The sequence below is a fragment of the Varanus komodoensis genome, unplaced genomic scaffold, assembly GCF_004798865.1.
Source record: "Varanus komodoensis strain SLA01 unplaced genomic scaffold, ASM479886v1 scaffold1, whole genome shotgun sequence".
NCBI classification, from domain to species: domain Eukaryota; kingdom Metazoa; phylum Chordata; class Lepidosauria; order Squamata; family Varanidae; genus Varanus; species Varanus komodoensis.
Genome location: NW_025335268.1, coordinates 130063484 through 130135572, shown reverse-complemented (window position 1 = coordinate 130135572; position 72089 = coordinate 130063484). Strand labels below are relative to the sequence as shown.

At 43.0% G+C, this 72089-nt stretch overlaps 1 protein-coding gene across 1 annotated transcript; it reads left to right on the top strand.

Moving 5' to 3' along the window:
• Nucleotides 1-15324: 15324 nt before the first annotated feature.
• On the top strand, nucleotides 15325-68865 carry SLC45A3 (solute carrier family 45 member 3). Its single transcript, XM_044446084.1, is given in 6 exon segments — nucleotides 15325-15423; nucleotides 54007-54247; nucleotides 54249-54409; nucleotides 55488-56312; nucleotides 58622-58887; nucleotides 63273-68865. Coding segments are annotated over 5 exon segments (1728 nt in total). The 5' UTR covers nucleotides 15325-15423; nucleotides 54007-54203; the 3' UTR covers nucleotides 63705-68865.
• The last annotated feature ends 3224 nt before the right edge of the window (nucleotides 68866-72089 follow it).

Sequence of the window (72089 nt, the reverse complement as noted above, 5' to 3'; positions counted from 1 at the left end):
ATTGGAAAGAGTTCAAAGAAGGTCAACAGTGGTGATCAGGGCACTAGAAAACAAATCATGTGAAGAAAAGTAGGAACTAGGTATAGAGAAGACTGAGGAAGATTCTCTCTCTTTTCAAATACCTAAAGGGCTGACACATCAGAGGGCCACAGCCTGTTCTGTAACTCCAGGTCTGTAATGCACAAAATAATGAACTTAATTCACAGCAAGGCAGATCTTGATTGAACATTAGGGAAAAAAAACTTCCTGGTGCTCAGAGCAATGAGGAAATGGAATCAGCTGCCTAGGGAGGGAATGGGCTGTCCATTGCTGAAACTATTGAAACAGAGACTAGGCACAGGGTTCTTGCACTGAATAGGCAGGCTGGACTTGGGGCCCTAAATGACCTTTTGAGGACATGAAACCTGGGATTCATATACTCTTGGAACAACAGTTTCAACAAAACAAAAGAGTTTCAAGTTTGAAATTAAAAAGCAGCAAAGAAATGGTAGGACTGTGGCAGAAATAGCTATTCCAGGCTGAAGCGGTTGGATTGAAAGACCATCTTGTCTGAGTTATCTTGTGTATGAAGAAAGGGCAACAAACACTCAAAAAAGAGAGTGCCATTCTTGCTCCTATACTGGGACCGAGTTCTGTTTAAACACTGAAAACGTTGTCCCTAATGCCTACATAATAAGCTGATTATTCATTGAGAAACTATTTCTGCAAGGCACATGCATACATTATATTGACATTTTGCTTATCTTACATTTATTGAATATGTACCATTAAGCAGGAATGTAAGATCTGATCTTGCATACGTAACCATTGAGAAGATTATTTTGTGGTTCCTTTTTCCTTCCTTGGGAAAATAATTCCGTGGCTTCAGCAAGGAATTCTTAAAGTCACCACCTCTCCTTTCCTATACCTTATGTGTAGCACTTTGAAATAAAGTGCTATATAAATAAATATTATTTTCAAATATTATTTTTGGTTGCCAGTTGTTTGGAGATCTTCCAGTGTTTCAGCTATACCAGACTGCCCACTAACAATTTTAGAACTATTATTCCAACATACTAGTGTTTAGAGGCCCTTAGTTGAAACTTACCTCTTTGCCATGGGGATGCTAATGATTTGCTCAATATAGATCATATTTCTCATGGATTGCAGATCTTGGCATGTAAAAGGACCAGATTCAATCCTTTGCATCCCCAGTTTAAAAGGATGTCAGGTGGCAGGTGGGGAGAAAAAACCCTCTGCTTGAGACCTTGCAGAACTATTGCTAATAGATTGCTCACTTGTACATCACCAGAGAGAGAGAGGGAGAGAGGGAGAGAGAGAGAGAATGCATCACTACAGGAAGGAAGGGAGAGAGGAAAATCAAAGAAACAAGTGGGCACTGGTTTGCTTGAAATGTGCTTATGCTAATTTATGTATACACACGCACCTGCATTTAGAATGATTTAAATAGAAATCCACTGCATTTCATTGCACTGGTGAAGATGCTGGCCAACTGACCTGTGCACATGCTCAGTCTGCTCTTTGGTGTTAACAGCTGGTGAGCAACTCCAAGGTCCTGCTCTCTCTTCTTGTTTCTTCTTGAACAACCATATGTGGACCAGGTGACCCTTCAAACAGAGTACACCTTAAAACAAAGGACTCTCTCCTGTGAAGTAGGACCCCGTTACTGAGTCCTAACATATACTTTATATGTTCTTACACAGGTAATCCCCAGGTTAAGAACAAGTTCCATATCTGAGAATGTCCTTTAGTTGAATGTGTGTGTTAAGTGAGATTGCATGAATAAGCCCGATGTTTGTCTTGGTAGACACATATATTTTATTTATTTATTTTTATTTATTTATTAAAACATTTTTATGCCGCCCCATTCGCCTTGGGGCGGCTTACAACAATAAATTAAATAATTATAATCATAAATTAAAAATGTAAACATTAGAATAAAATACAAACATACAATATAAAATAAGCCGCCCTTATTTCTATGCTTATATAACATTTAAGAAACACTTCCAAATTCACTAAAACATCTTAAACACAATGCAACATTGTAATACTGATAGTAATAACAGTAATAAAAAGTAACTTACAGGTACTGAAGAGACAGAACAAATTTATATGTATGTGTTTTTGCATTTAGGTATACAGTATTTTAAAAAATGGTTGAAACTTACCTCTTCTGCCTGGCTTAATGTAGGTTCGAGCTTCATTGTCTGTTCATCTTAAATTTTAATATAAGTTCAGTCCCTCGTTATCTTCTCTGACAATGGGTTGTTAGGGCAATATAGTCCAGTGCCTGCTTATTACATTCAAAACACTTCAGTCCTTGGTGAATTTGTCCCAGTGGCTCAGTGTTCAGGGGCAGACCTGGCTGAGTGTTTGATGAGCTTCCAGTTCCTGATGGAGCACAAGGCTTATGTGGAAGAGGAGCAAACATGTTGTCTGAGGTGTTGAAGAGTTCATGGGAGAAGGGGAAAACATTTGCTGTAAGGAGATGGCTTTCTGTAACTGACGTGTGTCACCAAACACATCATATAGTTCCCTAGAGATAGCAGTAACTATCTCTCGGGAACTATGTGACCACTGATAATGTGTCGCCAAATGTATTGCATAGTTCCTTAGGGATATTCATGGCTTTTCATGAGAGATATTCATGTAGGTTTTATGGAAGTCATTGCATTCATAAATACTGGTTGTTCATAACTTGGAAGTTCAAAACCCAGGGACTATCTGTTTATCTTTATTGTACAGAACTAAAAAAGCTGTATTTGCCTCATCAATGCTGCTATGAGATACCAAATATTGGGATCTTCAGTCCACTTCTTTTATTACATCTTACAATCAGTGCATTATCTATCAGAATCTACATTTAACTAGTAAGAGTCAAAATTACTTTTTATAATAAAGGGGATGGGTTAAGGTTTTTAAAAACTAGTGGTTGTTTCCATATTACTCAATCCAGCTGTATAGTTTCATTTATCCACTCAGAATTGTTCTCCACCTTCTCTTCCCTCACCCCAATACACTCAAAACTCCCCAGACTTGACTGCTTCTCTCTTGTAGAATCCCATTTTGACTTCATCTGGAATGTACAGATTTTGTTATAACCATTTTGTCAGTGTTTTATGGATTGCCTGGCATCCTGCATTCTGTTGTTTGCTTGATGTGCATTAGTGCGAATCCCCTTTGCCACAAAAAAGTGAAAAACCAGCCCACAAGTCCATGCAATCTATGCAACTCAGAAAAACCAGGCTTCTGTGGAATCCAGAGGTCAGATTCATAGAAGCCCAAATTCATTTGAATCTGTTGTGGATTTCTCCAGCATTCCCAGTTCACAAAGCATACTTGTTACACTATATGACATTGGGGGCCTTGTGCCTATTTAGCATAACTTGATGCAGATTGGGATGTGGATAGGTGCCATATTACTCCCACATAATAAGGTTGCAGCCTGAAGCTTCCACATTAACTGGTTCAGGATTTATCATAAGAAAGCATATCATATGTTTGATGGGGCCAAGCATAGTGTATGAAACATGTGTTGCAAAAACATTAAAATGCCATAAAGAAAGACATGAAATCTGAGACCTAAACCATCACTCCCTGAGCAAGGCCAAATTTCATCTGTAGTCCAATTAACAAAATCTAGCCACAGAGGCCTTCTTTGTTCCTTGAGCAATCAGGTGAGAAACTCCCATCTTCATTTGGCTTCCAACTTCCTCTGAATCTTTATGCCTTTTTTCAAGTACAACAAGTACAATGTACCAGCTCCAGGCAATTCAGTAATATAACACTTACAATTAGATTTTTAAAGCCAAATATATAAGTACAGGGATCCCTTAATAAATGTAAAGAATTTACTAGAGCTATGTCCCTATAGATCATGCTGTAGAGCATGAAACAACCGTCTCTTGGAAGGAGCATTTGAATGCATTTGCACCTCTATACAGGAGAGGAGTCGGAGTTTAGCATTCTCAAATTAGAAATGTCTGCTAGACCACCCACCAACTCAGAATGATCTGATCCAAGGAGGAAGGATGTTTCTTTCTAGAGTAATTCAAGGTCAATGAATTCAAGCAGCCCCTGCCAAGGCAGCATGGCAAAACCAAGGTTGGCCCCACATTAGCAAAGTCCGGGTGTCTTGGATGTCAGCAGATCTTGGGTGTCAGATCTTGGGTGTTGTATCATTTATTTAATGTGTTACTATTCTAGATTTACTGTCAAAGGCAGGGATAGGGGATTGTGGTATTTACTGCCTTCTGAGCCAAAATAACTTGCCTGGCTTGACTTGGGTGGGTGTGCAGCACTGCTTGTTTCCACCTCCAGCAGCAAAATATATTGGATCAGCCCAGAGCACTGCTCATTCCAAATGGCTCCATCATCAAAGAGCTATGAATAAAGGCACGATGTAATGGAACACCATAATTTGCCATAATGTGCTCAAAAACAGAGCCATGGGAGTTGTTGCTTTCTTCTTAACCACCCAATACTAGACATTTTCAGTTTGGCAGTGATCCAGCAGAAGAGAATTTACCTCCCAGGAAAAGCCTGGCACAAGCATTCTTACTTGACAGTAAATGCCAACATTTGCATTTCTGTGTTTCCTTCTAGGTTTCCCCAGGTCCGCTGGCTCCATGCCTTGCTGAGATTTAAGGGAATATGGGACATGCTGACTGGGATCAGTTATGTACTCATCTGTGTCAGATTCACACCAGAACTTCTAAAGCAGGGAGAGAGGACCAGCAGCTTCCCTGGTATTGGACTCCAACTCCCATCAGCCCTGCCAGCATGATCAAGGATGGTGGGAACTGTTGTCTAACAATAGCTGGAGGGCCATAGGCTGCCCTCTTCTTTCCTAAACTGATCAATGGATCTGCAGCTTTAGGTGGGGGGTTCTCTACATGAGACTTTTAAGCCACCACTTTACAGAGGCTTCTGTTTCCAGAGTCCTTGTGGGATTAATATCTGCTCCTTCACATGCGTTCTTGTGTGTGTGTGTGTGTGGGGGGGGGGGGTTCTTCTGCCTTTTAGTGTCCCTCATTGAACCACCACAAAGTGACACTGTAATGTAGCTGTAGTATAGTGGAATTGCAACACGATATGAGTCTTTCATTCCAGTTTGTTCCATAGCTGAAATGTAGAGCCTCATTTTCCTCACTCTGAAAAAGTCATGGAAATGCTTGGAAAGTGTGAGAGAGGCCCGGGAGGACAATGCCATTGTGCAAAGTACCTGTAGGACCTTGGGATTGTTGTAGATTACTAGCTAAATATGAGCCAACAATGTGATGCAGTTGCAAAAAGGGCAAATGCTATTTTGGGCTAAATTAGCAGAAGCATCACTTCCAAAACACGTGAAGTACTAGTTTCACTATGCTAAGCCCTAGTCAGACCTCAGCTGGAGTACTGTGTCTAGTTCTGGACACCTAAGTTTTGAAAAGATGCAGAGAAGCTGGAAAGGGTACAGAGGAGGGCAACAAGGATGATTTGGGGATTGGAGACAAAGCCCTATAAGAGAACTGGGCCTGTTCAGCCTCAAGAAGAGAAGACTGAGGGGAGATACGATTGAACTGTACAAGTACCTCAAAGGCTGTCACAAAGAGGTGGGACAAGATCTTTTTAGTTCATTCCAGAGTACAGGACACAGAATAATGGACTTAAGTTAAAAGCAATTGGATTTAGATTAGACACCAGGAAGAATTTCCTCACTGTCAGAGCAGTACGACAATGGGACTTATTCCCTGAGGAAGTGATGGGCTCTTCCTCGCTGGACACATTCAAAAAGCATTTAGACAGTCATCTAAATGGGATGGTATAACTTGGTGTCCTGCAATAGCAGGAGGTTGGACCTAATGGCCTTCATGGTCCCTTCCAACTCTACTCTTCTGTGATTCTGTGCAACCTAGTGAATCACAAATACATGATCAATGCCTTGTGAAGCAAAACTCCAGCTATTATCTAGTATTGGCCCAGGAGAGTTTTACAGTGCAAGCTTATAATGTCAGGTTCACATGACATGTTAGGACTGGTTGGTTTATAAGATACTCTGGGCTTAAATCTGGTTTCTCCACCCCACTGTGCCTACCAAATGATCAGACACAGCAGGGGTCCTGAACCAGTGACTTTCCAGCTCTCAAACTCAGCCAATAGGGATGCTGAGTTTAAAAAAAAAATAAAAACTTGATTTTTTAAAAAAATAAGCTTTATTTGAAAAATTATAATCCTAAAAAAACAAAAAGAAAACTACAAAAAACATCCATCATCAAAAACATCGAGCCCACTGGGTCAGCCCCCACACCCTTCTTTTTCCATTTATGATAACTTAAAAAACATATTTAAATCTATGCGAAGTCCTGTTTCTCTAGCCAATAATAAAAAGAGTCCCAAGTTTGACAGAAGTAAAAACTTGATTTTTTTTCAAGAAAACAATCAAAAAAATGAATCACAACTTACCAAAATTCACAAATTTCTTCATAAACAAGACAAAATGAGCCGGAACTTTTTTTAAGTGAATATGGCAGAAAGACAAGGCAATAGATTTATAGATTTATTCCCTTCCTATCAACCATTGCCACATGCAAGCTGTGGCAATATAGCCCCTTCTCATTAAGCAGTTTTTCTTTATGTGGTATTCAAGAAGAGATGAACCTCAGTGAGAACGGGATGGTTTCTTTCTTTTTTAAAAAGCAGACTACTGTTTTGAAATAAGACAAGTAAAGGATTTTTAAGGCTTGCACTTCTGTGCCTTTTAGCACTGGTTTCTCACCCACTCAATTCTTCTAAAGAGCAAACACCTAGCTTTTGTGTGTCCAGTGATGGTATACAGGCAAGAAATGAGTGTAAGGTTTCTCCCCATGATTATACTCCCATGCAATTAGAAAAGCAGAAAAACTAGTCAGTGAGCCGTTTAAACAAACAGCAAGTTCATGGCACGCAAAAATATGTAATTAATATTTGTACGAAGTGTGCATGAAGTCCTCTGTCTGGGGGTTCCAGATGTGGTTTTCCTTCTCAAGAAGGGCGTAGTCACTTGACTTCTTTTTCAGATCCCCTAGTGATTCACAGCAGTACGAGCCTGACTATTTTAAAGGTGTGACTTTTTGGTGCTTCTTAGCCATTTGCTAGTTCATCCCCAGGGCATATATTAAAAGAATTGTATGCAAATGACAGGTGATTTTCTGTGTCTTTCACCCTCCCTTAACCTTGTACATCTTATGGGTAAATGTCACCACCAACAGGGTCACCACCGCACAGTCCTTTGCGTCCTCAGGTGCACCTTGACATGTGAGTCAAAATGCAGGCCCATCTTCTACGTCCCTATTTTCTTCCCAGTAATTCTCTTGCCTTCCTCCCACATGCAGCCTGACTTGCTCCATGGCAAGACAGAGTTTGTCACTTGCCGCTTTCCAGTGTCTAGAGCTTACGCCTGTGCTCACCCTTCTTCTTCTTTCCTAAGGAGAAATGTAATTTGCTGCTGAGAAAAAGACCCCTGCAGTTTAAGATGTGGCAAGAGGGCTTGTTCTTGGTTTATAGCTGCAGTTCTTTCACACGTGTTTAAATTTATTTGGTTGATTTATATTTCACCCTATCCAATAGGATCTGAGCTGCTTAGAATGGCTTTTCCTACATGTTAATAGTTTAGTCCCCTAGGGGTCCAAAAGCAGCACAACAGCTGGGCAACCGTAAAATGGACGTTGGCTATGGGGTGTGAGGGGCTCGGGGATAGGGGTGTAAGTCTCTGGGAAACCACCGAAAACCAGTTATCCAACCCTGATGCACAGAGTACTCAATCCCCAGTACGTCCTAAGTGGTTGCTCAGCTAAAATAACGCATAAGCTGCGGCCACTGCCTAGCACATTACTGCAGAAGTGCAGATCCTTTGTGGGCGTGTTATCTTACTTTTCTGTGTTGCATTTACTATGCCCAGCACAACAAGTGCTCCAGTTCCCCAAAGACATTTATTATACTTCTATTGTACATTCTCTGCTGTAAGAAACCCAAGATGGCTTACCTAAGTCTTTCTCCCTTTTGTCCACACAACAACCCTGTGACTTACGGTTAGACTGAAAGTCAGTGACAGACCCTATCACCCTGTGAGCTTCATGGCTGAGTGGATGCTTCAAGATGGATTTCCCAAGTTCCAGACCAACACTTAAATCATCATGCCATGCTGGCTTGAAAAGGTGTGCAATTACAAGTGTATCCATTCATTCAGCCAGGCTTGTTGCTGTCTTCTTCTGAGGATCTATGACTACAGAGCAGGCACTCACACTCAGTAACTCCATGGATCTTGCAGCAGTTAAATGAGACCCTGACAGGACTTACAAGTACTTCCTTCAACGAGCCGTATTCTTCACTCTCAGACTGAGGCTGTCTGCTCTGGTCCAACCTTCTGGCCTCACCAGGCTGTTTTTCCCCATGAGCAGATTGGTTTGCACTTGAAATGTTGCTCAAAACAAAATCCAACTGTTTTTGCTGACAAACTCACTCTCTAGTTCTACTTGGAGTTTCCCCTTGCTGCTGCCACAATATGTACTTCTCCTGGCGCTTCAAGGGCAATGCTACAGGTTAGTTCAGCAAAAATGTGCATGCCAGTTAGCCGTGAGGGAAAAGGGGCACTGAAGTTCTTAGTAGTGCTGCTGTTACTAACCTCACCCCAGTCTCTGCTGCCTTGGCAGATCATCTAATTCTGCCCAACAGCAGAGCTGGCCATCCTTTTGATCAACATTATGCAAAGAAGTGCATGTGTGTTCTTCTGTCTCCCTGAATGCATGTGTGCATTGTGCCTGCTTGCTTCTGCAAGTGCATGTGCGCATCTGTGTGCATGCGTGTGTGTGTGTATGAGAGAGAGAGAATCCTCTTGCAAACGTGTTTTTCATCTATTACAGTTATATCCTGCCTTCTTTCTTCTCACAACAAACCCAGGGCAGTTTACAGAATCCTCTTCCTCTCCATTTTATGGTCACAACAACCCCTTGATGTAGGTTTAGCTGAGAGTCAGTGACTGGCTTCAGGCCACGCAGTACCAAACCATCCTGGGCACTTTCTGGGTATTTCAATTTGGCAGTGATGGGTGGTGCCAAACAAGCACAGTATACTCTGAAGAATATTTTTTCCAGCCAGAAACCACACCAAAACCTGACAAAACCATTTTTTGCAGAAATCACGCCAAATGTATGTATGCTTCCAGAGCAGCAGCAATGCTATGAAACCATCTCTGCAGCTCATCAAAATTGAATTAGTCCCCATTCTTCCTGTATAACTGCTTAAAAGTATATGCTGAGAATCAGAAAGGATGTCTAGCCTAGTAGGCAAAACTCCAGTTAGAGGGCCAGAGCTTTTTTGTTTTTAAAAATATTGTTCCTGCACTTAGCTTGCCGTGTGACATTGACCAGGCAATTTAATTTCCTTTGCAGCTTTTTCCGCCCTTTGGTCAGTATTTGTACTTCTGTGCTACTTTATATGATCCGTAGAGCAAACTTGGAAAAAGTATACACTCTTGGCTCCCATTTATCACATACTCAGCTCTGTCCTTGATCTTCAAGGCTGTAATTATGCATATTTACCCTAAAGTAAGTCCCATTGAACAAAGTGGGACTTCTGAGGAAACATGTATGTGCTGTAGGTAAAACAGGGCTCACAAATTTAGTGCCCGTTATCTTTAAAAGACACTAACAATTTTTCTCTCAAACCGTACTTCTGTGTGCATGATAAAGGCATGTAATAATAGTGTGCGGGAGTCCTGGTCATGGAATCTAGTGCTGATAACTAAGCAAATTCTTGCAAGCAGACACTTGGGTACCTGAACCCGTGCTTGGAATTTTCTTAGCTGTGTAATGTGTGCTCACCAATGTTCACTGAATGGATGAAGACATCTGAGTTTTGCTGCTGCCAAAGGAGACCAACAGTGTAAGGCATCTCTTGATTTTTGGAGAAAAAAGCTTGAGTGGAGGCAACATTTCCTGTTTAGAGAGTAAGGCAAGATAAGCCTGAGAGTTCGGCCGCCAGCTCTGACTGTGTCAAGGACCCTGCTGTCTCCATTCTGGGGGTTTGCATAAATAGCTTCTTATATACATGTTGCACTTTTAGAGCTCACAGGGAAGAGCAAGTCTGAGCATCAGTCATTAGTGTGCTTCCCCATGTTTGCTAGAAACAGATAGGGACTTGGGGTGAATGTAAGCCAGGAGAGCATGCTCTGTCTTCTAGACAAATGTTACAGCGAATGCATTAGCACCACCTAAAACTGCACCACCTCAAGCTCCTAAACGAATGCATTAGCACCACCTAAAACTGCACCACCTCAAGTTCAGAGCAGCCCTGCCTAGATCAGCCTTCCCCAAATTGGTGGCCTTTAGGGGCATTTGGACTGCAACTCCCAGAATTCCCATCCAGCAGGGCCATTGACTGGAAATTCTGGGTGTTGCAGTCCAACCAAGTCTGAAAGGCGCAAGATTGGGAAAGGCTGGCCGAGACCACACTGTTAGAAAGTAAAGACACCATGCTTCAAATTCTATTTGTTTTGCTAAAGTTCCTCTTGGTCTTTGCCAGTTTCTTCCTTTCTGCTCATAGGAGTTGCAGGACTGACTAGGTAGCCACCAACCATATGATACAATCTTTCTGCCTGTCAAACAGAAGATTTAATTAGCCATTTCTCATTTAAAACTGACCATTGGCAGATATACTGAGCACTTTTCCACATGAGGCATTTTATTATACACTGATCATTCCTTATCTATGGCTGTTTATGTGTTCTGTTTAGATGACAGCATAAGCCCCCGGTTCCATTTCTGAATTGTAAGAGCACTCTCTGGGAAAAATGAGTTGGAAAATGGAGCATTATTTCTGAACACAAAAGAAAGCATATTTTCCTACTTGTGTGATCAAATTATTCCACTACAGGTTATTACCACCTAGGCATTAAGCAGTGGAAAAGCAGGAATGAAGGCTGTTAATCGATTTTATCTACTTTCCATTTCATTGCTGAACTGAGACCTACTAAGACCTACAAACCACTGCAAAAAAACTTTTTTCAACTTTTCCACTATAGAACCTCTAGGTGGCACTGTGGTATAGCAGAATAGCACAATTACATAGCTGGAAAAGTATTTTCTTTTACTTTTAAACATAATACCATGTTTTCCATGCTCTAAAAAATCCTTGCTAAACATGCTGTTTAAAAACAGAAGTAAAACTGAAAGGTTGTGATGTTGCCCAAAGAACCAATAAACAACCATGAATAGGGATTTATGAACACACAATAAATCTTTTGTATATTAAAACTTTTTGTACAGAATTCATCTCAGTCCTGTTGCAAACCTTAAAGTAGATACAATTAACTGCCTTCTGTAAAAATGTTCTAGTGGTTAATATGAATGCAAGTGCTCAGGTTTATTTTTCTGGGATGTGATATTTTGAAGATCTAGCAGGCCAAATTAGACAAAACAGTGGAGATCTAGGAACATATTCCCAATCACCTTACATTTTGCAGAACAAACTGTGGCTCTGCCCATTTGGATCAGGACTACAGTGTTGGGAATGAAGATCACAGCAAGAACCTTGCTAGATCAAATCAAAGACCACTTTATTGACAGTAACTAATCGGAAAGGGAACATACCCTGATGGTTTAATGAATGGACCTGGTTGGGCATGAAATTTTAGGTAACAGGAAAATCTGTGAATGCATCTAATCACTCAGGGGCAGTTGATATGACAGTTTGTTTCCCTTTTCCTTCCCTTCTTCAGCAAATGCAAGATACAACTGTATTATTCCCAATTACCAGAAGAATATTTTCCACAAAGTTTTTGCTATCTCATGCTAAAAACTGAAAGTCAGTAAGTAGATGACTCCCAAACTGGCCCCAAATCTGCCATCCCTGTCAAAGAATACTTTATGTTGGCTGAGCATGGAAGTCAGTGGCCATAATCCAATCCAAAAGCAATCCAGTGTCCAATACATTTCAGTGGAATGTATGCCTAACAGTATATGAGACCGTGAGACAGTTTAGTCAGTAGCTAAAAAGTTTGCCAGACTGCTATAATGATCTGGAATATGTGAGTGTCCCATGGTGTTACAGTCTTATACGAGTACATAACAAGTGAGAGCAACAAGAAACCGTGCAGCATCTCCTCACTTCCTAACAAAAGGCTATTTCACACTCTCCTCTCCCTGTCTTCTTTCTTTCTAATCAGCATTCAACATTCCACAGTCCTTCAGCACGCTCTTTGTGGGCAGTTTAGGATTTTTCTGCCCCTTTATTTTTTTAAGGTTATTCTTATATTTCTGCAAACCACAGGCTCTCCTGAATGGGCTGATACCTCCCTCTTCTTTCTCAGTGGGCTCATTTTGGCTTCAGTCTTGTCAACACTTCCCGCCTACATCTGCTCTTAGGAGGAGGCATGGAACTTGTTCATTGCTGGGCAAAGCAAGTGTACGAGCTGTGAACTCTTTCTAGAATCTTGTTTTAACTGATTTTAGTTGTAGTCTTCTACCCTTAACTCAGAATAAATCCTATGGAACTTACTTTGGTGTAGACACTTACAGGTTCCATCATTATTTAAAGGAAGGACCATTTGAAACTATGCTTTTAAAGCTGTAGTTTCTATGCATTCTGATTTCCACTCTGTTGCTGACTGTGTCACCCTTGTGAGGATGAATTCATGTTGGTCATTGCTGCAGGTGCACGCTTCTGGACTTTGCTCACTGAAAAATACAAACTTATCTGGAAATGAAGTATAGTGAAAGCAACTGACATTAACATTTATCCAGCTACCTTCCTCAGATGCTAAATAAATGACGTTCCTTGGCCAGACAGCTCTCCACACAGGTTTTGAACTTTGTTATTCTTACAAATATAAATAGAAGCCAGCTCTTTTGCGCTTGCAGAGTGAGCTGGAAAGCACACGGCACTTCTACAGGAAACAGTGCTAGATTTTCTGCACCCTTCTGTTGCCTCAGAAAGCCATGCCAATGGATTCGTTCCCATTGGTTCAAGAGAATACGACTGCAGATGTTCCACATCCTTTTTCCCATGCAGTGCGGGTTCCAGCCTGTAAGCAATTTGGATGGAACAGCTGTCCAGTGGGAAAACAAGGTGGCTCTTGTGCAAATGGGAAGTGTAAGGACTGAGATGCTGAGTGAAGGGGAAAGGGCAATATTTAGCATTCCGAAAGTTTTAACTGCACCTCATGAAGTGGGTACATTTGGCTAAGCTCCTGGTCCAGTTATGAGCTAATATAAATTGCCCTGGCTCCATTGACTTGTATATCAGTAAATGTCGGCCTGATTGGATAACAGATGTTTTGGTCCCCTCACTCATGTGTGATTCAGTTTGTGAATATTTGCATAAACATTTATTTGGTCACACAGATGTTCAGCAAATGTTCGTATTCATTTATGGATGAAGAAGTGATACATATCCATACTAATCTGCATGGGATTGAAATAAACTGAGCATTTATCATTTGCAATTGGCACATGGATGACAGAAAACATGGACTCAAATCTGTGAAGTGCCTGCAGTAGGTGCCTGACCCACTAGAAATTTGCCAGACATGAAGATGATAAATAGCCCTTTGTAGCCTATGAGCTTCCCTGCGCAAAACATGAATTGGGCTTTCATTATCTCTCACCCATGGAAGTTTACATGGCCTTTTCACAATGTTGTCATCCTCCAAAGCCTCTCCCATGTTTTCCAGCATTTTAATGATTTGTTTGTTTGTTTAGAGGAAGGAAAGGCTGGTATTAAATCTCAAATTGGAACAAATTGCAAATCAAAGCCTCATGTATTACTGCTGATTTGCTATAGTGCAGCTTTGCAGCACTGCTTTGTGGTTAATATATAGAAAGGCAGAGAAATACAAACCTCAGGAGAAAAGTCCACATTCAGGATGCATTTTCCCCCCAGTAACAAAAATGGAAGAAGATGCCCTAATAAAGGGGTGGCTTGAGCTCCTTATGTAGACAAGCTCTAGGGAAACAGACATCCAGTTTGATTGGTCTGCAAATGATTACTTCCACCAAGATTGGTTAGAGAATACATGAAACAGTTCTGATTCAGCAGTTGCAGGCTCCTTGTTCAGCTACATATGCACTGGGACTGGCAGCTATTTTTATCTTGTTCATCTGCGATCTGCATTTAGGGTTGACCAACCAGGAGGCCACTGTAGGAAGAGCATAATGGACTAGCTAGGCCTTTGGATTGATGCAGAAGGGCTGCTCTTATCTTCTTATGTAGAGTCCTTTCTTGGTGTTTCCAGATCAGTTTAACAGGACATGCCTGAGTACCTTTGCATTGCAATATGTGTGTTTACGGTGGGCTCTTAACTTGAAAATAAATGTCATTGAAATGTATGAAATGGCACCACTGCCCTTTCCCATTCATGGTATGCCCTGTGTATTTGCATACAGGGCATACAGTGGGGGAATTTCACACCATGCCATCTTCAACTTATAACCTTACCATATTTGCCTACTACTTCTTCCATTTTACTCTCACTACTTCTGTTAAAGGCAGCATAGGAGCCCCGTGTCTTCCGATTGCTAGCATGAGAAGCCATCTGGCTGGAAGCACCTCAAGTCACCATGAGCATTTCAAATCCAGTAAAGTTTGAGTGTGCTTTTTATGGGTCCTACACCTGCCATTGTTTTCTAGACTCCCCCCCCCATTTCTCCTTGTTTCATGCACCCCACCCCCCAAAGGGGAATCTGTTGCATAAGAGAAGATACAAGAGCTGCACACTGCCTTTTGACTCTTGGCACCAGGAACCCTTTATCTGCAAGCTCCTTTAAGGTGCAATCCTATACGAGTTTAGACAGAAACAAAGTCCTACAAGCCTCTGCATCCCTCGGCTGGACATTTTTTCTTTATAAAAATGCAGAGGGCAGCATCCTGAATGCAACAGCCACGTTTGTATCTTCTGCATTTCCCATCACTTCTTGCAGCTCTTCCGCCGCTCACTCCCATCCGAGTGCCTGACTATTTAGGCGAACCGTTCATTCGATGAAATGGACAGCGGACCAAGCATCTATCTGCCTTACTGTTGTTGTTACTCTTTAGGATACCCCCAAGTCGTGTGTGTGTGAGAGAGTGAATTTGGGCCACATCCGGAGGGCGTCCTGGTGGAAGTGCTCGCAAACAGCTCGGAGAGGCGTACCCGAAGGGCCGCGCCCGGGGCAGCGCGACGGCCCGCCGCCCCGTCCCCGCGCCGGCTCGCTCGGGGCGTCTTCGCAATCGGATCAGAGCAGACCGACTTCACTCCTCCCAGGGAGACGTCGGCGCATGCGCGGAGAGACCTGGCGATTTAAAAGGCGGTTAGAGCGAGACTCTGGTTGGTACGGCGTTCACGTATAAATCGCGGCGCGGCGGGTGAAGCGCAGTGGCAGCTTCGCTTGCGAAGGAGACCTGCAGCCTGCTGCGCCCCTTTTCCAGGTACTCAACGAGCACGTGCGCGCCAGTTTTTCGGAGGCCGCCCGCCTCTGCCAAGTCAACGAGCAATTTTCCACTCTTTCTTTCTTTCTTTCTTTCTTTCTTTCTTTCTTTCTTTCTTTCTTTCTTTCGTTGTACATCCTCCTGCCTAGACTTGTAGTTTTCTCTACCCGTGAGTCCAACCAACCTCTCCTTCAGGTGATGTGATCCGCTAGGCAATGGGCTGGTGCCCCGGGAGATGCCACTGCAAATGAGCGCAGCGCCGCTTTTGCTTCTTGCCCCTAGTCGCCCCCGCTCCTGCCCCTGAAAAGGCCGGCGAAGCCTGCGTTTGGTCCCCCCGGGGATCCCGCGGACCGCAGCCTGCGGGCTCGAATCATGGGGTGCGGGAGCAGACGGTCCTCGTACTCCCCACGCTCCGGCTTGCGGGTCCGGGGGCCGGCCGGCCGGCAAGACGGGCACGCGGGAGGATTTGCGGCGCTGGAGCGCGCGCCGCTACGAGGGAAAACTTCTCTTAGGCTTGCTCGGCGTCATCTCGGAGCCCTCTTGGGAAGTCGCTGGCTTTCTCCCGGTCAGGTTTTCGTCTCCGGAAAAAAGGGGGTGGGGGAGGAGGCATGAGTCACGTATTTAATCGCTAGTGTATTTATTCTGGTTGAACTCGTGGCAGTCTTCACCGGCGGCCGGGTGGCCGCTGCAAGACTCCTTGCTTCACTTCTCCGGTTTCCTGGCTGCCGTTCACCTGGGGCAGGTCTGGAGAGCCCTTCGGTGGCAGCGCGGAGGAGTCGCGGGCGGAGGAACGGATGGTTTTCCCCTCGGCCGCTGTGCGGTACCCCAGGACGCGCCGCCGGGCTGTGGGTGGAGGCAGGAATTCGCATTTGCCCCGAAAAAGAGCCACCGTCGGTCGCCTCGTCTTCGCAAAGTCGCGCTCGCTGCCTCTGCCTTCCACTTCTTTCGGGGTACGTGCGCTGCCATTGGCTCCGCTAATCTAAACAAGGAGTCAGGCTTCTGAATGGAAGCTTGTCAGTGGCTAACTGTACATAGCAGCGCATAGATTCAGATTCAAGCTTGACACAGTCCAGTTGTTGGCTGCCCGGTGCCGCACAACAAAATACTTCTGAGTAGCTTTCTTGTGCCAGGGGAAAAGCTACAGATCCTCCCTTCAGTCTCTCTTGCAGAGCATCCACTCATGCCTCCTGCTGTTAAAAGTTTCTGGAAGTGGACTGGCTGCCCATTGGTTTTTAGAAAGGCTTCTGAGCATGATACTTATTTTATTTTATTTAATTTATATATTTGTAGCCCAATTTTTTCTTCAGTAAACTCAAGACAGCATACATAATCCCCCTCCACACCACTTTATCATCACAACAACCTTGTGAAATAGGTTAAGGTGAGAGTTGGTGAGCTGGTTTTAAAATTCCAGATTTTGTGGGCTTTAAAATCCCAGCAGTTGTTCTTGCTTTTAATCAATTTTATAGACCTAAACTAAAGTGCTGGTTTTAGCTTTTAAAGCCCTTAAATGGCTGTATGTTACCTGAAAAGTCATCTTCTCTAAGTGTATCCACTCAAACCTTAAAATCATTTTCAGTGGCCCTGTACCAAATTCCCCCTGGAGAAATGAATGTGAAGGTTTCAAGGGAAAAAGTCTTTTTGGTGGTAGCACCCTGATTATGGACCAGCCTTTTCAGAGAAGTCATTTGGAGCAGTTACTGTTCTTTTTCTTGCCAAGTGAAGGTCTTACCCACTCAGACTTTTTAAATAACACACATTATTTTGCTGTGGATGCACATGGCGTAAGGTTTGGTGATTTGTAAATATGTTTTAGTCAATCTTTTAATATTGTGTTTACTTAGTTTTTGGAGGTGCCCAGCTTCACAGGCAGCAATATTAATTAAGAGGTAAATAGAATAGTTTAATTGCCCGCAGTACCTTTGGGTGCCTCTGTCAAGGGCAATGTCAGAAATTTAAATGGCAGCTAGATTCAGCAGCCTAACACTGCTTTAAGCACTGGGCTGAGATGTTTTTTAAAGGGGTGGCAGGGTATGTGTCAGCGGTTGGCCCTGCCAGGATCCTGGGGCCATGGCAGCTGGCTCGAGATGCCAGGTGCTGACGCCAGTTTCATGTTGAACTAAAATAACATCACTTACTATTTCAGGCTGCGTTAGATGACAAATTTTCCCACTACATTTTTGGCAGCTTTGGCATTATGTATGGAATGGAGTGTACCATGTGCAAGGCACCCTTGTGAGCATGTGTTTGGCAGGGGACTCTAGAAACATGCTGTATACCTACTGGCTGAACAGTCACCCCACATACAGACACACTTTCACAAAATCAGATTCAGTGTGCTTCCCAATATGCAGAGCTTGCTGTGTGTTGGGAAAGTTAGACATGCAAATTGACTGTCTCAGGTAGGTGCTTACCAGTGTTTCTCTCTCAAACACAAAGGTCCATTAAGGATTTCCTAGGGCTGAATCCAATTTTACGCTAGCTGAAGTTCAATTAACTGCAATGAGTCTACTCTAAGTAGGGTGTCTTTATGTAGTTGAAATTTATTTTTAGGTTGGATACAATAATATCCACTATGACAATATGGAATGTTCACCATGTCATCTTATTAACATCCTTTTCAGAACAGCTGATTAAACCATTTTTGTGTAATTTCTTCTACTTACATGGACAATCAGGAGGCAGCTGTTCTCTAACTTTTTGGCATTGGCCAGTTGTTGACTGTAGAAAACAAGTAATAATTCAGTTGTTTCTTTTTAAATTGGATTAACCTGGTGTATACAAACAGCATACAGGCTTTTGTGCTTCACATAGTCCTTTGTTAACTCTGCCCGCTGAATAGGCTTGTATAAATCAAGTTTGCACACTCCTGTATCAGCAGAAGTTAATCCAATAAGAGCTATTGCCTTGGTTTTCTTATTTTTCTAGCTTTGGGGAGACTGAATAATGGATTCTAAGTAGCTCTAAGCCCTTATGACAGCATAAGATATAACCCCAGTGTTTTAGTTGGGATTATCTGAGATATGGAGCACCTGCTAACGCAAGTCTGTAGCAGTCGTTTAGTGCAATGATAATGGAAAGTGCAAATATTTGAGTAATGAGCAGGCTTAGATTTTCTCAAGTGCGTTCATCTCAGAACCAGTGCACTGATGCTCTTTCTAGGCTCCCGCATAACTTAACTTCCTTTGCAGCTCTTTAAGTGTGTAGTTCCCCTTTTCTTATGTGTGATGTACATAAATTCTTGGAAACTTCAGTAGGCTGATTAATGCCTGGAGCACCCGATGTGCTGTGCTGTGAGGAACAAATGCACCAGTTACTAACATAAAAGGAATCATGAATGCTGCATCAACACTGCTGTGTGGCTTAGTGGCACACAGGATGTTGATGTGCTTTTTCCACATGTGATGCTGCCCTCCTTTTTCCATAGAAGAACTTTATATAGCAACCAACAGTTTTTTCTTTGTTTAAATTCTGTGAGTATATGCGAAGCATGACACTTTATTTCAGAGGCTAATTCATGTCCATTGTGAATGCACACATGTATATATAACTGGGCGCGGGGAAAGAAGTACCACAGAGGAAAGGAATATTTGTAAAACATGATCAAACCAAGATTACATTCTTATGAATTAGTGGTTCATAAGAAAGAGGGTGAAAGAGTATGGATGCTTCTTCAAGCAGTCTCACTAACTTTGGAAAAAGTTATGTTTCCAAAGAAGCTATATTAGTAGCATGCAAGTTGAAAACCAAGAGAATTCCACATGTCAGCATGGCTATGCTAAGTGTTGTAGTAAGTCATTGGGTTGAAGTTACATTAACATGTTCTAGATCAGCCTTCTTCATGAAACTTCAGATGTTTCAACTACAACTCCCATCATGCCCCAACCAGCATGTCCAGTGGTCAAGGAAGTAGGCAGTACAGGGCACTAGGTTGGGGAAGACTGTTTTAGGGTACAAATCCTATGTGTGTGTTTTTCCATAAAAAGAAGATCTACAATTCCCAGCATTCACCAGCCAGCCATGCTGGGGAACTGTAGGACTTCTTTCTGTTGTAACATGTCTAGGACTGTAACTCTCCATTCTGTTCATTATGTATCCAGAAAATGTGATGAAAAGCAAGACACAATATGTATGTACTGGGATAATTAGACTATTACAGTCAGGGATTTCTCTGCCGTGAGGTAGGATGAGACCCTTGCCTCAGGCAGTAGATTGGGCCAATAGCTCCTGCCCAGAATGGCAGCCACCCTTCATCCTTCCTTCTTCCATCAGCCTGGGACCATTCACCATATTTGTGGCTGATTAGACTCTCTTGAGCACCCAGGCTGCCTCATGTCCTGCTGTGAGGAAGGGGTCCTTTCTCAGAATTATGTACTGTGGGTGCAGTATTCCTGGGGACTGCCTGTACCCTTCCTCAGAGGGATGCTTTGGTGGCTGAATGAGCCACCCTGCTGCCAGCAATGCAGGGGGCAGGGCATCCTCCCTCAGGCAGAAAATGTTTTGCACTGGCCCTGACTACAGTGGTTCCAGTATGATCAAAGTCTCCTTCTGTACCATATATGGCAGAGCGGTTAATGCAGCCCCACCTGTTTCCAACTCCTGCATTCTGTTACTGCTGTTGCGTCCAAGAAAAAAAAGGTAAACAACTTTAATAACCATGAAAAGCTTTATGACTTACCCGCGAAGCAATCATTTTATCCAGAGCAAAGTCTGCAGCTGTATAGCAGAGATTTATCAAGGTGGCCAATCTCTGGACAGTTCAGCAATCTGAAATACCATATTCTAGCATGACATTTAAGGAAAGCTGGTTTTAAGATAAAGAACATTAGCACTGGCCTTAAAATCTGAAACACTTCTTGTGTTCTGACAATACTAAACAAACAAACAAGCTGCCTTGTCCATTGGGTATGTAAATAGCTTTATTAAATCAAACACAGATGAATACTTTCATCAGGCTGCTTTGTCTGCTCTGCTCTGGAATTTTGTCTGCTTGCTTCCTGTGGGTTATTTTATTTACTGTGAAATTTATTCATTGTGCTCTTTGTGTTAGTTACCCCTTCAGTTCTTGCCCTTGGTTATTGTGTCTAATGTTTGACCAACTCCTGATCTGGGAAAGTAGGATATAAATATTTAAAATAAATTACAGTTGAGGCTCAGGAATGTGAATAGTTCCTATAGTGCAGGGACTAGCAGGAAATGGCCATCGGGTATATAAGGGAGAGGCGGCATTTTCATGGAACACTGGAAGACCTTGATTTCCGCTCATATGAAAAGTCGGCTTCTCTCGTTGTGTAGACAGTTCTGGTGAATCATTAACCCAGAAAGTGGTGGTGGTACTTCTCGTGGCTCTCGCCTGCTTCCTTCACTGTCTCACTGAGTCAAGCAATCATCCCCATTTGCTTCTCCTTCGGCCAGTCTGATTGCCCGTTAACTTTATGAATTGGCAATAGTATCTTGAATCCTGCACCAGAATAAGATATGTGGCACTTTCCTTCATCTGACTGCCTCTCAGTTTACTTCTGGCACAATATATGGGATTTCTGACTACTGTATTTGAGTGCTTAATTTGGAATATTAAAACTATTGGTAGTGTGCATTTGCACAAGGCCCTACTTATCAACAATCTTTTATGTGGGATTGTTTTAACACACAAAGTGTATAATGTTGCTTAACCCCTGGCTAGAAGGTACATTTAATTTCTGTCTGCCATAAAATCACTCCTGTGACAGAAATAGCATGCGGAGCCACTCCTGTGGTACACATAGAAGAGCTCTTGTATGAGTCATGTATGAGAATGGTTTTAAAGCAACAGTGGTTCCTTCTACAGTGGGTTACTAATCAACATTCCTTATACGCAGGAAAATACATTTTTTCTTTGCCTCCTTACTGCTGCAATGCCTAAGTTAACAATATTGTTGTATATGTTCAGTGTGATTAGGCAAGCATCAAAATTCAGACTTCCTAGCATAAGTATTTAATTTGGAAAAAGAAAAGGTTACCCAATAACTGGAAGGCTCAGTTTCCTTTTTTGATAGCATCTGGCTTCATTACTTCAGAGATCTGCAGTGACTGAACTTGGTATGTTTTACACAGCGCTTACTAATTGGATCCTGCCTGGGAATAGGGTAGCTTTGTGTCTTTTTTAGAGGGGCCAGGTCTCTCTCTGAAGGCATCCTCTCTTGGAAAGGCTATGTAAGTCTGCTATAAAGAGCATCTGGGGGAAGAACTGGGCCACAGGTACCCATCAGCAGTTAGTCCCTTGACAGCAGACTGAGTGAAACAGAAAGCTCACCTGGTCATGGAGACGTACTATATTTTTATGTAAATTCTCATAATTATTTCTACAAGGTTGTCCTTTTTCCTTTTGCATATAAATCACCATATGCAAATTTATTTATTTATTTTATTTAATGTATTTATATGTTGTCCTGTCGCGAAAGCCTCAGGATGACTCACATAGATAATTTTATTTTTGTTATTTTTATTGTATTATCAACCCACATGGCTGCAATAAAAACATATAAGGCATGATATTAAAACTTATTAAAATATTGCTGAAATAAAAAGGTCTTAACCTGGTGCCGAAAAACATAAATTGCTGTTCCTTATTGGCAATTTACAAATGGCTACTTGGGAGGAAAGCTATGGCAAATCTAGACAGCATACTAAAAAGCAGAGACATCACCCTGCCAACAAAAGTGAGTATAGTCAAGGCTGTGGTTTTCCCAGTTGCAATATATGGCTGTGAAAGCTGGACCATAAGGAAGGCTGAGCGCAAAAGGATTGAGGCCTTCGAATTGTGGTGCTAGAGGAGACTCTGTGAGTCCCTTGGACCGCAAGGCGATCAAACTGGTCAGTCCTAGAGGAGATCAACCCTGACTGCTCTTTAGAAGGCCAGATCCTGAAGATGAAGCGCAAATACTTTGGCCACCTAATGAAAGGGAAGGACTCCCTGGAGGAGAGCCTAATGCTGGGCACAATAGATGGCAAAAGAAGAAGGGGACGGCAGAGGATGAGGTGGCTAGATGGAGTCACTGAAGCAGTTGGCGTGAGCTTGGGTGGACTCCAGGAGACGGTGGAGGACAGGAAGACCTGGAGGAATGTTGTCCATGGGGTCGTGATGGGTCGGACTAACAACAAGAACCCTTCCTGAGAGTCTAATCTGTTGACTCATAGGGGTTTTCACAGGTTTCTCTTGAAGGTAAGATATAAAAACAACCATGCAGTTTCCACAGATGCTTCTGTGTTAAGGTACTTACAAGTGGCCCAAAGTTACAAAAAGTCTGGTGGCACTTTAAATCCTACAGTTTTATTTCTGTCATGTGCTTTTGCATACTAGTCTCCATCATGAAGTGTTAGTCTCCATTAGTGTGTAGTGGAAAACTTGCAACTCCAGTGACAATATAATACAAAAAGCACAATCTGTGGCAATTTAATGTTGCTAAAGCATATGCAAAACAAGCACAGTAACTTCTTAATGGACACTGTTATTTTGGGTATATGTCAGCTGCATTTCCAATGCAATGGAAGTGCAGCCTTCCATTAGGATTAGCCTTTCTAAACTCACTGGGACTTTTATCTGAGTAAATATGCATAGGATTCAACAGCACATTCTTCACTGTCCCAAACTGAAGCATCACAAACTAGGCAAATTGCATTAAATTGCCACTTGACCTCACTTTTTCCAGTTCGCAGACACATTTTGATGGGTTTGCATGATCATTGCCTATTAAAGAAGCCACGGTGGCATGTTTAATCCACACTGTGTGATGGGTGCCATTTCCTTCCTTACCTGGCTTGGTGCATCTTCTCATATCATTTGAACCCAGATGACATGGCTTACTGGAGGCAGAAACAACCCTCAAATAACCTATGGTTTGTCATTTGAGGGCTATTTTCCCCTCCAGCAGGCCATGCTGCCTGGATTCAGCCTTGGCAAGCTGTCACCAGGCAGAAAGCTAGGTCAGTGGCTCTGGCACACTCTGCAGCTTCAACAAGCTACTGTGGTTGGTTGTTTAAAACATGGTGAATGTGCAAACCAGTTAAGTATGTACCAACTTGGCATGAAATCACACTGTACATGACACATGTAGTGAACTGGACTCTAGTGCACAAAATAATAACTTTGTGTAATAAATGCTGTGTAATTAGTTTGCTTAACATTGAAAGTACTAGAAAGCTTTTAAAGATAGCAAACATTTAACACAATGCACTCTGTAGAGATCCACTTTCACTGTTGATCTGCTGTGGATTTCTCTGTATGTTATGTTCAAGGACAACCTGGCCCATTAGAAGTTTAATCTGCCGTGTTGAACAGATGTGCTTGTTATATTTATATATGTCCCTCACACCATGACTCAAAATAGATGTAGTTCAACCCCTTTACTGTGTATTAGTCCAGTCATTACTAGATCTCTAGGCTGATCAGCAACTGAATAAGTAGCTGTGTTCATCAATAAGGACCCAAGCACAGAATTAGTTTTCTCTGCCTCAGTGGGGAGAATGCTTCTAGGGTGACTGTAAATGAAAACTGAAAAGTTGCTTAGTAGTTACTTCTATTTTAAACTGGAATACATAGGAGCTAAGTATGCATAAAGAGGAGGAAACATGTAGACCAAGTGGTGAGGATGTCAGAATTCAGCAATGGATTCAAATCCGTTTTATTTTCTATCAGTCCATTTGTCCTACTGTTAAACTGCCCTGAGATTTCAGTAAGGGATGATTTAAAATAGTTTTAAATAAATAGATTTTATGGATTCTGTAGTGGACTAGCATTTTTCTGAGGTGCATAGAGTCTGTGGACTTGCAGATTTTTTTTTTTTACCTTCCTGGAGTGGGTCAGGATTTGTACAGATGCACAGTAATGTAAAGGTGTGTTGCATAAATGGAACAAAAGTTCTGTGCATCTCTCTCAAATCTCTGATCCTATCAGTGAGCAGACAGTGGAACAGAAGACATCTCACAAACTGTGAAACTCAGAGATTTAACTATATCCGTGGTGCCTGTGAGATGTTCAATGGTGCAGTGCACCTGCTTCCACCACACGAGGCCTAGATCTCTAAGATGTAAGGCTGTGAAGTTCTGAATGTCTTTGGTAAAGCTAAATTCCTGGTTTTATGGAAATGACAAAAGAAATTTGCTGTATTCTTGCAGTTGTCCTTTTTCTCTTCCCTGTTGTTCTTTCCTGGAAGGCCTTTGAACTTGTGTAGCATCTTTGATTCTACCCTGCCCCTTCCAAATAGAAATCAGTTCATGCGTTAAGTTTGGAAAGACTTATTGTAATGTTTTTCCAGTCTAAGGCACATGTTTTGGGAAAATAAGAAATGGAATAGAAGAAACACAGCTCAAACAGCAGTTTTTGGTTTTGGGGTTTTTTGGTTTGGTTTGGTTTGGTTTGGTTTGGTTTGGTTTGGTTTGGTAGGGGAATCAGAGTGGGACTGGGCTATGTTCCACAGCAAGCAGGTGCCAGGCCTGCGAGCACTCCATAAAAACAACTCTTCATGGCTGTAACGTCGCTGCAATCTGGTCAGAAAGGTCTGTTTCTCAAGACCAAGAACATCAAGGAGAAGTATCCTCTTCCATGAAATGTGCATTGACCATCCTCTCTCTCAAAATGATCTCTGCACCTTATAGTCTGTTTATAGTCAGCATCACCTGTTCTGGGCCTGACTTGAACAGGCAGAAGGTTAATCATGCAGACTTCAATGGACCACAGCAGTTCTGCTTGCTTTGCTCTGATTTATGGTGTCATCTCTTGGCAGCCTTTCTAAAGCACCAGATTTTTACAGGATTGTAGTGAGGAGGACTGCATTGAAATCTGGACTTGTATATGGCAACTTCTGAAAATGGAAAGTTAATGTTCCAAAAGTCCATTTAGGCTTAAAATATAGACATTTATCAAACTGCTTAAGAAGCTGACTGTAATTCATCCCCCAGCCCTCCAACACTGTGTCCAGACCTTTTTATACTGATATTGCTAGCAGATTAATGTGCATCACTGAACTCCTTCATCTTGAATTTTAACCCTTCTAAGTCTTGGAACTTCAGATGACAAACTGGTTTAAGATCAACAGCGAATCTCACTGTTGTGATACGGATTATATGATTCTTTAGGTTCCCTTGCTTGCTGTCATGTGTCATACTAAGAAATGGCTACTGCTGTAACACTGAGTCCTAATTTCCCACATGCACTGTCTTTGAGCACCAGCAGAACCATGCTTGGTATTCTACTGTGTGAAAAGACTCCCTCCCTCTACAAAACAGATCACTTACAGTTGTTCTCAATTCACTTTTCTTTGTTGATACAATGATGAATAGCTGTCTAGACCTGCATGGTACTGGAATTTATTTCCAGAGTAGTGTTGCTGTTTTCTGTGTTGCAGATCAGCTCTTGCTTTGCTAGTAGGCAATGCTGGTTTGCCCCAGAGTTGCCAGGGTATTGGCGGTTCATGAGTCTGTCAATTTATATCATTAAGTCCAGAATCTAAAATGGTCAGCTGGATTGTCAGAGAAGACCAAGGAGTGCTGTTTCTGCAAAGGATACACAGGACCTGAGCTGCAGATGAGTATCACATAACTGTGGGCTCAGGTATCTGTTCCTTTTTTCCCTTCATCATGTCATGGTGAATGCTGAACTGAAGCTGTATTCTAGCTGTGTCTCTGAAAGAGGACAATGATGATGAAACAAGGCCCTTTTCATTTCTTTTATTTCTGTAAACAATGTCTCTGCCCTGTAAAAGGTATTTGTCCTCCAGTCTATTGACATTGGACTAGTCAAAGGGAAGAGCTGACTTTTCACACTCAAGCCTTACATAGCCTTATTAATCTAGTAACAGCTATGTGTGTGTCTCACATATGTATGAGATCTGGACCTGAATTATCCAGAGACATTCTTGATTCCTCATTTATGGGAAAACCTTGGGCAAGGAAAGGGTGAGATATGAGCATAACAAATAGAAATGCTTGTGTGCGTTCCTATTTACAATGGCTGAATTGCCCCAGCAGAATACCCTGGGAACATCCCTGCCAAAAAACCCACATGATGCTACTTCCCTCTTTCTCCAAAACCTGATTTGTCCATCAAGCCTTAACTTAATTCCTTAGTGTCCACCTCAGCTGAAGTAACATCTAACTATATTCTTTCACAGTCCTCTGCTATTAGCCGTGGTACATTCCTCCCTGCTCTTGCCCTCCTCCTTGTGCTTCCTTCCCTATTATATTTTAAAGTAAGCATCTTATAGCAGGTACTGTCTGTCTGCTGCTCACTCACTGCCTTTATTTTTTTTCTGTCAAGGCTTCTTTCAGTTTAGGATAATGGATGGACACGGAAGGAATGCTCTAGGAAGAGGAAAAGAGGCAAACTGAGGTCCCACTCTTTCATACTGTTACGTAATGATATTACATAATGGCCAGATGCCATGGAATGGTCACAGAAACAGACTGTTCCAAGGTGAACCAAAGGGTGAAATGGCAACTTGTCCTCCACAAACAGATAGAGGAAGACTCGGTCGCGCCTCTTTTGTCCTGCTGCCAAGTGGAATGTTATGTTACTGGATGCATTGATAGTCCTGCACAAACAAATTTGTCAACTCTACTTCATTTTGCATTTCATCGTTCTTGCATGCACTGTATCAGTCAGTGAACAGTGTGGTTACATTCTGCTTTCCTCCATTGTTCACCTAAAGTAACTGGAGTTATTTCTGACTGACACTACAAAATAGTTAGTGTGCATCACCAAAAGAGAGGACATGTATCACACACAAAAGAAGATGCCAAGTTGCATTACACTGATTCTTAATATAGAGAAAGCTTTCAAAAGTATAATATAAAATAAATAATTTTAAAACAGACACCCACCGAACAGCCTTCAAATGGATGACATTGCCCATAGAGGGCAAAGCTCTGACAGCCCTTCAAATACAGGTTGCCATCTGTAAAAGAGGATCTGTTACTTGACACTGCAGTTTTTCAAGTGACAAATCTGCAGCTATGAAACACCCTTACATTGTGATTCACATCTTATCCAATTGTTTCTAGCTCCAAATTGGAATGACAGGAACAGGACCCTAGCATAATCCACCCCTTCACATTCAACTCTATGTGTCATTTATGGGTACCCGATGTTTAATCCTGACCAGTTTGAGATTGAAATTAGTCATTGGTGGAAAGACTTCTTTCAGCAGTTGTTAAGACTGTCTTTCTTTTTTCCATGCCTGGCTTGATGCCTGTATCACACAGTCAAAAAGGTAATCTGACACAAAACATACTTCACTGGTAAAACATGATGTGCTTTATGAATACAAGTTCAAGTTTCTAAAGGCAAACATCTCTTCAAGGTGCCAGAAAACTGTTGTAATTGGATTATTCAGTTACTTTCCTGCTTCACCTGTGTTTTTGATGAACTTTGATCTTGTAAACACAGCTAGAGGTGGGCAAACATCTGAAGAAATTAAACATAAAGAGGCTATTGGGAGGAGAGGGTGCACCCTGCAGTTTCCAGGGACCATCCAAAAGATTTCTCTCAAAGGCAACCCTGTCTGTGCAATGTACCAATTGCACCAGTAAGTAAGAGCATTTGCTTGATAGTCTTGCTTGTTCTTGTTAGCCATCATGTGTATTAGCACTAGACCATTTGAGTCAGAGTGTAGCAAGTAAGATCAACTCACCAAAAGACCTGAGCCAATATTCAACTGTTGAAGCCAACTTCTTTTGAGGGCCTTCCAGACCCTCCTCATACTAGGATCTGATCATCTGGCAGCTATTAAGTCAGTTACCATCCCCACTGCACAATGAGACTGACCTACGGGGGTAGTTGAAACCAAGAGAGATCTGCCAAAATCCTGAAGCATGTGGCGGATGATGGGAAGGCTGAAGGGAACACAGCTTCTTCCAACTTGGGCTGTGCTGGGCGGGAGAGATGAGAGCAGAAGCCAACCATGTAGGGAGAACATCCAGTTGCGGGAGGCTGACTTAGCTATTCTTAAGTCTACAGTTGACTCTGGGGCAAGTTGAACTCACCATAAAGATTACCTTGACTCCCACATTATAACTTTCAGTCCCGTTACTAAGTGACTTTTTCATGATAGATAATAGTTCCTACTGAAAATAAACAGAAAGGTTCCACCCTCAAAACAGGTGAATAAATAAGAGAATTACTGTTCTTTTAAGTGGGCAGAATCAATTTGGTTGATGTGGTTTGTAAAGATCCACAACCTGGCTCTGAAAATAATGGAATTCATGCAGGGAGAAGTGGCATTTAGCCTGACCATGGGAGTCTAATTCTGAATCAATGTAATTTTCAATTTCCATTACAGAAAAGAGCTTTGTCTCAGCCCCGTTCACCTGTTTTTGTCATGATTCTGCTTAGTCCTCTCTAACTGAAATGAATCCAAATATTTGCCTCCTTGCTTTGCAAAGGTCCTTTGTTACCCAGCTGTATGGTCGTCGTCTTTTGAAGACTGCAGAGAAGAAACCTGCTGGCAGTGGTTGCATAGAGAGATGATGGCATTAAACATCACTGGCAGGGATATAAATAGCTAGAATTGCAGACCAGAAAATTGCCATGGAGGAAAAAAATGCATTAGCTACCATGTGATTACAAAAGGGACCATTAGTGTGGTGTGTCTGGGATTCAATGTGTATCCTCCAATGAAGAGCACAAGGTCATGCTCTTAACTTCAATCAGAAAAAGTAATAAAACTTGGAGCCCTCTGTCATAATCTCTTCAAAGCTTCTTATGGCTGAGATTTTGGAGAGTGTGGTTTTCTCTTCTCACTGCTCTGTTGGTGTTGCATCTCAAATGAGGTTTCTCTGTTGCCATCAAATCTTACCTTCTAGTGCAGAGGTTTTAACTTTATTGCCATTTTGTCTGGTTATCATTAGTACTAAATTGACCAGGGGGCTGCTTGCAGTTAGTCCTGGAGAAGTGATTCCCTTTGGGTGTTACTTGGTATAATGTCAAGCAGTCCGTCAGCTTTGTGATCATTCCAGATCTCACTGGTCCACAGAACTGCTAGCTTGAGCTAGATTGCAGTCACCAAAAAGAGGAGATGCATGACCAAAGCAGAGGCCACCGCATACTATTTTTGTACGCTAATGAATATCTATTCATGCAAATCTAGAAAGTATTACTATAATTTAAACAAAAATGCAATACTGTGGAAGACTGCCCAGGTGACCTGTGTCTGCCTGTCCAGCTGCTGCCCAGGTGGTACTTGTGGACAAGCAGCTGTTTGTAGGGTGCTTTAAACTAGATCTGGGCAGGATTTCCCTAAACCCAAACTTTTCAAAATGAGGAACGTCCTCTGGCAGCCCTTCAAATTAAAGATGGACCACTCTAAAAAAGTGACATGACCTCCTTGTGTTATGTGTGTAAGTGGGGCTGCCATGAATGGGACCATTTGGAGTTCAGCATACATTCATTATAACCTTTTAAAAACAGATTTTTAAATTGTTGCTAAAACACTTTTCCAGCTATATTTTTAAGTGAGAGCTATATTACTGTAACAACATAATCTATAATATTATACTGTCCAAATCAATTCTTTATGGTTGAATTGATGGCAGTGGACAGAACAACTTGAAATTATTTGAAATTTGCATTTTTAAATTACAGTGTTATAGCACTATTTGTCCTTCCTGAAACAATGATGTAGTATAACATTATTGCATAAGCACTGTTTAAAAATTAAAATAGGGACATGAAAAGTTTCCTGCCATGAAGGTTGCAGTAAATGTGCGCTGAGTTCCCACTGGCCTCATGGACAGGTATGTACAGATCATAAATGTGCGCATAGCTCAAGCCAAATAATTACAGCATAATTATATCGTGTTGATTTTTTGTGTTCTGGCATTATAATGCTGTAGCAAATGGTTCCAAGAACCATTTCAAGGGATATCGCTACCATATATAATTGCAGGCACCAACGTAAGAGGAGCCCCACTGGATCAGAGCAAAGGCCTATGTAGTCCAGCATTCTGTTCACACCAGCTGTTTAGGAAATCTGTAAGATGAGCAGAAGGATGCTGTTCTAGTTGCAAGTTCTTCTGCACCTGGTATTCAGAAGCATACTCCCTTTGAATCATACTAGCCATTAGTATGACTAGTAGCCCTTGATAGTTTTTCCAGTGCCTTATCCTCCGTGACACTATTATGTGACACCCATTTTTGTATACACGTGGGGGGAGATTCCAGGAAGCCCAGCATGGTTGTGTGAGTTCCTGCCATACTTGCCTATGTTCAAACAAGCCTGTCCACAACACAACAATGCTGTGTAGGAATGCAGACTTCCCTGCACAGCAGTAGTATTCATGCAGCAGATGTAAGCCCTGTGTGAACTGTAAGCAAACCAAGCTTGTGGGACATTTCTGGAATATGTATTCTGTGTATTCAAATGCTTAGTTAGCATTCTCTAATCCTAAGGAACATGAATTCACAGAAAGGCATAATACTAGATTTTTGTTCTAGGTATATTCCCATTTCGGTTCCTTTTTTTAATGATTACCGTTAAAACTCTTCTCCTTCCCCTTATCTCTGTTCTCCCTTTCCCCCTGCTTAATAGCACAAAACACTAAATGAACCCTAATGATAGGAGTCGCTGAAAAGGTCACTTAAGTTCAATAGCCATTAGAACTGCCTCATTTCCTGTAGCCTTTACATCTAACAGCAACTAGCATTTGTTCCGAGAGACAATTTTTGCCTCTTCATAAATGCAAGTTTACATAATGCATTGCTAGGTGTTACTAACTCAAATCAAAAAAAGATATGAAGTTGTACCAGGTGAGGTGTGTTGCCAACAAGAAGGCCAACTTGAAGGGAGGGGGGTCCTGATGCCCACTTGTGAAAAAAGAGGACACAGAGCTGCACAAAATGTGCATTTATCTAATTGATATTGTAGTAATAATCTCTAATAATAACATAAATGGAAATGCAGCACATCTCAACCTAGTGTGGAAAACTGTGACCCTAGAAGTTACATGTCTATCCTGGAAGTAATGTTTCTTCATAGAAAACTCGGGGGCTATGTAGACATGAGAGGGAGGTAGTGGCATGCTCAGTAGCTTCAAAATTTACAGGAAGAAAGAGAAAGAAAGAGAAAAGGTTTGGTGCAGCCCCTCCCAAAACTGGCCCATTGATGACTGAGCCTACTTTGTGGCCATAGACTACAGATGGATATGGTGGCAGGGGACAAGGAGGAGGCCACCGGAGTGTCCTAAAAGAAGCCTTGCTGGTTGGAACCCCAAACTGGAACACCCTGCACTGTTAACTGTCTGTTGCAGGTCCCACTCATTCTTTCTCTAGATTCATTAACTGGATTCTCCACCAGCAAACTCTGGATACTTACTGAAGTGTTGCTTGCATCAGTTTGTGTTTCCTGCTGAATGTCAGGCCCAAAGGTCTCTGTGTTGCTGGTTGGCAGAAGATGACAAAATGGAAAATGTAAATAATTGTCTTTGACAGCGTGACCAGGCAGCGCCATCAGGGGGCAAGGAGTTGATGCAGCGCTCTTCAGTCTGACCTTCCTAAAGCCGATTGCATTTTTCAGATTCTTGACACCATGGAGTGATGCTAAGCTGACAAAGTATCTGTCTCTGTCCAGAGGGTGGGGGCTAAGCCTGGAACTCTTCAGATCATGTGCCCTTCAGTGTCTAGTTAATGCTGAGTGTTTTTGGTGCTGCAATATTTTTCTTAAAAAAATGTGAACTTGAGTTATATCTTTACCCACGAAATTATACCCTCACCCACAAAAGCAAGTGTGGGTCTAGGGAGTGGAGAGAGAAGGAAGGAATGAACAGAAAATTGGAAAGCCACTATTTGATATTCTAGAGCAAAATGTCCAAGGTATGGCCTGGTTCACATGATACAGTGCAGCATGTCATGGGTTCCTTTACCCAGGTTGAGCTGCAGCACTCATAGACTTCCCTTTGCTGATCCCACCCTCACTGGAACGGTTGCCATGTAAGTGACCTCACAGAGTGTGTCCTGGTCTGTTCTAGGGTTTTGTGATGGTTATTTGACCCTTGCATGACCCACACTCATCAGGTTTGCACAATAGCCCCCAAGGAGAGGTTGGGTGTGCAGAATGGTGGCTACACTCATCCTGTATGTGCTCTCAGCCTGACTGTAAGTAAATGAGTCACAGTGGGTTGTCTTACACCTCCAGCTGTTTCTGCATTGTTTTCTCTGGGAACATCAAGTGTGCTTCTGCAAAGAACCTCTGAAGAGGTAGGCCCGGGGAACTCTATCAAAAATGGAAGCAGCTCAGAGGTCACTTCTGTACTTCTCCCACTCTGCAAAGGACTTAAACAGCTGATTTCCAGCTGGTTTGTACCTTCTCATAAGGAAGACAGGCTGAGGCTCACTCCTTCCCTCCCTGCCAAGGAAATGGCCCCTTGGTGCTACCTCTAAAGTAGGCCTTAGGATCTTGGAGCTGCTGTAGGTGTGGAAAGAATTTCAGTACTTAGCTCCAAAGGCAAAGGGGGGATGCCCCAAAGTCAGAGTCCAGATGCGTCTTGTAGCCACACACAGTTCCTGCAAAGTGCTTTGTGATAGACAAAGACTTGGAAGGCCCATGATGAAATAATCATTTGGCCATGCAGCTCACCTTGATGACCTTGATCTTCTAGTTTACCCTCAAAGAGTTGCTCTGAGGATAACAATGGGGTAGGACATATATGCTTCCCAGAGTTCCTTGGAGGAAGCTAGGATAACAATAGAGTGAGCTCTGCTTAACCAATCTCTCAAACTTATTGTGAGGATAAGATGGAGAAAGCCATGGATACTGCTTTGATCTCCTTAGGGGGAAATTGTTATATACTCTCATAGAAATGCATAAATAAATAGTAATACATGTGACAGGTCAAGGCTCATAATCTGACTAAAACTTGGCAAAAGCAAAAACATCAGTTGAATCTATCTACAGGGCAAACTGGGGGTACTCAGAATGGTGTCCCCAGATGTTTTAGACTACAGTTCACCTCAGCTTCAGGTAGGATGGCCCATATCTCTGCTGTTGGCCACCTGTGGCAGTGGTCTGCTGATGTATCCAATGTGCAGCTGAGATGTGAATTTGTCAGAAAGCAGGGTTAAAGGAATCCTCTCCTCCATCACCTGCTTTCTCAGGTAACCTCCTGGAATAAAACTTAACATGTCTGACGTATTTTGATCTTGCAACCGAGTCCAGATTTTCAAAGAGCCTAGAAGTGAATGGATTTTGAAATGAGCATTTTAACAACAGGCTAACTGCAAACAAGCACTCTGGTTCCTTCCTTCACCTGCAAAAAATAATGTTCCAGATCTTGCGAGGAATTTGTAAGTGAAACCTTTGCAGCACTGACCCCAAACTGGACATGCTGGCTGTTATCTCTGGGCCAGTCTGTGACTTGAAGCAGGCAGGAATGGCACTTGTGCATGAAGAAGCAGGAAAAAGATGCAAAGGCCCTGAATCTGGTATCCCTTGGAAGGAAGAAAATGCCTGGGATGCTGCTACATAATAGGAAACTCAACTTCTAGAAATGTAGACCCCTTCCCTAAATGTCAAAGGGGTGGGGATAGATTGTCAGTTTCTTTTCAGTGCTGCTGTTTCTGTTACTGGAGACAGAAAGGAACCGGTGGCGGGGGGAGTTGGGCCACCTGTTGGATTTTGACACATGGGGGAAGCCACTGCCCCTTTAACAGTGTCTGCCTGTCCCCTTTTGCCTGGCACGTCTCCCCTCGCCTTCCCCTCCAATCTCTCAGGATTCTGCTTACAACCATCCCATTGTGGTGCTCGGGCTGGAAGCAGCTGGGCAGACTGTTCCAGGCTCAAGTGTAATTTCAGCTCCTTCAAAAGCCTTTAGAAGATGCCCCTCCCCTTATGAAGAGGACAGCAACTCCAACAAGGGGCTAATTTGATGGATTACTCTGCAGGGCTGAGAGGCTCTTGGCTAATCCCCTTTGTGTTTCTCTTGGGTGAGACGCTCAGCAGAAGGCCCAGGCCTCAGGCGGAGAAAAGGCGGCTCAGCAGGGTGGGTTTTACACAGTGACATATAAATGCAAGCACTCCGGTCATGTGGCGCAGGGTTTAATCCCTGCCCACTGCCATGGCCTAGAGGTTAAGGTGGGGGGGGGGGAGCGCCTGCTTGGAGCTGCTCTGCATTTTTCCCACTTGGTTTGATTTACATTTTTATTCTTCTGTTAATTACCTGGGGGAGGGTTGGGGGGGGGGGGGCGACAGAGGGGAAAACAGACAAGATGCTGGGACCGAGCGCATTGGCTGAAGGCAAAGCTCAACTCTGTCTTAATGATGGCATGTCAGGAAAACTTGCCTTCTTTTAAAAGAATAAAAAAAAAATAAAAACTTTTTACTCTCCATAGCCTACCTTCCTTCCAAGGAGCTCAAGGCAGGGTGCTGGGCTCCCTTTGCACCTTTCATCCTTGCAGTGCTGATGCTGTGAAGTGGGTTAGGCCAAGAGATGTGACGGCCCCAGTTCACCCAGGCAGCTTCGTGGGGCTTCCCACCCAAGTCCTATCCCGATGCTCTAACTCAGCCTTCCTCAGATGAGGTCCCCTGGTATTTGCGGCTTTCCTGAACATTGATCATGCTGGCTGGGGCTGATAGGTATGGAAGTCCAACATTTCTAAAAGGCACATGGTGGAGGAAGGCTGCTCTAACCGCTACACTTTATTAGTTAATGTAGGTGAAGTGACAGCATCTTATTAGCTGCAGAGCATGGATGTCAACGTACAACACTGGCCACTGGCTTGTGATTTGCAAGCCTCCTTCACATGGTGATGTTGTGCTTAGAAGCCGGCAAAAAAAGCTACCATTCTGAAATGTTCAGGCTAGCACATGTTTCTAGACCTATGCATATTTGCAGTGCAATTAATACACATTCAGTACACCAAAAGACGCTGTGCCACACTTGTGAGAATTATTTTATCTCTGCAAGCTAGGCCATTCAGTGAGCTTTGGTGGCCATAAAGAATTGATGCTTGGATCTCCTTCCATGTTGTCCTGGTCCACATGTCACAGCCACCCACAATTTTGAAAAACATGGATTGCTATTGTGAATAAGCTTTCTGTCTGCAGTTTGATGACTGTCACATGTAAGCCAGCAACTCTGCCACCCCAACAAATCATGGCTTCTTTTTCTGGCTTGTCAGAGAAGAAGCAAGGCAGAGTGCCTGGTATGTATGTAATGCTAGCCAAACCACAGGCAGAAGGTCTGTGGGTTATTTAAATGCTCCTGCATGCAGTGGAAACCATAGACTGGGCCTTTGTGATGCGGAAACGATGCTACTCTGCCTAGTGGGGCTCCAGGTTCCTTGCTGACACAACCCTGTGGAGTGACTTGCAGTACTTCAGGGCAGATGTCAAAATGAGTTTCAAACAAGCTCTGATGAACAAACTTTTCTTAAAGAAATTTTACAGTAATCTGAAATACTTGTTCCTGCTTTTCTGAAGAACTTGCTTATTCACGTCACTTTGATACTAGTCATTGTGGCTTGTTTCACTTCCTCATGTTTTAGCCCTCTTTAATCTACCAGAAGAGGGGAATGAGAAAAAGTCATCCACAATGCATATTTTTGGACTACTTCAAATATTGCAACAAGTATGCACTTTTAATTATGTGACTCAGAATTCACAGAATTCATTGAAACAGAATTCATTTTCTCTTTCAAAATACTGTTTTTTTTTAAAGTAAATTTTATTATTTTCTACAAACTAAAAAAAAGAAACTAAAAAACATCATTCATCAGAAACATTAGACCTACTGGGTCAGCCCCCTATTTTTTTTTTTTTTATAGCAATCCATAAACATTCAAATCTATGCATAGTCATGTTTCTCTAGCCAATAATAAAAAGAGTTCCAAGTATGATAGAAGTATGTATCCTTTTTCTCCTTCAGAGACAAAGTCAGTTGTCCATTTCACCACAGTCCAGAATCTTTTTTAAAATCAGTTCATCAGTGGGTAGTTCTTCACTCCTCCAATGTTGGGCAAATACAATCCTTGCCGCAGTGATTACATGTAGAATCAAACACATTGCTTGTTTATCAACATCATCAGGTACAATGCCTAGTAAAAAGACTTCAGGTTTAAATATTAAAGATTTTTGTAACATTTCCTCAAGCCTTTTATATATTTTAGCCCAATATTTTTTTGCCTTATTCTTTCAAAGTATTGTTATGGGCACTTCCCACCTCCATTCTGGTGATTGATGTGAGCTCATGAAAAATAACCCTGTACCCCAATGCTATAACTGTTTTTCTTTTTAATGGAGGGCCGAAACAGTAGACTGATACCTTTTGTTGCTGTTCTTGTTACTGAATTGCAAAACACTATATTTACAAAACAATCCTGTATGTTGACTTAAAGGTAATCATAGTGTATACAGTAGGATTTACCCCAAACCAGCATGCATAGGATTATACCATTAGCTGTAGTTTTATTCAAGCACTTGAATGCTGATTCACAAATCTTAGAAAAGGGAGTGTGTACAGCTTGGGAGATTGTGGGTTTTTGTCTTTCTCTCTACCCAGGAAAGTTGCCATGTCAAGGCAACATTTCTGTCTTCCATTTTGGGAAATATAGGATTTCTAGCAGCATGTTATTAACCTTGCTTCTTGATGAAGGGCTAGTTTCAGCTCACCAGAAACTTGAAGCTAATACTAAAGGATAAAATTAAATAAATTACAGCTGTGATTCCACCAGCTCTTCTAGACACATACTTTAGAAAGGCAGTTGCGGAGGTGGCTAGAGGATGTCAGGTGAAGTTTCCATTCTGTCCCACGCAAGAGCGGCAGAATTACTCTCCATGATGAATTTCATGTTCAGCTAGTTTGCTTCCCTTTTCCTGGGCATTAAAGAATTCAGATTCCAGTTTCTTTCCCCAAATACCAACATAAGGGTGCAAGGGAAAAGGCTGAACTGGAAAGGGATTTACCAGCACAAAAAGCTGTAAAGGAGAACCAACACAGCTTCTGCCTATGTGATGGGGGGGTCCCACATATAGATCATTGGCTGTCACCCAAACAAATACACCTTAGTTAAGTAACTGTTTGTGTTTCATGGACATTTTATTTATTTATTTGGACAACTTGTATGCCGCCCCATTTGCATAAGCCTCGGGATGGCTTCCTATACATAAATAAACATAATTCTATACAAAATACATAAAATACTGGAGACGTCCTGGCCACAAATCTAAAATCAATAAATAAAATCAACAGTTAAAATAGTGTTTAAATAAAAAGGTCTTGGCCTGGCGCTGAAAAACAAATAACAACGGCACCAGGCGGACCTCTCTGGGGAGCGCATTCCATAAGTTGGGCACCACTGCAGAGAAAGCCCTCCTCCAGGTGCTCACCCTCCTAATGTCCTTCACGGAGGGCTCCTGGAGAAGGGCCTCTGCTGCCGATCTCAAGGGGTGGGAGGGCACATATGGACGCAGGCGCTCCTTTAGGTAACCAGGTCCCAAGCCGTTAAGGGCTTTGTAGGTGATAATCGGCACCTTGAATTGGGCCCAGACTTCGATGGGAAGCCAGTGAAGCTGACGGAGGACTGGAGTCATGGGAGCACAACGCCCAGTCCCTGTCAGCAACCTGGCTGCTCTATTTTGCACCATCTGAAGTATCCGGACCTTCTTCAAGGGCAGCCCCACGTAGAGTGTGTTACAGAAGTCTAATCGGGAAGTAATAAATGCTTGTGTCACTGTCGCCAGGCAGTCGTTCTCCAGGTAGGGACGCAGCTGATGGATAAACCAAAGCTGGAAGAAAGTGTTCCTCGCCACAGCTCTTACTTGAGCTTCCAACGATAGCTCTGGGTCAAGGAGCACTCCCAAGCTGCGGACTCTGTCCTTAAGAGGGAGTGCTACCCCATTCAGGACAAGGTCAAGGTCTCCCACCCCGAAGCCTGAACCGCCTACCAGCTGGACCTCTGTCTTGTCTGGATTGAGCTTCAGTTTATTGGCCCTCATCCAGCCCATTACCTCAGCCAGGCACCGGTTCAGCACAGCCACTGCCTCACCTGGATTGGTGGAGAACAAGAGGTAGAGCTGGGTATCATCAGCGTACTGATGATTCCGCAGCCCACACCTCCTGATGACCTCCCCCAGCGGTTTCATGTAGATGTTAAACAGCAAAGGGGACAAAATGGACCCCTGCAGTACTCCATGGCATAGCTGCCATGGCGCAGAGCCATAGTCCCCCAGCACCACCACCTGGAATCGGCCATTGAGATAGGAGCGGAACCACTGCAAAGCAGTGCCTCCGACCCCCAATCCTGCAAGCCTATCCAGAAGGATACCATGGTCGATGGTATCGAAAGCCACTGAGAGGTCCAGGAGAACCAACAGGGATGCACTCCCCCTGTCCTTCTCCCTGCACAGGTCATCGTACAGGGCGACCAAGGCAGATTCAGTACCGTACCCGGGTCTGAAGCCGGACTGAAATGGGTCCAGATAATCAGTCTCATCCAAGATTGCTTGGAGTTGTCCCGCCACCACCCGCTCTAACACCTTGCCCAGAAACAGGATGTTGGCCACTGGTCTATAATTGGCAGCCACCTCTGGATCCAGGGATGCCTTCTTTAGGACTGGGCAGACTACCGCCTCCTTTAAAGGGGCAGGTACATTTTAGGTGTATTAAGTGCCCAGGTATATTTCTTTGCACCTGGATCTCTGAGTTGTGAGCGTCATAGGGCTATAATTCACAATTTGGCTGTGTTGGGAAGAAGAGCAGGAACAAGTAGTCTAGTACCTTTGAAATTCTGTACAGATGCACAGGGGGAATCAGGGAAAAGGAAATTGAATTTGGCAAGATCCTGAATGAATCAAGCAATAAATAAACAAAAGGATTGAGGACATCTGGAAGGTAAATTAATCGGAAGGGGAATACATCAATTGGAGATGAATTTTAATGGAATGAATCTGTGTGGGATATTAACTAGTGTGCCTTCTTTAAACTGGATATCGTGTTTATGTGTGTGAGAGCAGAGAGTACTTTTGGGAATAGGACATGTAGTGCCTTTGCTGGCCTAGTCTAACATCCTGTTTCCAACAGCTGTCAGCCAGATCTGGTGGCGTCTTCCCCAACCCGGTGCCCTTCAGAAGTGTTGTATTGCAAGTCCAATGACCATATTGCTTAGTAATCATGGCACCTGCAGTCCAATATAGGTAGAGGGCACCCGTTGGAGGGCACCCGTTGGAGAAGGCAGGTGTGTGGGTAAAGCATCAGACTAAGGTGTGTGGGTAAAGCATGGGTAAGGTGTGTGGGTAAAGTGTGTGGGTAAAGCATCAGACTAAGAATTCAGTCTGATGCTTTACCCAGAATTCAGTTCAAATCATACCCAGCCAGGAAATTACTGCGGAATTGTGAGCCAGTCACTTTACTGCAACTAACACACCTCACAGGGTAGTCAAGAGGAGTATAATATAGGCAGAGGGGAGAACCATGCACTTTTTGAAGAATGGGGAGGATAACAAAGTCATTAAAATGCATCTTGTAAGTTGGGCATTAAAATAGCATTCTCCTGTTTATCTCCACCATTTTGAATATAGGGATATATATTTGGGGAGCTGATGTGGGGAATACAAAGGTGCAGCTGCAAGGAGGTTGGAGAACTTGATCTGATAAGTGTCCATTCCACTAGCAGAAGGGAGCCACTGGATATAATCCTGAGAGACTGAGAAAGGAAGCTTGTGTTATCACTGATCAAGTTTAACAAAACATTACTTCTCTTAAGATTAATTTTTATGTCCCTGTGTGCAGATACCTTCTGGAAAGTCTTCGGCATGCTCAAGTCTTTGATGGTATCTTTGCACATAATTGAAGTGCCCACAGCGTGTGGCTTAGCTAATGTTCTGGAGTTATTTGCTCTGCATATAGAGCATTTTTGTGCTTTCCAGGTATGGCATACCTGTAGTCTGGTGTCTATTAATTGGTGGTTGCTGGATATGGATGGATGGTATTCATTGGTTGCAGAGGACTTAAGTCCATGCATGCTAACACCAGGAGGGTTGGGCAGGGGGGAGAAAATGAGGATGCCTCTACTAATATGGTGCTAAGCTGTTTAATAGGCTTTTGTTTTTTTAAGCTCTTGTGTTAATTATATTTAACAGCATCTAAAAGAAATCTGTCACCTGATTAGCTGGGAGCACAGTTTCAGTTTATCAAAAGGGTTTTAATCAACTGACCTTCATGTTTACTGATCAGACTATAATCTGGCAGACAAGTAGTGGAGGACAAGTGATAGACAGAGGAGAAAAAGGGAATTTATTGCCCCACAGATCCTTTTCCTTTTGAGTTGTCACCTTCTACCCCATGCCACTCCTTTTGATCCAAGCTTCCACATGCATCAGTTCTGTAATCACCTATCTAATTTTATTGTAAGCTAGCCTAAATTCTCTTCAATGTAGAAAGGTGCTATAGATATCATTAACTAAAAAAGCACCTTCTGTTCTTCCCAGCAAGGGGGGGTGTCACAGTTCCTCATATCATCCACACTGCATAGCAGAAATTATTTGCAGTTTAAACAATCCTCATATAATCCTACAACAGACTAAGGGTTATTTGAGTGTTGCTACTTCCTGCCACTCAAGTTCAGATGCCATGAAAGACCATGACAACATCCCACTGGAAGCTGAATATTCAAAATGGCCACTAGCACACATTGTAACCCACCAGCAGTTAAATAAGCTACAGGGTTGGAGCAGCTGCAGTGGCTGTACAAACCAGTTAGTGTCAACTGGGCTAGATAGATCAGTGGCCTAACTCATTATAGGGTACCTGGGAGCAGTCCTCACTGAACTCCATGAGATGTACTTCTGAATACACATGTAGAGGATTGTGGTACCAGGCAATCAGCCACACCTTCTTTCAAGATATTCACCTCTGTCCACCTTCCTAAATCATGTTTTTCGTTTCAGGGAGTTTCTGTTCCCAGTCAATACTTCATCGCAGTTGTCTTGATTCAAACACAGAACTGTACAAGGGGTTCAGGTGCCATAGTTATCTTCCACTTGCAACCTGCCTGTATTTCTGCACTATTTCCTCCTCCTTGTAACAGAACAGTTGATAAGGAGGAAAGGATGGAATAGCTTTTAATTGGTAGTGCTAGATAGGACTCCTCTCAGTCAGCATTCTGTGGCATTGAGCAATCTCTGCCTGCATTGCCAATCGGCTGTTTTGTTTATTTCTGCCCCCACCCCCCCACCCCCGTTTCTTTGTACATCCATAAACCTTGCTTGCTTGTACCTCTTCCTTGTGCACGGGTAGTCTATTCTGGCATATCTGGTTCCATACCTACCTTTGGACATTGGAAACAGAAGAGAATCAATGTTATTGCTGTGAGCTATTTGCACACTGCAGAAAGGAAAAGTAGCATACGAATACTTAATATTCCACCTTTCATCAACTGCTGAAGTAAATATAGGTATTAATGTTTATTTTATAGTTTGAGAGTAGCACAGAATATTACAGCCAATTCTGTGTTGGTGGTAGTGAGTAACTTCTCTTGGAAGCATTCCTGCTTTTTTTGGGTGGTTTTTTCCTTTGCCCAAGAACATTAAAAGAAAAGTTTTACTAAGTTGCTGGCTTCAAAGGTGCACATCAAAATTTAAAAAAAAAATCAGGATGTTGCAGAGTGGAATAGCAGGAAAGTTGCGCTGAAGCTGTAGGAATGTTAAACATCCTGTCTTGTTTGAGGTGGCCCATTGTCAGAGCTGCTGCTGTCCTCTAAAACTTTGTTCTAAATCTACCTTTCCTTTGTCTGACTGTTCCCCTTTAAATCATGTTGAGGCCCAGCCTACTTACCTGATTTTCAGGGAAGGAGGTTTTGCTTAGTTGTTCCCTTGTTTCTTAGGGGGGAAATGCTGTTCTCAGTTCATTGGGTAGGGCTTATCTACATTGTGTTTAACTAAAATCTTCAGTCTGTCTCCCACGAGAGGGATAAAGCAGAGCCGTCTTGATCTTGTGCCAGATCAGCTTAAATTCTACTGGCTGCATTGCATTCACAGTAAGACAGTTGCTCACTTTATTGCTTAAATGTGCATATTTCATAAGAAGTTCAAAAAGCAGTTGGCTTACAATGCATTCATAATTCACAGCTTAACAGGAGATGTATTTAAAGTTGGAAGATAACATCTGACAATTGTGTTAGAAATTCATGATGGGAATTAAGGAGCAGTGGGGTAAATTTTTCATCCTCAAATGCATTCATTTAACCTAGGTTAGCAAAGAATTTGAGTGTTGGAGATTCACTTAAGGAGTACCACTACAATTAGCATTTATTTAGCAAAGAAATCCAGTATTAGGAATTGTACAGAATGTAGTGATACAATCTATGTCCAGAAAGCCTTACATATATTTACTACGCTAATCCTTGCTAGCCTTTACAGTGCATAACCATTGTGAGCCTACCTTCTTATCTTCCTGTTTTATATACTGCTTTATATTTTCTGGGATTGCCTTATATTGGATTTATTCTGATGGTGTCAGTTACCTTTGGAACCTTTGTGAGGGAAAGCAGGATATAAACTGCATTTAAAGCAAAGATAAAATGCTGGCTCTGTGGACATGGCTAGCACCTTGGCTTTGTACAAAGCAGCCGTGCAGGTCTTGGGTCCAAAAAGGTTGAAAGCTAGTCTAGTTCATGGATGTAGATCATTCAACCCCAAACATGCTGCCCAAGGACTTATGGGAGTTGTAGTCAAGCAGCACTGAAGGGCAACAGATTGGGGAAGGCTGATGTAGGTTAGTGGGGGATCAGAACCTGCTTCTACCCTACCTGTCCCTCATATGTTATCTTTAGATGCTTTGTACACTTCAAAATGGTTCGGTAACTGCTTGACAAGTTGTATGGCCTTTAACATCCTGCTAAGAGAGATTTTTTCCCCTCTCTTTTAATCCGTTTCTTTTGCTTTGCTAGATTTTGGATCAGGTATAGAGCTGAGGTAAAATTCTTCACACCACTTGGCAGGATGTTGCAGACCAAGTAGCATCAGCATCCCTTGGTGTTCTTCACCTAGTAGCTCTCCTGCACTGTATATTTCCATGACTTCTTTGTGACTGTGGTCAGCCAACCTTAGACTGTGCTGACCACAGGAATATCGCTTATGTGAAATCAGGCCATTGGCCTGCTTAGCTCAACAAGGTGGGTCTATACAACACAAGTGATTGAAAGCTGTGCAGTGTGGCTTGTTTGCCCAGGGCCCATGCTGTGCTTAACGCTCAGAGGCACCTCTTTCCACCTCAGTCCTTTGACAAGGACCCTAGGCTACACTGCAGGAGCACTGGCAGGAGTAGAGTGAAAAGTGCCAGTGGCACTTTGAGGCAGCCATCAGAGGCACCCCCACCCCTTGCAGGGGCAAGCTACCTTCTGCTGAACTTCATCTCCAGGGGCTTGGGGAGTTGGCGGGTGGAGGTCAGCTGTCATAGGTGCTGGCCTGGAGGCACTTGGCCAGACCGGCCATTTTTTCTGCCCCTTTGACCATGCAGCTGTGTTGTGTTTTGGCTTGACCGTGGCTTAGTGTATCATCTGGGATTGGATGGCAAGCTAACCAAGAGTACATCAAGTAAACTGGTTTGAAAGTATTATGCTAATCAAATGGCATGCAGATGCTTTAAATAATAATTAAATGAACCATAGACCAAGCCATGGCTTCTTCAGGTGGCATTGTAGCCCCATCAGAGTCACCAGCAGGAAGCACACCAGGTTCAGGTGACATGGTAAATGACAGCGGCTCCGAAGCCCCCTGACTTGGCATGTCTTGTCGAGTCAGTCATTGTCAGCTTGCTGTCAGTCAGCATCTCTCCAGGGATTTTATACAGGAGCCTATTGACTGCACAAAGCATTGAGCTACCAATCCAAATGCAGCTTCAGGTATAGGCCAGCAGCAACATTTGGAGTGTGGGCTGCACTGCAAATCCCATCCCTGCTAAAATTGTCACTACAGATGCCACATTTTGGCAGTTTTTCAAGAAAGACGGGGCGCTTCTGGGAGCATGATCCTGCTTGCAAACCAGACGAGTGCTTTCCACATGCCTTGTTTCCTTGCAAAATTGCTATGATTCTTGCTCGCTACAGCAGCAAATTCAGCAGTGGGGGCACAAATAAGGCTGTGGGGAACTGTCTGCAAGCCATGTGTTACCAACCCTCCTGCTTTTGGGATGTAACCATTTTTTGTACCTTGCATAAGTATCTATTGTCTTGCATGGCTTCCAGTTATATCATACTGCCACTTTCATATGTCTAAATTATTCCAGCTGAACAACTTTAAGAAAATAATATGCAGACTTGCATACTCAGTTGAATTTTGAGTCGAATTTGGTCTTTCTTTAATGTGGAGTTTAGAATTCTAGAGGGGTGTGTGTGTGGGGGGGTGGATTTCAAAGCATGAACAGGCCAACTTCCTTTGTGTGTTATGACCACTGCCACTTTTTCAACATGGTGGGCTCCAAATGTGCCCATTTGTTAGGGACTCTTCCTCTGTAGCATCTGAATTTGGCACTGTGCCTGGCAAGTCCAGTCTGCCAGCGAATGTGTTGTGGTGGAGATTAGTGGTTTATAATATACGCCTGTTCTCAGCACAGGCTGTTATTTCTAGCCAAACTGGCACCTGCAAAATAGAGAGCACAGAATGGAGGACAGCGGGTTTCCCCTTCCGCCCACCTTGATCCACATTTTCCTCCAGATGACTGAGAAATAACCTACAGTTATTTCTTGACTAGTCCATTCATTTGAAAGTGAGCAATGCCGAGTCATGCCAGCTGTTCTTCCTGTTGAGTTTCTACTCAGGTCAGCAGAAGCTACTTTTAAGGACAGCTTTTCCAAAACAACCCTGATTTTGGCCTTGCTGTTGTATAAAAACATTTGGACTGGATGCTGCATAAAAATCAGTTTCTAATTGCTGCTTCTTCCTTTCTAATATTGCCGTAATACAAATGGACCCAGATAAAAGCGCTATCTTGGCGGAACAGACAGATCTTTTAATATGCATGAAACTTGGACTGACCAGACATACACATTCCAGTTCCTATATAGGGACATTGTTGCTCTGAGTCAGGAAGAGTTAAACAGTGACTTTGTACTTGATGAACTAGTCATGAAGCATGTAAGAACTTTGCCACAACTGCTTTTATTCCTTGCCAGTTCTCTGGATGATCTTGCAGCACTTCCAAGAAGCCAGCTTGAGTACAAGCTCTTCTTTTCTGAAGAAAGGACTGTCCTGGTAGACAGCTTGTGAGAATGCTTTCAGGACACGGTTTCTGATGGTATTTCTCCCTTCCTAGCAGGATGATGTGCCTTCTAAGCAACTGTATGAACAGTAGAAATTCAACAGATGAAGCATTGCTTGCCATAAAATGCTAGGGTAGTGGCTGCCTCTGTTGAATTACTATCTATAATGCTATTGTTAAAAGCAAAACAGCAAAGAAAGTGGTGACAAAAGCAAGGGGAACCTTTTTCCTATGGCCCTCCACTGTGTTCTGTGCTGCAGAGATATTCTAGATAAAGGTGCACGGTAACTAGAGCTCTGGTGTTGCATTCAACTCTTCTGAAATATGCAATAGTTCCACAGTTCTTTGGTGATGGCGACAGAAAAAGAAATGACAAAAAAGCAGGAAGGAGGGCCCCCAAACCAGACAGGATAGGTGTGCTGAGTATATAGGTTAACATGGCCCCTCCTCCTCCTCCGTTCTCCTCCTTGCAAACTGAAGCTACCTCTCACTCCCTGTGAGTGGCACACTCCCTGTGTCTGGGTCAAACTCAGTTTGTTGAAGAAGCTTTGTCTGGGGGAATGAAACCAATGTGCTTGGAGTTCACCTGTTGGCTCACAGCCTCTGCAGAGAATCAGGTGAGTTGCTTTTAGGGATTGTGAATTCAGTAGTGGCTTTTTAGAAATTTTATAGACTAGGGCAGTGCAGTCTTGCTGTTCTTTCTTAGTTGTACACTGTTTTCTGTTTCCATCCCAGAATAATTCTTCTGATTTCTCTTTTCACTTGCTCTGTTCCCCACCCACCACAGGGTGCTAAAATGGGCAGGAAACATTTTGAAAGAAATATGATTTCAACAGAAAATTGTGGTTGTGTAAACTCATCACTGGAATATTGCAGCTACAAATCTGTGGAGAGTATATTTTTCCTGATTATACTTGTAGAGAGGATTTGTCTGGCAGCCAGGAATTTCAATGATTTTTTTTCCTTATTGGAACTCTGCTTTTGATGTGCATCTTGACTTCAGATTTAGCTTTGCACGTGAGAGAACCCCGGGACCTCAGGTTTTGACCTGCCTGGTGTTTAGCACCACTACAAAACAAAAGGAGTAGTTTACATGAAAGACTTCAAATGGTACATTATGGCAGACTCTACCAAAATCAGTATACTACAGTCCAAATTCTTAACCTGTATTTAAAAAATGTTTGAGTTCATTTGCGATTATACTTCAGAAAGACTTAAAGTGCTCTTTATTTGAGTTTCATGGCTTTAAGGTAAGCGCATACCCCAAGGAGGTTTTCATCCTGACAAGTTTTTAAATGGTCTGACTAGTTCTTCTTTTGTCAGCATCAGAGCTAATTAGCTCATCTTCTAGAAGCCAAAGGGCAATTTTCAGCTAGCATAAATAAAATTGAATTAATATGCAGAGAAAATCAATGGCCACCACTCCCTTTCACATGGTGAGACTGCAAGTATAATCCAGGACAGGTATCTAACTAGCCCTGTCATCTGTGTAGATTTTAAAACACCAAGCTCAGAACTTGTACCAGAGTGTTCCGTACATGCCAACCTTAATGCATATACTTCTAAAACTTTAGCTAATTGATGAATCTGAAACACTGTTGGTGGTGGCGGTTACTTTTTTCGTGAGGGTAGTAGAGCAGTGTTCCGCTCAGTCATCCAGATTACACAGTACCAGTGCGCGGAGTGGTAGCTACACGGTGCCTCTGTCTTAATCCTGAATATTTGGAAATGATCATCTTGTGGCACCTTACTCTCTTGTTCTCACTGCAGCAGGCCAGCATGGCTGCCCCTCCAGGAACTGGGCATGTTCCTTGTGACGGCTTTTCTAGATGCTCTTGCTTCTTAGCTTGATCAGTGGGTTGCTATTGCTAACTCAGAATAATTAGGAGGGACGCATGAGAAGCACGTCCAGGAGTATAAGTAATCATATACCCCTGGCTTTCAAGAAAGAAAACTTGTTCAATGTGAAACGCTGCTTCAGTATCCGTACCCATGTCAGTGCCTTCCATTTTCTTATGTTTGCAGGCAGTCACAGTGAAGTTGGGAAGGTACCAGGAAGGATCTAAAGGCACAATCCTGTGTGTGTTGGGGGGGGGGGGGAGTGTCTTACAACGCCCAGCATTCTTCAGCCACTATGGCTGGCTGTGGAATGCTAGAACTTGGAGGATTTTTTCTGTCTAAACATGCATAGGATTGCACCCCAAGGCATCTAACTTTAGGAGATGAAGGATAATCATCCAGATAATCATGACCTCCATCCAGAAAGCAGAGCCAGTTCAGCACTTTCTCTGGGGTGTTTCTCCTTCCACCTTGGTATGGAGGTTTCCTCAGTGTGCTGGATAAATTCAGTCTTCTGTTGACAGATACTGAAACCATGTAGATGGGTGAGGGGCAGATGAAGTGTTGCAGGGAGAGAAGGATATGAGGCATGAAAATGTCTGTATTAGTTATGTGTAGAATCAAGATGATGGCCCCATGAACTTCTCAACTCTGAGTACAGAAGCCCCTCCCGTAAGGGCCATAATTGGTTCTCTGGGGAGAGGCTGGTGTGCCTGGGAATACAGTACACAGGCCTTCTCTAAAGCCACATACATTTCGGTCTGTTAATTAATGCGAGTCGGTCCCTTCTGAGTTATCCCCCTGCGTTTATTTGGATGTTAGAGAAGTCTTGACCTTGTGAATTACCTGCATTCATCATGCAACAGCTTGCCTTGGTCGTTGGACAGCCTAGTATTTTGTAGTAACAGGACTGCTGTCGCTTTCTGGGTCAATAAGGTAATTTGTATAAAAGTAACTATAATTGTTGCAAAGAATCTTGATGTGGCAGGGATATCCATGTGCAAATGGAAGGCGCAAATGCAGTTAAAAATCTTTGTGTCTGAATATTTTAAAATTTGCAGGAGTTTTACGGAGTGCTTCCCATAACATAAATATTTCTGCATTCCCCACCCTTTCCCTTTTTCTTTTAGAACCACTTCCCACAATTTGGCTGTTGGGGTGGTGGGGAGTATAGTTTGGACAGATGCAGGTTTTCTGGTTATAAAAATGATAGGTACAGGCCATTGGAAAATTCTGTTGCGGTTCAGATTATTGTCAACTTTGCAGTGTTCTTGAGCAGTTATGTTCTTGAGAGGGGAAAGAGAAGGCCATTGGTCAGAAAAGCTCAGTCAGTTTTGTAAACCTTAAGATTGGAGGCGTTTTGTTCACAAAATACCTTGTTCTGTATAAGGTGACCATAAAGGAGCATCACATTTATCTGAACTGGATAAGTTGCAGTTGGCTTATGTAACACACAGTAAAATCACTTTTGTTTACCCATCCAAACCAAGCGGCTAGACCTCCATTTTATGTATTTTTCTGTCTACTCCATTTTTTTTGCACATTTTTATTAAGATTTTAAACTAAAAAACTAAAAAATGATCAATCATCAAATACATTGGATGTACTGGGTCAGCCCCCTATAACATTTTAACATTCTATAATCATATTCAATTCGATTTATAAAAATTTAAAGACATCTTTAAATCTAACCCAAGTCCCGTTTCTCCAGCCAGTCGTAAAAAAGGTCCCAAGTTTGATAGAAGTCAGTATCTTCTTTCTCCTTCAATAATAGAGTCAATCTGTCCATTTCTGCACAGTCCAGAATCTTTTTTAAAATCAGTTCCTCAGTGGGTAGTTCCTCACTCTTCCAGTATTGAGCAAGCACAATCCTCACCACTGTGATTAGATGTAGTATCAAATACATTTTTTGTTTGCTAATATTTTCCGGTACAATGCCTTTTTCTGTCTACTTCTGTGCTGCCCCATATCTGGACTTGCATCTGCTTTTAGAGGTTTGCAGAGCCCTTCTCTACCATTTGGCTTTGTTCCCTCTTGAACTCCAGTGGACTGGCCCCTAGTAGAAGGGTTTTTAGAATGATACAGTACACACTGGATTTTAGGGTGTAGTAGAGGACTTGAACCTTCTTCATCATAGAAAGCTTTGTTAACCTCTCATACTAACCATATTACTTTGCAGCCTACATATTTTGGGCTTTTATCCAAAACTAAAGAAAAGCAGCATAGCAAGAAGTTAAATTGTTAAGGGATGAATTATGATGGAGTAAACTTTAAGTTCTATAGTGATAAATAAGGCATGGTCATGGAGACAATAATGCCACCTACTGGTGTGCTCTGGTGTGTCCCATAACCTGTGGCTTCCTGGAGGTGGACTGTGCTCCAAGCCCAAGTTGGCAGGAAAGCATATTGTTACAGCTGTCTGTCTGTCAAGCAGTGTCTCCTTACTTGCAAGCTTTTTATTTTCACTGGATGAGGTAATAAAGGGGATTTTGAAAGGCAAGTAAGTGACAGTAATGTAGGCCTCAGATGAATCATTAAAATAACTATGGTTGCCTGGCAGAGGAAGCCAAACTGGATCAGGTTCATCGGAGAACAGAATGAAGTGCCACCTATTTAGTCCAATTACATGTCCCTGTTCACGTGATGGACATAAAAATCTGGTGTGTTTTCAGGTGAGGAGCTCTGTTGAGGTCTTTCTTTGAATAAGAGCAGTATCAGAAGGATGGCCTCATTCTTATGGAACAGGCCTGGAATTACGCATTGCTTGTAATAGCAATTACAACTTATTCTGGATCCATACCAGCCCCTCCAGTGCCTTTAGCTATTCCAAAACAGTATATTTGTTTCAGTAATGCAGTTGGTTAAACCAGGTAGGTTGACACTCCAGGACTAGCCTTTCTGCAGCAAGGTCATTTTCAGAAATGAATATACGCTGGCAAAAGATATTTTCAATCTCATTCTATGTATGTTTTGTCTAAAAGTCAGTCCCTGTGAGCCCAGGTTATGAGAAAAGGATGAGAAATTTCTCTCTTTGCAATACCTCCACAGCACGCATAATTTTGGTGGGCTTTCATTCATAGGGTCACCTTAAGTCAGAGACAGCATAATAACACAACAACAAATTCTGCTTTTGGGAGTAAACATCTCCCCTGCTTGAAATAGCCACACTGACAGGTTGCCCCAAGTTCTTATGGGGGAAACAGAAGGTAAAGGAGCACACAGCTTGTTTTTTAGCAGAATTGCACTCCCCCTCCCAGTCTGCCAACATTTATCTGATGGACAGTCCAGTGTGATTCTGCTGGAAAACAAGGGCTTTATTTCCTATGCACAGTAGCATTTCCTGTATTTCACAAGAGAATAGTTGGTAATCTGACAGTGCAGCCAGAGACCAGGTGGGTGCCTCATTTTTTTCTAGAAAGAATGTGGCGGGTGAATTTATTATTATTATTATTATTATTATTATTATTATTATTATTATTATATCATTTCTATGCTGCCCCTTGCCGAAGCCTCGGGGCGGCTTACAACACAATAAGATACATTGAAATACAATAGAACATAATAAATTACCACTAAATACAAAAATACAAAAAATACACTGAGATACAATAATATAAAATTAAAATTAACAGTATAAAATAAGTAAATAAAGAATATAGGAGGAGAAAAGAGAAGGAAGAAGAAGTTGCCCTGGCCAGATCATATATTTTAACAATTAAAATGATGTTTAAATAAAAAGGTCTTTACCTGGCGCCAAAAAACCAGTAACGACGGTGCCAGGCGGACCTCTCTGGGGAGTGAATTCCATAGGTTGGGTGCCACCGCAGAGAAAGCCCTCCTCCGAGTACTTACTCTCCTAATTTCTTTCATGGAGGGTTCCTGGAGAAGGGACTCTCCTGCAGATCTCAAGGGGCGGTCGGGCATATACGGATGTAAGCGCTCGTTCAGGTAGCCAGGACCCAAGCCGTTTAGGGCTTTATAGGTCATCACCAACACCTTGAATTGGGCCCGGGCTTCAATGGGAAGCCAGTGAAGCTGACGGAGGACTGGAGTCATGTGAGCATAACGCCCCGTCCCCATCAGCAACCTGGCAGCTCTATTTTGCACCAATTGAAGTGTTTGGACCGTCTTCAGGGGAAGCCCCACGTAAAGCATGTTACAGAAGTCTAGGCGGGAAGTCACCAGCGCGTGTGTCACCGTCGCCAGGCAGTTGTATTCCAGGTAGGGGCGCAGCTGATTAATCAGCCGAAGCTGAAGGAAGGCGCTCCTCGCCACCGCTGACACCTGAGCTTCCAAAGAAAGCTCCGGGTCGAGGAGTACTCCTAAGCTGCGGACCTTGTCCCTAAGAGGGAGTGTTGCCCCAAAAAAATTTTGCCCCAAAGGGTTGCATGTTGCCCAGCTCTGTTCCAAATGAAAGTCCCAAAAGTTGTAGCTTTCCTCCTAAGGGAGGTGTTGCAACCCCTTAATGATCTTGGTTGGCCTTTTCTGCATCTTGTAGCAACAGTAGTCTTTGGAAGATGTATGCATTATGGATAAATAATATGAACAGCTACATTTTAACAACTGTAATAGGCAAAACATTGCTAAATGCTTGGGTTGGGGTTTTTTTTTTTTACACGAATTGATACTATGCGATTGATTGAAAGTATGTATTGATACATGTTTATGTTTTTGTATTGTTGTCCTTGTGCTCTTTGATCGCATTAATGTGGGAAAGCTGCATACAAGCTAAAGCCATAATATTTATGGGGATTCCAGAAATTAATACAGTACTCTGCGTATGGCTACACCATAGATTTGTATAAAGGCATTACAAAATTGGCTGTTACCATTTTCAGGTTTTGAATTCTAGCATGGAACTTGTCTTCTCATGGCTCTGCACACAGGGCTGATGTGTTTGCTGCATTATCCTCCATGAACCTTAGAACACTCTCCTGATTAGTCACCACTAGTTGAGGCTCCATAGGTGGCGTTCACATCCCCCCAGCCCCGTGCCCAGTGTGCATGTTTTTACAGTTACGTATGGTGAACAGCATTTGACTTTTCTGCCATTTCAGGGGAATTGCAGCTTTAAGGTACCATATAATATGTGAAACTGGCTGCTAATACTTTGTGATAAATAGATAGACTAGGTCCTTTACACACAGCTGGGGTGCACTTTGGTACTCTGATAATAAAGCTTTCACTGATGTTTTTCTTTGACATACTTTCTAGGTAGGTCTCTAGATGTTTTGGAGTTCAACTCCCAGATGTCCCGCTCAGCATGGCCATTGTTCAGGAATCCTGGGAGCAGAGGTCCAAAACAGCTGAAGATCTACTTTCTGCTCACTAGTGCTTTCAGACACATACATAAAATAAGATTAAGGGTGCCATCCGGTGTGGCTTCCCATAACCCTCTGAATTCAGAGAGTTATGGGCATTCAGTGGAAGAAAGGGAAAGCACAGAAGCAAGGATTGCCTCCACACTTCCCTCACCCTCCAAAATACATAGATAGCCCATTTCAAACTGTCTCATTCCTGATTGTGAAGAGGAGGGAACTCAGGCACTGGCAAGTATTCTCATTTCTTTCTCCTCCTCTCTCTGACCCCTGATACTTCATTTGGAGATGCAGCTGGGAAGGAAAGAACTGTGCCAGCTGCAAGCGCAGAGGATGCGTGTCCCAAGTTCTGTGCCCTGGCTCTGACCTTGAAGTGCTTTCTGAGGTTGGAGCTGGGCCTCCAAATTAAAGCTTCTTCAAGCAGTCGTAGGATGTGCCCTAAACTGGTTTTAGTCAATTTAAGGCTGCAATCATACACATACTTATCTGGGAGTAGATTCCATTAAACTCAATGGGCCTTATCTCTGAGTAGTCATGTATAGCAAGAATGGGGAATTTCATCTTGAAGAAACTCTCAGAAGCTGCACTCTGCTAGTGGGTGGGCAAAAGGGATGGCACACACACACAAAACCCCTATTTTACTTTCAAACTCTTACTCCCCGTAACTGAGCCATGTTAATCATGTCAAGTGGGAAGAAAAGGTGCAAAAGCTGTAAAATCACCAAATTTTGAGAGGAAGGGTACTGTGCCCAGGGAAAAGGGGTATATCCAGATTTGGGCTATGGACCTGAGGTTACCAAGCCCTGATGCGTAGGACTGAACTGAAAGTGTTATTTGTCTCAACCAAGGAATCCTGGAGTTTTGGTTCAGTTGAGATATAAAGCCAGGATATCTTTAACAGAATCCTTAGCAGCCTCTCAAAAGATATTTGGAGAATCTACACCAATTAAGCTAATGTCAAGGCCATGAAAAAGTATGTGCAGATGTGCCCCTGAAGTAAGCAAAGGATACAAGCTAGGCAATGGCTGTAACACTGTAAGATCAATTTCCACAGTGAACAACACAAAACACAGTAAAAGTGGTTTAGAGGGTCGTAGTGATAGAGAACTACTCAACTGAGGAATGGTTTCATTACAGTTGGAAAAGTGTGCAGACTTGAGGAAATTTTCTGTAGATTAGTGTGTGATGCTTCACTTTTGTTTCCATGCAGAATGTGAAACACGGGAAACAGTCCAGACCACTCACTTTGCCTTCCTGAGTTCAATCTCTGCCTATTGAGTTTGATCCATGTGCAGCATAATACAAGTTGTTTACCTCTGACTAAAACATGGCTGACACAGCTTTGCTACTGAGACATGAAAGAAGACACAGGACTCTGATATCCTGCTCTGGATCACCTTGAGGAGAATGCGGTTGGCCTCACACAGTCTGTTGATCCTGAGGTGCAAGGGGGGCCTGGCTCAGCATGCTGTTCCAGAGCCGCAAAGTCCAGCTATTGTTGGTCAACTCCCTGACATTTGGTTTGGAAGTCTGTCTAGCTGCAGGCATCACCTATGTGCCACCACTCTTGTTGGAAGTGGGCGTGGAAGAGAAATTCATGACCATGGTTCTGGGTAAGAGACTTCTTAACTAATGCATTTGTTTTTCTATATGAGACAGTCATTCTTGCTGTGTGATCTTGTGAGTTAGTTCTGAACCCCACAGGATGGATGGATGAGTGTGTGTGTGTGTGTGTGTGTAGATAGTATGTATTGATGGCAGTGTGCTCATCATTATTATAGTGTGTTTGTGTGTATAAAGAAAAGACCCATATATTCCAAGGACCTTGGGGATCTCCACTGTATGTCTGACAGAGAACTGAACTGAGGTTTTGAAAGACTATACATTCTGGGAACCAAACAAAAATGTTTTGAGGATTCTGAATTTCAGGAAGGAATAGCTTTAGCTTTCATTTATCATTTTTCAAAAAGCTTTGCTATATCACAGCACAATCTCTAGATATGATGAATATTGTAATGTATGTGAATCCAGTGAAACTCACTGGCTGGTTCATGTGAGAAGAGGTCCGCAGGGTCAGGAGATTCCCGGACAGAGATTCTCAGGGTAATAGTTTGGCCTCCACAATCCAAACAGAATAACTGTCATCCTTAATTCTAGCCATGTTACTCTGGATCACAGTTAAAACAACACAGACTTTTGTGGAACATTGAAGACTGCTACATTTATAAGACATAAACATATACTGATGCCTCTGATAAAGTCCATGAAGGCTTGTGGAATAGTAAATCTGGGATTTCAAAATGCTATAAGGCCTTAGTAGGGGAAATTTTAAGTAGGGAAATTTTTTTAAAAAATTAAAATATGCTGTCCCATTGGCTCCCGAGGTTTCCCATAGAAGGAAATGCCATCTACATGTCTTAATCCACTGCAGGCACACATCCCTGTTTGGGTGATGGCAGCTGCTGGGAAGCTTACAGATCTAGCAGGAGTGGCTAGGAGTTGATTTCCTTTTACTCGCTGGCTTCCCTTTATCCTTGTGAGGGCTCCTTTATGGAGCTGTTGATGCTGCTGGAGCCTTAAGGCTGGGCCACAGTCCTTTGAATCAGATCCATGGTTCAGTGTCTGAAGTGACAGCAACCCTCTGCCAATCCCTTTCCCCCATTAACACGTTGTCCTTTCCCCTGATTCTAGGAATTGGGCCCGTTCTAGGCCTGATGTTTGTGCCACTCATTGGCTCTGCCAGTGACCAATGGCAGAGCAGCTATGGCCGCCGCCGCCCTTTCATCTGGGTCCTGTGCCTGGGAGTTCTGCTGAGCCTGCTGATCATCCCTCACGCGCATCGCCTGGCCAGCCTCATCACCTTGGATACTCGCTCCCTGGAGGTGGCCTTCCTCATCACAGGTGTTGGTCTGCTGGACTTCTGTGGACAGGTCTGCTTCACCCCGCTGGAGGCCCTGCTCTCCGACCTCTTCCAGGAGCCTGACACCTGTCGGCAGGCCTTCTCCATGTATTCTCTCATGGTGAGCCTGGGAGGCTGCATTGGGTACCTTCTACCAGCGATCGACTGGGACCATAGCTTCTTGTCTCCTTATCTCGGTGGACAGGAGGAATGTCTCTTCAGCCTCCTGACCATCATCTTTCTCGGCTCTGTCTTGGCCACCGTCTTTGTGACAGAGGAGGTGGCATCTCAGGTGGAAGTTCTGGCCAGCCCTGCAATGAAGGATCCCTCCAAGCCCCCACCCCTTGCCTGCTGCTCCTTCCGACTTCCCAAAAACTTTCTGAGGGCCAGGCATCTGGTCCAAGCATTTAGGAACCTTTGTGCTCTGGCCCCACGCCTGCATGGAGTGTGTTGCCGCATCCCCAAAGTAATCCGGCAGCTTTTTGTTGCTGAGTTGTGCAGCTGGATGGCCCTCATGACATTCATGCTGTTCTACACGGACTTCATTGGGGAAGGATTGTACCAGGGAGTCCCCAGAGCTGAGCCAGGCACAGAAGCCAGACGACATTACGATGAAGGTAACCTGATCTGCGGTGTGTTTGCAAGAAGTGCTTGATGTTTGTACCCGAACATATACCGTGAAAGCCCTTCAAATTGTGTAATTAGAAAATTCAGTCTTTTAACTGTGATAAATTATGAGAGCAAAAAAGAATTCATGAAGTTGCCATTGCTGGTGGGGGGTTTTGTTTTGTTGGGTTTTTTTGCAAATTCCTGGTGCTTGCTTTACTTGGAATACTCTGGGAAGGAAGTGGGGGGAACGAGGCCAGCTAGTGTGAGCAAGGTCCATTGTTAGTGTTGGCCTTAGATTTGGGAAAACAAGTTCTAAAGCCTTCTTATTCAGCAATGTGCTCACACTGAATTGCCTTGGTTTTATGATCAACTTTAAGCCTGAATTTCTTCGCCGTAATGAAGAAATCTGTTTTATTCAAACATGCAAAATAAAGCCCGCTTTTCAAAAGGTCATGGAGGCCCATAGACCTGAACGTGTATGGCAGTTTCTGTGTCTACCAAGGACAATTTTCTCAACCTGTATAGTATGCAGGAGGCAAGCAGAGGTGGGCAACCTGTTAGGGGCATGCATGTTAATATTCTGCAGACGCCATGTAAGGACTCTGAGAAAAGATACTTTCACTATTTATTTATTTTGACAGTTGGGGCATATAATGTTCTTTAAACAAATGAGGATCTGCCTTAAACTAAGTAGGACTAGACCACTTCGCTGCCCAGTTTAGTTGACTGTGATTGGCAGCAGTTCCATAAAACCTTGGGAGAGAAAGACCATTTTTGTAACAGGGGAGAGGGGTAGGAGTGAAGCTCTGGTCTCATCCATACAAAGTTGCACTTTTGTTAATTCAGTGTAACTAAAACAGAAAGTCTAGCTGCCATCCCTCAGCACATAGGATTATTCCTATTATTTTCTCTAAGAAACTACCCATCGTAAGTGCAGCATTGCACTTTACATTGCCATGTAATTTCCCTAGGTTTCCTTTGCAACAACTTTATGTAGAAAAAAATACAGCCTCTGATCATCATCGCCATTTGGAGAGGTGGTCAAAAGCAAAGCTGTGGAGGAATCGCGGGGATATTTTTTGTTGTTCTTGCCCTGTCTTGATCCAGACTGTTTCCTGCTTGGTGTAAAGAAGCCATTCAATCTCCCACCTGCACAATACTTGTGGCTTCTAAATTTTAGGGCATCATCACCTTTAAGCCCCAGCCGGTGAAGCCAGCGGTCAGGAACCTTGGGATTTGTAGTCCAAAACATGTAGAGAAGGCAAGACTGATCTATTGAATAGCTTTCCTTTCTTAATAGTTTCTGACTGTATTCAGGGTCTAAGAGTGATTCAGGAATAATTAGCAGTGGCCCACAAGAAGCCCCCACCACCCAGCTCTTCATGAATTGAACTCAGTTTCTGCAAGACCCCCTTCATACCTGTCGGCATGTGCCATTCCACATTTTACATGTTCCCGTTTTATTGCATGTGCTTTCAAGATTACTGTGGATCTATGCGATTATTCCTTGCCTTTCTTAACTGAAACGTTTTCTTGGTTTGAATGCTTCCTGCTAAAGCTCCTTGGTCCCTTGCCTGACTTTTGTTCCAGTATAATAGTCCAACTGAAGGTCTGAGTGACCCAGCTTGAATTTAACTAATATTTAACATTTCCATCCTGGCACTTCCTATGCGGCCTGCCAAAACTGTATGCTTGATTGTCTACACACAATGATGCTCAGAATCACAGCAACCTAGAACTATGGCTCATATATAAATCATCCTTTAGTGATATGTGAGAATTCCGCATTGTTGTGGATGCTTCAGAGGGTTTTATGGCTCAGAAACTCTAGAACAGCCTTTCCCAGCATGATATCCTCCAGAAGTGTTGGATTACAGCATTCTTCATTTAGGAGTTGCAGCTCAACATATCTGCAGGGCATCTGGTTAAGGAAAGCTGCTCTTGGCTTGGCACTAATTTGAGTACCACTTTTACTTTTGCTGTTCTGTGTAATGTGGTCACAGTGCCTCTTCCTTAGGTGAAGAAGTTAAGATAACTTCTTGGCCAGAATTAACTTTTAAAATGAATACCTGAACAAGTCCTGCAAATATTTTAAATTGAAATCTACTTTATGCTTTCATCTTGTACAACAATCATGAAATGGGGAACTGCTGTAAGTTAAGTGATTCTGCCTGTCTGTTAATGGGAATAAATAAGACTTGAAGATCTTAAAGGCAAAATTGTGCTCAAAGCACTGAGACCACTTGACTTTTGAAAACCTGTCTGTTGCTTGTCTGCCTACTGTTTTCCTATTTTACCGTCTCTTCTCTTTTCCCAGGTATTCGGATGGGTAGCCTGGGCCTCTTTCTCCAGTGCATTATCGCTATCTTCTTCTCGACAATCATGGACCGGATGGTGAAGCAATTTGGAACACGAATTGTCTACCTAGCCAGTGTAGCCTTATTCCCATTGACTGCCTTCATCATGTGCTTCTCTCAGAGCATCGTCATAGTCACTGTTTCTGCTGCTCTGACGGGCTTTCCCTTCTCAGTGTTGCAGATCCTGCCGTACACGCTGGCATCTCTTTATCATCATGAAAAACAGGTGTGTGTGTGGGGGGGGGGGGAGAAGAAAAGGGCTAAGATTTAGGAGGCCTTTGTGAGGGAGGGGGAACCACAGCCATTACATGCAAAACACAATTCTGATTGCCTTGCTGAAGTAATTTTAATAGGCCTGACAAGCATAAAAGGAAAGCATTTTGGTTGTTTTTCTGAGCCCCTTACCACTTGGAATCGATCTATCCAGCTTTTTAAAAACCAGCATAGCCAGTATTTTATTCTGAGTGATGATCCTGGAATTACCCACTCTTTTTAAAGGAAGTGTCTTTTATAAGCAAATTCTCAATTGCCTAGATATTTAACTGGAAAAGAATCTACACTGCTACTTTTTTCCTCTTTCGCTTATCACTTCTGAATCCATTATCTAATCTAAATATCCCATTGGAAAATTTGAAAATATAACTTTTTTGTAAGGAACCATAACAAAATAAAACAAATGAGACACCCAGCAGCAAATAAACTTTCTGTCCCTGCCCGTTTTTACAGGATATAATGTTTATTAAAGCTGTGTTTCAAAATATTATTATTTCAAAGAACCATATAACACTCACCTCTATTCTATGACCTGGTTCACATGTAATAACAACATAGAATACAGGATGAATATGAGTTGTTGTTGCAGCATCATAGGTTATCTTTATTTGCAGACTCTACCCTGTGATTTAACTATGAGTATTAACCACAAACAATCCAGAGTTCTCAACCCAGCAACAAACTATTGGTTATCTTCCTGGGTTTTTCATGGCTTCTATTGACTTTTGTGAAAACAGAAAATAGCATTATATGTGGTACTTTGATCCTAAGGCCTCAAAAAGGGTACATGCAAAGGTACTTAACAGTTCATCTAGATGTGGCTTGACTGTGCTCTGTTAACAGAATTTGGAGGTAGGTGTGTCCAGAAGTTGTCATCTTTCATTTATAGCCCTCCCATGTCACCCATCTCTGCCTCTGTCTTTTTCTTAACACAGGAAACCTGTTAAGGAGGGGAAGACAGAATAACTGCACAATTCCTTTTGGTTAGCAACAGTAGGAGTGGTCCATTTGGAAATACTCTCAGACTAATCTGCTTATTGGAATAAATGTCCATCAGCGATCCAATACTTTTAGATACCTGCTTTATTATTGCCTCAGACATTAGGGGTAGGCAACTTGGTACTTTCCAGATATTTTTGGCTTCAGTTGAAATCCCTTACCATTGGCCATGTTGGTTGAAGATTATGGGGATTGTCACCCAAAGCATTTGGAGGGAGTCAGGTTGCCAAATGCATCATGTAAAAAAGGTGCCGTGGTATATTCACTTGTTTTTGTTTTGTTTCACCATATCTAGGTGCTTTCTTATAGGAAGCAATATTTCCATGTGAGCGGTTATCATGACAGGTAGTCCCTGAGGTGTCAAGCATAGCACTTTTGATAAATAGGGTTAGTAAGTTTCTTGAAACTAAATCATTAAGGAAGAAGAGTGATTGTGCTTTCAGTGGATGGGTTCACCTGACTTATGGAACATTTAGTAGCAGTTATCAACTCCTGGACTTTTCCAGAAGTTTTATGGCAAGATGGTTCTCCAGATGTTTTAAACTTTCAACTTTCCGCAGCCAATTATGCTGCTGAGAGCTGTAAGCCCTTTTCTGTCTATACATATCTAGGATCACACCCTTTGTCTACTGCTGCTTTTCTTAACCCTTTAAGCAGGCTTGTACCTGGGCTTTCACATACTATGTTGAAAACATGTCTTTTCAGCATTGAAAAGTAATGTCGACATGCTCTAGTGTGTGTTGTTTGTCACATGATCTTTGCAAATTTTGCCTTTTATCCAGGTTGTGAGTGGAGCAGATGCCTCCCATCCCACCTTTAAATTACACCGCAGTTAAATATATAGCTTTCTTTTGCAACCATTTTCTTCATTAGGGTATTACTATTCTAAGCGCTCTTGTCAATCTTTGAATCTACTTCCCATGTTTGTTTATTTTTTTGTTTTATCTCCCAAAGTGAGGTGCCCTGTAATAACTTCCACTCTGGTATTAGACGGGCCCATGAAACTAACCCTGTGTGAAGCTTTAGGCTTGCAAGTCATGTAGGTCAGCTGCATATTTTGCGTGTCCTTGTATCCTACTATACAGACAAAACTATGTGAGTGGAGCATTCCAATCTTGAGGAATCTGTTCCCTGGGTCTCTTACATTGGTTTGGGGCAGGTGGCACTGCATAAACATCTTAGTGGCCAAATGGTAAATGGCAACAAGATTCCTTGAATTTCTGGAATCTTTGGCTCTTATGGATTAACTTATGACTACTGGAAAGCCTTTGTTTGTTTGTTTTTTCTGTTTGTTATGCAATATTTTCAGTGTTGTATTTTAACTCCAGTAGTAGCCAGGAATTCCAAGAGAGATTTACAGTTTTATATGCCTCTGTTCCTGCCTCAAATCTTTGAAAGTGCTCTGCAATCCTTATTTAGGTGGTTCCCAGCTATTATAAACATTTTACAGAAAACTGGTGGCTCCAGGAGCAGTCATAACTCTCAGTCGCTGGTTGGAGAGAGTAAGGATGGAGTGGAAGTTGTGCCTAGAGTCAGGATCATGTTTGCTCCGTGTTGAAAGCTCCACGAGCAAAGATTTGCTGCTGATAGTGTTTCATTCATGCTAGATGCTCAAACACTGTATTGCAGAGCAGGTCAGGACTGGCCTTCTATCCCCTGAGAGGCCTCTGGTTCCAGCCAGCTACCTACAACAGCCTGGTGCACGCATAAGCAACTTCCTTCCTGCTGCAATCAATACGGCCCGCTTCAGTTGCCATTGTGCACTGAAGCTACTGGTATCTAATGCTTGAGCTTTCAATTCGCAAGAAGAGTCATTGCGTTTCTAGCCATTCAAGCTGTTTGCATAGCCATTTATGCTGCATTTTTTTTGTCTAGTCATTCCTATATTCCTTCTGCTGGAGCTAAAATGTAGTTGCTTGACCTTTGAAAATACAGGAAACACATGCACAAACATGCATGCACACACACAGAGTATCCTATGTGCTCCCACTCATGAAGCTGCTTCAGTTCTGTGCACAAGACATTGCTGAAGCCCCAGTCGGAAAGTGAGTCTGCATGAGTGATTTTTAAAGTAGATAGTTGGCATGTCTCTCACTGTGGTCCTGATCTGGATTGCTGCCTCATAGGTGGCATTTGCATCAGGGCAGAAAAGTTTCCATTTGTGCAAATAACAAGAAAAGACAGCCTGATCCAGAGTGGAGACACTGTCAGGAGCATAGAATTAAAGCAACCATACGCATACAAGAGCCCAGCCTTAATCAGGCTCCCTGCATCTGCTCTTTGCTTTCAAAAATGCCATTAAAAAAACATTTTTAAAAACCCATTGGTTCCATTTTCCATTAACCACGGATTATTGTTATGCCAAAATGCAGACAAATGGATTTTGGCTTGGAATCAGTGTTGTGCAACTGCAAGCATGCCTGGGCCGTGGGACTTCCCTGTCTTCTTTTGGAGACTCACCCCCAGATCTGCCCAGGAGGGTCGTCCAGCAGCAGGGGAAGGCAGCTGCCCTCATGTGGGCTCCTCAGAGGTATCTAGTTGGTCAGGGTGGGAAAACAATCCTGAACTAGACCTAACGTAAAAGTGTTTTTGGCTGCCTTTACAAACCCTCTAAAGGCAGCACATAAGATAAAGACCACACAAAGTGGATACAGATGTTTAAATCTATAAAAACCTATTTGAATGGAATCCATTAAAAAGATTGCCAGATAAAATTAACAAAATTTAACTTAGCAACAAAGAACACCGGCTCTTTGGGAAGGCACTACAAACAGGTGGATCTTCATAGCTAGATGAGAAACTGGTCAGATTCAGCAACAGTCTTCTTACCTTATGACCAAGTAAATATGTGTGTGCACCCAGCTGTGCATTCTCTCAGGACACGAGAAGACCTTCTTAAGTCCCAATTTTTCTCTTTCAAAGTATATGTAAAAGCAGGCAGAAATCTGTTTTCCTTTCAGCTAGCCATGCAACTAACCTGTTGCCTGGGCTGAGACTGGAACTCCACCTTGGAAGTGATGAATGAAATTTTAAACTGACTACAGTAGCTTCTTTCTTTCTTTTTTTTTTCTTTTTTGGCACCCTTGGAGGAATGTTCTGCCCCCTTCTTCTCTTCTACAGCTGATATTGTACCTTTTGAGTTTGGATGGGAGGAAGAACCTAGATGGGCAAAGATGCTCTCGAGGCCTGTCCTAGACCCTTGATCTCAGACTGATGCAGCTCATCAATTCAGTCACCTGAATTTTCATAACTTTCTGCTATCCCTGAGCCAACTTATAGCATATTTTACAACAAAGATGTCTTTGTTGCATCTTAACCAGTCTTTTTCTGTCCCCTCAGATATATCTGCCTATGTATAAAAGCAAAGAAGATGATGCAGCTCAACTAGATAAGAAGCATGGCTTCCTCAAAGGCCACCTTTCTGGCCAGAAACTGACCTACCAGAATGGACACAGTGGAGGCCTCTTCTCACCTCCCGTGGCTGGCTCTCCACTCTGCGTCAGCTCTCCCTGTGAAGTCTCTCTCAGGATAATGGTGGGAGACTCAGACACCACAGCTGCAAGCCGGGGCATCTGTTCAGACTTGGCCATCTTGGACAGTGCATTCCTCCTTTCACAGGTCATCCCGTCCCTCCTCATGGGTTCAATTGTTCAGTTCACACAGTCAGTCACTGCTTATATGGCATCTGCAACCGGCTTTGGGTTGGTGGCCATTTACTTTGCAACCAAAGTTACCTTTGATAAAAGCGATATGGCCAAGTATTCAGTGTAGAAGGAGAGGCAAACGTTCATGCACATTGATCATAAGGAAGAGTCAATAGTGCACATGCTGCCTCTTTCTTCTTGCATTTTAATGAGTGCAAAAATGCTTTGGCTGAAGGGGAAAAATGATGGGCTGATCTCAGGGTATGTAACAAAAGGGAGTCTGGTATAATGTTGTCTGTTTCTCCTCGATGCCTTCATCAAAGTGCCTCTGCACAGAAGCCTGTGGGAGAGGCTTGCAGGTTTGAAAAATAAAGGGCCATTCTTTCTGTCACCAGGTATTTACTTGGATAGGTTTGTCAGATTGCTTGGAAGGGTAATGACACAGTGCAGAAAGGACCAAAGATGGATGATTCAAAGCTGTAATTAACATCACTCGCTATTGTGTGCATTTTTAAAATGTTGCTCTTTGTCAATCTTCATGTCATTATGCCCATGTGATGTAACTTTTTCCTGTCTTGATGTGAATGAGAAAATACATGGGAAGGAGATTGTGAGTTGGCACATCTGTGCTTTTTATGCAGGGCTTTAGGAACAACCTACTTGCTTTCTCCATTCCAGATGTGTTATAGGTCAAGAACAAGGTGGTATAAATGAGTTGAGCAGTACTGCATAGGAGGGGGACTTGTTTAGCAGAGGATGCTGTGGTTGACTTGGCAGCAACTTTGCAGTGGCATGACGGAAATGAAAATTCTGGTCATCATCTGATACTTTCCCCACATGTATGCCTTAAACAGAGTTTGCAGTTAGTGCAAACAAGGAGGCTTGCATAAACATTGGCTGAAGAACATGCCCCTCTGGGGACTTGGCTTTAAGTGACGGACTGGCACAAACAAATGACAGTGCCTTCCACTGTGTGCAAGCCTAAAAAGGAGGCTCAGTGTGGCAGCAGAGTGAAAGCACTTGCATTTCTGCTGCCTTTCCCACTTTGAGATGGTGATGTGGCCAGCTTGCCTTTGCTCAAGGACTGTACAGAAAAACCAAGGATGTTTCTGTATACCACAAGGATAGCTCCAAGCTGCATCATCTTCCAGCCTTTCTGCCACCCAGGTAGAGCAGAGGTGCTTCCTGTGCTGGGTAAGCTTCTCAAGGCAAGCTGCTCTTTCTCAACACTTTCCCTCCTACTCTGTGCAGTTTTTAATGAGCATTGTAGCTTGCAGCTATTCAGCCAGCAACATGCAGTGCATCTCTTTTCAGACTCGGAGCATAACAGCTGCATATCCTATACAGAGAGAGAGGTATGTGTAGAATATGACACTGGAAGGCCAGGACCAGGGTATAACGCTTTCCATAGGTTAGAACGGGAAGGCTGTTCTCTGACTGTAGTGGAACTGGCTCTGAGCTCTGCAGGCCTGATATGTGAACACCATGGAAATGTCAGCCAGGAAGAAGCTTGGGCAGCCTCAGGACTACTAGGCTAGGAAAGGGAGGCGTTAATTCTTTGGCCTGGCTTGCAGGACACCTGGGTTCTGTGGTGTGCCCTCCGCCTTGGCTTACATGGGCAGTTCACAACAATAATGGGGAAATCAACCATTTGCGGCTTGCCCTTAGGTATGAACTAGTCCTACCTTTTCCTGCCAAGCACCAGGGCAAGTCGCCTTTCTGAAGCTGCAAACCCAAACCACAGCTTCGGGGAAGCACTTTTGTTGGAAGCATGATAGGGAGAGAAAGGATCACCCCTCCCTTCCCCACCCTCGTGGTTCTGGGCCGCTTGATCTTCCCCTGGCTGATATTTACACAATAATAAATGATGGCCCTGGACTTGGTCAAAATGTCAGTGCCAGCTTCTTTGACTCTGTTGCATTTTGAGCCATGAGGGAATTACATAAGTACCCTCTCATTATACCTGTAGGGGTATGGAAACCATGTAGTCCAGGCCCTTCCATTTGCCAAGAGTCCCTTCAGGGCATCTTTGTGCTCTCCAGGCTATAGTACAACACAAGCAGCAACTAGGAGAAAGCTAGGCAAGCCACATCAGAGGTACTGGAGGTAAAATAACTTTATTCCAAAGGTCACCTCTGACTGAGAGGAGCCCCAGAACCCACTGTCAGGTTGTACTAGGACAGGTTGTGTTTTGTCTTTTCCAAAACAAACATAGGATGATTATTTAAAGCTGGTGAAAGAAAAAAAATCAAGCTTTCCGTCCTAAGTTCACACTAGCTTGATATAAAGTGACGGTGGCTGTCTGTGATGTTTCAGAGGGAGGAAAGATCCATTATCAGATAAGAGAATAAACTACAAACAGATTAAAATGTCTTGCAGATGGTATGAGAGCCTGTGACAGGAAGGAGCGGATCTGTGGGCCAGCAATAGGAGCAAAATGCTGTAACAGGAATTTCCCAGGGGTGCAAAGTGCTCCCAACTATCTCAGAATAGGGATGGGGCAGTAAAAGAGACAACACTGTGATTGCTGTTGTTATCCTCACATTTTTAATAATGCAGTGTCCTAAGGGCAACACCACCTGACTTGCAGCTTTGCACAAGGCCAACATTTAATATGAGATGTCGAACAAAGCCTTCTGCAGGCTGCTTTGCACATTTGGTCCAGTTGGGATGTAAAGGCATTGCTGCTGGCATAACTTGGGTATTGTTTAACTGAGGAACAATCTCAAGCAGCCCGTCCAGAAACAATCCCTGAAGGCAGCAGTCAATGCAGACGGGAAGGGGAAGGGGAAGCCGCTGCAATGTGTAGGTTGATGAATGCACACTTTGCTGCCAGACACTGCTGTGACATCCAGGCAGGGTAATTATGTGGCAGCCTGTAAGCACTGTTAGAAGTGGGATTAAAATGGAGCTTCCACATAATTGTTGCACTTCCAGGGGCAAAACTCTCCTGTAACGTTTATTCACACATTAACAAGGGTCCTTTTCAGTGTTAATTAGAAGTATCCTATTTTGGGTGATGGGGGGCATGGTCTTGTCATTTTTATTTTCCTGTTGTGCATTGAAAGGGGATTATTGGTAAATTGTCTGTTAACTGCTGCCTGAATAGCTTCCCAATTGCCCAGTGTGGGGCGGGGGGCAGGGGAGGTTGTTAGCTTTTGTTTTAAACTATAGGTTGTGGGGAGACTTAAATTTACTGCTTCTCCCATTTTTCTTCCTTCCTTAAATGAAAATACAACACTGCTGGGCTAATTAGGAGAAGGTCTTCAAGAGAACATTCAAAAACTATTAATCATTAATTGCTCCAGCAATAAAACAGCAGCTCCTGTTACTGGCCAACTTTTACTTAAAGGGACAGGAGAGCTGAAAATCTTCCATAGGCTGGCCGTGCTAGAAAGGCTTGTGCTGTGATTGCATTTTGTTGGCAAACATTTCCACAGATGAGGTCTGAAAACATGAGTGATCAACACAGAGACATATTAGGGTGCTCCAATTCGACAGTATTGCCTAGGTTCATTCTCTCTCTCTCTCTCTCTCACACACACACACACACACCCACACCCACACCCACACCCACCCCTACCCCTGAGTGGAAGCAAACTGGACTCTGTTATAAATGTGCATTCATTGTTCATGCAGCTCTTCTAGATATATTTTGCCTGTGTTAAATAGTCTGGGGAATCATGTGTCTGTGCCCAAAGGCATGTTTCTGACCCTTTAGGGTTGCAAAGCAAAGCTTGAAGGTGCATGGGTAGTACCTGGTACAACCTCAGAAATGTCAGCTGTGAGCACCAGTTGTGCAGAAACAGAAGCACAGTATTGCAGAACAGTGCAGGTGTGGCGGCTCACTCCCATAGATAGTGCTAGCTGAGTCCCCAGCTGAAGGTGAGGTGTTGCTATTTCTAAAGGTTTCACATATTAAGCTCCTCTGGAAAGGTGGCGGTCCTTCAGTTGTCCCTGTGTCCACAAATGTTGGCCCTTCATTCAAGTTTGCGGAATTGCTCATCAACCTGGCCTCCAGGTGTGTTGGGCTATAATTTCTGTCATCCCCACCCAGCATGTATGTGCCAAGACCAACTGATGGAGATGGAGATGTCAGGGCTGCTGGCTGTCTCCTCTAGACAGGAAAGGTGAATTTCCATCTCTGGAATGTGTTCTTTCTCCCAGCCTCCCCACATCTATGCATTATTTGGACTGACTCAAGTGTGATTTGGCTCTGGCTGTTTTTAGCATTGCAAATGGCAGGTTCTTCTTCACTGATTCTTCTGTGCAGCTTTTGGAAACCCCCAAACCATCACTTGGAAGCACCAGAGAGATGTTGATAGTAGCATGTCTTATAGTGATGCAAAAGTTTTCCTACTAACTGCAAATGCCTACAGAGGGGAGTGGGAGGCTGTGCTTGATATAATATGACTAGAGTTAACACAAAGCCTTCACTAATTCTTGTGCAGGCTTTATTTTAAAGGGAAAGCTTGTTTCAGGCCAGTGTGCCTCAAAACGTTGGTACCTTGGGGTTGGCCACCTCCTTTACCCCCCCAGAGCCCAAGATAACAGTTTGAGTGAGTGTGTGATGATCTAAATACCTTCAGCAAGTATGAGTCTCTGGAGTCCTTGGAACCTGTTTTAATTGGCAAAAAATAATTGTCATATTAATTGTTTAATTGTCAAATTGTCTTTCTTGCGTAGCATAAGGACCCTCCTGATGACACTAAACCAGGCTTTCCAAACCTCCCGATATATTGGGCTATCACCCCCATCATCCCCAGCCTGAATGAGCAATGATCTTGATGGTTGAGGATGAAATGAGCTGTCCTCCAATACCGCAGTAGGGAAGCCTGGTCTAGGCACTGGCTGAGAGATGATGGTAACTGACAAAATCCTTTCTCCAAACGCTTCCCGCATCCACCCATGTGTTCAGCCATCTGAAAATGGACCAACACACTTCAGCTGTTTCTGTACATTCAGTCAATGATGGCATCCATTTCACAAGTTTGTTTCTCACATAACAGGGCACAGTTTGGTGGTATATTTTCTCCTCCACTACTGCTGCACTTCATACACCCTCCTTGTTCCATACAACTGTATCTAAAGGGAATGTTTGGGCCAGTGGTTGGATGGCACCTTTACTTCTCAATAAGAGGTTCCTTTGAATCATTTTCTCTAGGGGGAGCAACTCTCCCAGGCCACATCCTGCTAAACACTGTCTGCATTTTGTTTATTTATTTACGGAAGTAAATATTTTCTACAGTTTATGTGCAGGGGATATTAGGATATTAAAGTTTATTAAAATAATCTCTGTTTAATTTACTCACACAATAAGGACTTCCTGTGCTTTGGGTGTTGAGTTGATCCGTTTTCCTTTCAGAACAGGATGAATGAATAAAACCTGAAGCTTTAAAGACAGTAATGCAGGTCTGCCTTTAGAATGCACTAGATCTTGGGTCTGCTCATTCTGAGGAACAGGCCGGATGCTCAAAATGAGGCATTCCTCAATAAGCAAGGATTAACATTAGCATATTGCAATGTACTAAATCGTAGATTTTAGTGAATGGAAAATGAACAGAGGCATTACATCATCCAATGTGAGAAGACTCCATCCCATATTTTCTAAAGAAGATATGATGGGTGAAGCTTTCTATGTTTTCTGTTTTGTCTTGAATTTTGTACTTGCTTAGGAATGCAAATAAATTGCCTGTTCCCAGATGATGAACTGTACCCTCATGGTGGGAAGGACATGCCTGTTTTCCCCGATGGTTCACTTCCTTGTAGGATTGCCATAGATAACTCCAGATTCTATGGTGGGCAGGACAGGGAAATGGCAGCAGCCTTGGCCTCCTACCACTGGTATGCCGCCCCTGAAATTCTGGGAGGGAATGCAGCCTGGTGGGAGGAAACACATTGCTTGACACTGAAAGTGATTCCAAGACTCTCCGTGCTTTTGGAAGCTCAGTGCTCAGTGCTCTTATCACTAACCACCAGAAGCTGCTTCATCTTACCTAAGAAAGAAGCTGGATGCAGTGGTAAGAAAACACAGGAGGGCTACAAATGTGTAATTCCACTGCCTGGATCTCCTGCAAAATTCCGTAAATGAGGCAGCATGATGGCACCATTAAAAGCCTAACCTGGAAGCACCTTGAATGAGACCATGAAGATGCAGAATTGTCAAGTAAGCATTGTTCTAGCTGAGAAAAATGCAGAACAACGAAGACAGATGTGTGACAAATTCTGTGATATCAAATAATGTTGCAACTAAGACAAACGTTTTTTAGTACCTGCCAAGAAGAATGAAGAGAAAGTATTGTTTTTCCCCAGGCGGATGCTGATACGAGCTGTAGCAGTCAGGGTCATGCTGGCTGACAATGCGGTAGTGTTCCTCCAAAAGCTTTGAACATCTTCAAAGTCATTCCAGAAATTAAGTAGAAAAGTAACAAGAAACTGTTGAGTGAGGAATGACTTAAAATATGGAATGCTGTGATGTTGGTAAATGAACAGCAATAATTGGATCATAGCTGGAGTGAATCACAGCTATAAATGATTATTTGGAGGAACGTGGGGGAGACATCCTTCATGTGTGTTCACATTTTTTAAAGTGCTAAAAGCATCCTGCCAGAGAGATTTGGCAAACTACATGTTAATGCACGCCCAAGCACCTTTAGTGTTGGAGGGCGATCCAGAGAAAAGGGGTCCAAAAAAGTCGGTGAAGCAATTCTTGAAAGGCCAAGGGCAGGCGTGTTAGGCAGAAAGGTTAGCTGCCAGCCTCACTACACGAGAGTGAGCTGTTCTGGCACTGAGGCGGGAACACGGGCGATCCCTCTGTTGCTGTTACCTTTTAAAAATACCAGATACCACTTAGGCTGCATAAGGCATGTTGTGCACACTTTTTCCAGTAGGTGGTGCTATAAGATGTCCTAAGGCCAGGGAACATTGCTTTTATCAGTGCTATAGTTAATGATTTAAATTGTGTGCCCTTTACTGTGTGGATTTTAGCTGACCCTTCGATTACTGTCAGTGAATCGATTTCATCAGTAGTCTTACATTCTGGGTCCAGAAATCCCCCTTTGACATAAGCTTTTGCCGGATTCCTCAAGCTTGAAATGTGAGCCTTATTCCCCAACCTGATCTTCTCCAGGCATACCTAGTTGATGTGTCTGAGTCAGTTCAAACTTACATTTGTCTAGACAAAGGGATGGGCAGAAAGATTTCCAGATACTTTAGATTTCAATTCCCAACATAACTAAAATCTGGCTATGCTGGAAAGGGCTTCTGGAATTCCACTAATAGGGCATCTTGACTAAGAAGGCTCTTCTAAGTACCTACCTTCCCTCAAGAGGGTGAGAACATTTGAAGGAGAGTTTCTGAAGATTATCTTGAAGGGGACTTTAAAGTTTAGCACCAAAACTGAATTGTGTCCAGACATGGACCAGAAGCAAGTGAAGTTCTTTCAATCTTGTAATGACCATGTTCCCATTAATGAGGTGGATTGGATTTGGCCAATGCTTGAGCCAAATTGGGCTCTTTAGACTATTCCTGTGTTTCCTAAGGTGTTGTGCAAAGTATTTGGCTACTTGGGGTTTTGGAGAGGCAATCATTGTCCAGAACTAGAATCTTTTGCTTTTGTGGGCTTTTCTACATAAGCCTGTATCTACTTTTGGTTTAGTTGCAGAAGTGAGCACTATGTGAAGAGTGTTTCCTGCTTTTCTGCTATGTAACCTCCATGCAGCATTCTGGTATAGCATGTGTGGGAAAAGCATTTACTTTCACTTCACAAATAAGACTGCATTTACCCTGCTTTAAAAAAAAAAACCTAGCAAAAAGTGCTGGCTAGACACCGAAGGACAACTACAGTCACAATGTCATCTAAAGAATCAAATAAGTAACGAATATTGTGTACCAGACAAGTGCCTTGTGTAGAAAACCCGTGTATCTCTGCATGGTGATGGGACAGAAATGATCCGATGGCCTCTAGCACACCCGAGGGAGCAGGGAGAGCTCACTTTCCCAGCTCTGAGGACAGAGGCTGTGCTGACCGAGTCTGACCCTGCCCCATCCCCTCACCACCATGCTGGCTGCTCTTTTGGACAAGCGAAAAGGGAAGGGGAAGGAATCAGGGAGGCCAGGATGCAAGCTGGTCCTAGCCTCCTCCTTTTCTCCTCCAACCCAGCCCAACTAGCAAAAATTCTGGGCAGGAGATTGGGGATGCAAAAGTTGCCTCTAGCACTCTAGCCACCCTGTAATGATCTGAGGTGTTTACAAGCATGACAGTAGGATTAGGCTCTCATACATCTACCTTCTACACTTAAGAGAAATGTTAGGAGGGGCTCTCTATTATACCTGTGAGTGGGAGGCTGTTGGAATGAATGAGAAGGAGTAGGGCAAAGATGGGACCATGAGAGAGTCATTCTTGTCTGTAACCTTCCTAGGGAGCTGTGTGGCTGATGGGGTGGGCTAAAAAAAATCAAATATTTACTTCCAATGCCATCAGCCTTCTATATGAAAAAGCAATAAGTTGCTT